The sequence below is a fragment of the Pezoporus occidentalis genome, unplaced genomic scaffold (genome assembly GCF_034315485.1).
Source record: "Pezoporus occidentalis ecotype Australia unplaced genomic scaffold, CSIRO_AGI_Poc_V1 ctg172, whole genome shotgun sequence".
Taxonomy (NCBI): Eukaryota; Metazoa; Chordata; class Aves; order Psittaciformes; family Psittacidae; genus Pezoporus; species Pezoporus occidentalis.
Genome location: NW_026913554.1, coordinates 989,457 through 1,058,768, shown reverse-complemented (window position 1 = coordinate 1,058,768; position 69,312 = coordinate 989,457). Strand labels below are relative to the sequence as shown.

Sequence of the window (69,312 nt, the reverse complement as noted above, 5' to 3'; positions counted from 1 at the left end):
GGAGACTGGCATCACATCCCTTTAGTCAGGGCTAGCCTGAGAAGGTCTCAGCTTCTCACAAACCCCAGCAGCCAGGCACCTGACAGAAACGTGCGGGGGTAATCTCTCCTGTCAGCATTTTCCTATTCAGGCACTCTGAATGCCTTTGCATCTTGGCAGCTTTTGTCTGAACTAGTAGCCCAGACTGTTTAGGAAGTTTTTCCTTTAGATCTTTATCTCATCTTTGTCCCCAACAGAGAACCCCTTAAGACATGCACTGGCACAAATGAGAAAGGGCTTGCACATGTTCCTCTGCACTCTTGAATTCTGTCCCCAATGTCCCTGGTACAGGCTTACTGGCTCTTTGTGCTTGTCCCACACATCCACCTTTCTTCCCTCCCTCCCCATTTCCATGTCAAATTTTTCTCCTTCATTGTCTTCCAGAAGCCCTCCTCAGCCAAACAGGTGCCCCCCCCCCCCCCATACATGCATTTCCAACAGTGGCATGGTCTGTGGTGGGTGCCACAGGCAAACAGGAGTGAGCCAATATCCAAGGCCTGGCTGATGCTCTCCACTTGCCACCCCATCACTGTAAGAAATGGCTGCTCTGGCTCACCGTACACCATGGCTAGAAGTTGCCTTGCCACTGTCTATCAACTGCCTTGAGATTGCTGGGCAGGCGGTTTCAGGGAGCCCCGTCACCAACCCAAAGCTGTGCCTGCAATCATGACCAGGCCTCTTTGACCACAATGAGACCACAATGAGACTGAAATATTACCGGGGCTTTTTGGAGGATAATAACACTGGGAGTCAATGCATACGATTCTCCCCTCCCTGCTCTGACTTTTCCAGCTGGCAAAAGGGAGCCACAGGCATCCTGGAGGGCTGAGCTGGGAAGCTGCTCACAATCAGCGGGCTTGTTTGTGCTCACAGATCCATGAAGGAAGGAGGGTGACACAAGCCTTTGCTTCAGGAAAGCCCCTGTATGGTAGGCAAGGAGCTCTGCAGCAGGCAGTGAGCATGCTCATACCCATACAGCTGTGCATTATGTCTTGCATACTTTTTCCCACTATCTTTTTATTTCTAGAAATATCCCCAGCTTCATCCAGTTCTGGGAATTTCAGCCAATTCACACCAGATTCAGCCACCAGTCCACATTCAGCATCCTCGTCCCCACAGCCTACGGATAGGTCTCAGGAGGGCACAGAAGATGGCATGGACGACGGGGTGAGGAATGCCAAGAAACGCACAGCTTTCTCCAAGGAGCAGCTGCACACCCTGCACCAGCGGTTCCAGAGCCAGAAGTACCTCAGCCCCCAGCAGATCCGGGAGCTGGCTGCTGCCCTGGGGCTCACCTACAAGCAGGTGAACATAGAGTCTTTGACCCATGGTATATCTGTCACAGAGCAGCTGCATGGTCATATAAGGCAAGTGACAGGATGAGAAGATAAGTCCCCACCTGAGAATACAGGCAAAAGTTGCAGCTAACAGTTGCTCCCCTGCTTATTCATGTCCAGAGATCAGAAGCACTTCTTGGGGCAGGAGAGTCAGTGTCACCTCATTGGGGCCTCCCCAGTGAGGGGTCAGTTAAGGGTACTGTTGCCAACACTTGTAATAGAATTGCAAACACAGTGATGAATATGTTGTTTGCCACAAACAGCCTCTGCCCTGGGCTTGACAGCAATTCACAGGCTTTTTGCTTGCACTGGGGAACATCACAGAAACCCTGGCATGCATCAGTTCTCTGAATCCCAGGGCTGCAACATGCTGAAAAATATTGCTAACGTTTCCTAGCGCTGACCTTGTCCAGTATCTAATAATGTGCCACACTCAGCACTTTTTGGTGGCTTGACATCCACTCCCCTCTCCATGTGGGTACTGCTAGGATTATATAGTGCAACTCGTCAGGGTCTTTGCTGATCTCCAGGCAAATGGAGTATGTATGTAGTGTATGTATGTAGTATATGTATGTATGTATATGTAGTATATATATATGTATGTATGTAGTGAACTGGTGCTGGCTCAAATGATGCCTTCTTAAAGCAGAGGGGGCTGGCAATGGGGGTACAAATGCTTGCAGTTACAAGTAAAAAGTCTGCCTGGAATTTGGATGTCAGAGTTGGGCACGACAGCCCGGATGCTCTGGGACTAGAACAAGTCATATATGCATTGTAGGTGCACACATACACGTGCACACACTGAGCATGAACTTGAGACTGGTGAGACAATCTGGTCTTTCCTTCAATCCACATCACCACAAAGGCTGCTTTCCCGGTGCAGACAGAGCCCTAGGGGGAAATGGCTCTGGAATTCACTGCAGGTAGGAGGGTAGGAGCTTTGAATTTGGGAACTGCTGGGTACAGGGAGCAAGCCTTTCCCTGCTCTGCTCACAAGCATGCAGAAACAGTGTCTTAGAAGCTTGCTTGAAGTGCAGGGGGCTTGTAGAGACCTGCGTGGGTCTAGTTTGCACCAGTCGTTCATCCCCATGGTTGAAATGAGTCAGTTTGTCACGGCTATAACTATTCTGTGGATGGAATGCTGTCCCCTCCTCCCACTATGCAGATGCACTAGCCACCTGCTGAGGCTGCTAGACAGACATCCCCATTGGCAGCAACCCCAGGGAGCTCTTCAGACCTTTATCTGCTGTTGCCTATATATCTATGCCATCTGGTCACTCTTCCCCTGGGTCTTCCTGCTTGTGAATGGGAAGAAATTTGCTCTTCCCTCTCCTTTGCTGATGTTTTCTTTTCTCTGCTCTCCCTTCCCCACCCAGGTGAAGACTTGGTTCCAGAACCGGAGGATGAAGCTGAAAAGGTGCCAGAAGCATAGCCTGTGGCCTGAACGGGCTCAGTGCCTCACACAAGTAAGAACATAGCATATGGCTCAGCATGGCCTTCTATCTAGCCAGATAAGTCCTGTGATATATTTCCTCCATGACTGTGGTGACTTAAGCATAAAAGTATGAGTATACCCTGCCTTCTCATTTGTTCAGCGCAGAGGCACAGGCTTGGCACAGCTCCATGTTCTGTAGGTAGCCTAGTAATAGGCTGACTATGCTACTGAAATGCTTCCAGAGAAAAGCTGTTTTCCTCACATATGTATGTGTGTGTGCATGTGTCTATATATACACACAACTGTGTAACCACTCCTGAGCTATGGGAGTGGTTACATGCCATTGCTGCCTCTCAAGACATGAAATGTAAAGGAACAGAGCCCTAGTACCTGCCAGGCTATTTATTCTGTAGAGAAGCTACTGTCACAGTGGAGAAGCTAGCTATGTATTCTGACTCACTGCCTTTCCCTTTCAGAGTGCCTTCCAGCCAAGTACTTACCTGGACATGCACCCCAAATTCCACCAGGGCTACCCAATCACAGCAGCCAGCAACATGCAAACCATGCCTCCCCCCCGTCAGCACTACGGAACAGGGCAGAACGCTTACACAATTGTGACCAATGAAGATGGAGGAGTCTTTGGCAAAGGTGGGGGCACCTGCAGCGTCCAGCAGGCACTGCCCAGCTTGATTGCCCAGCACAAAGTAGACTTTTACCACAGCTGTCCTGGCAGTGTGGAATATCCAGGCACAAAGACGGGTGACAGCTGTAACTTTCACCACTCTGCCACCATGGGGGCTCCTTTCCCAACCACTGCTGGCCACCATCTCTATCATTCCTAAGCACTGTGGATGTGGGGTACTTGGGGCAGCTGTGAATCAAATCTTATTCTCATTTCTCCCTTTGTTATTCATGTGCTCTTCAATTCTGAGGCATCATGTAGCTAGAACCTGTTTGGGCATCCAAATATGTGCCTGCAAGCGTGCACAAACACACAGACATGCAGATATCTGTTTGCCCATATATGTAGATACAGCTCTTCAATCATATGTCTTTACACATGCACACACACACTCTTCTTTATTGGCAGAGACAACCTTATAGCAAGACTTGAGATCTGGCTACCTAGATAATGCCCTGGATCTTCTAAATTATGGATCTTGTAACTTGTCTCAAGAGGAGGCACAGATTCCTTTGGGGATCTCCTTTGTACATATCACCATACAGTTGTGTATGCATAACACATGAAGTCATGGAGTGTATGGAGAAGTGCTGGTCACATATCATTCACTGAAATTGGAGAAGTTATTGTCACACACCAAGTATCTGATGATTAGACCACTAGTTCTGTGGTCAGCCACAAGGTGTAGGGCTGATGAAATGCCTAGTGAAGGGAGATGTGACAATTAGCTTGCACAAAGGCTGATAAGACTGTCTTATAAGCGTCAAAATTATAAATAAGCCCTTTGTTGTAGTTTTTATCCTTATGTGCCTCCCCTCTAGAAAATCTAACAGTGCATTCAATTTGGCAAATAATAAAATATTTTAAAGACTGATTATATATTTTTTGTATTTTTTTTTCCCCACTGTAATAGAGCATTGCAATATGAGATCCTGGTAGAGCGTAAATTGCCATAGCAACTGTATGTCATTGTTATTACTGATTTGACTCTGAAACTAGAAACAGATTTTTCTGTTATTAGTGGATCAGCTTCATGACTTGGCAATGCCAGATAGCTGAAGTCAAAGGACCAGGTGAGTAACTGCCACTCGCCTTAAGAATTTCACTAACCAGCAACATTTTATACTGAGACTGGCTAAAACATAGAGGTGCTATCATTTCTCAGCTTAAAACTATGTATGTGTCTAAGTACCTGAACTGATGTGTGTATCAAGGTATATTCAATAGCAGGGACCCAGTTCCCTGAGTAACAGGTTTTCTATTACTCTGATGATGGCAATGACTTTATATAAATGCAATGAAGTAGCTGTCATGATTAAAAAAACGGGCATAAAATGAAAGCAATTGATGTCTGTGACTGAAGTATTAAGAGGCATGGTCTTCTATTGGCAAAGCTGGTTTATGTCCCTGTGCTTCACAGCTGTTTTTTCCCAGCCCCACTCCCTCACAACCCTGTGGTTGTTCAGCTGCACTGCTTCTAGAGCTGTACTGTAAACTGCATGGCCAGCACGATTTGGGGAAAAAATAAGGAGGTCATATCATTCTGGAGATCCATTTTAAAGCACAGCCCTTCCTGTCCCCTTGTCCTGTATCCAGAGAGTGTGTAAGCCTGGGGAAGACACTTTTTGCAACCACTGCATCATCAGAGAGGTGGGGATTGGTTAAGTTAACTTGACTGAAAAGGTGCTGGTTAACACATGAAAGTGGAAGCAGGAATCATGGGGGCTCTCACATGAATAGGAGAGGAGTTTTTTCAGCAACTTTGGAGCCAACAGTGCTGCTACTAACCTGGATGTCATCTGAAACCTTTCCGTGCCACCCCATCAAAGGCTGCTGTAGGTAAAAAAGTTGAGCTTCTGACTTCTCCTTGCTAATAATTGTCTGGAAAAGGAGTCCCATGCCATGCCCTGTTGTTTCAAGGATGCTTTAGGACAGGCAGGATCCTGCTGTGAAGTCTGTGTGACTGGCTTGCAGGAGGATGCTGTCTGTAAGAGCAACAGTTGTGATCACCTTACTATTGCCAACAAACACCACCGAATCTTGCAGTTTCCTCTAGAGACCCATAACATTTTTCAGAGGCTATCATTCAAAGCTAGAGCTTACTGCCATAGGCTGATCAGGAGACTGAAAGCCTGAAGCAATTCCAACAGGCAAGTAAGCCATTTCCAGGAAGGCAGTTCATTTATGTCTGCTGTATCAGGAGCCGCATTCCCAATGCCCTGTGTAAAAAGAGCAGGAATGCAGATCCTGTTACAGCAGTCCCTCAGCCACAGCCACCCAGATGTGAAACGCTGGGGACTTGCTTTCTCTTCTGGTCTTTCCCTAGTATCTAAGCAATGACTTGGAGGGATCTTGGGAATCACCCAAGTTAATTTGTTGTTGTAATTTGTGTTGTAATTTGTAAAGGATTTAGTGATTCAGACACTGCCCATCTGCTAGAGACACACGCTGTGTGTGTTGAGCAGATGGACCTCCATTAAGCATGAGAAATTAATTTTAGCGTGATTGTAAAATAGATTCACAGATATGACCTGAGGATGCTCTTCAAAACTCTGGACACCATGAAGATAACATGTCCTCACTGGAAAGGAAAACCTTGGGTTTTTTTTTTTGGTTTTAGTCTAAGACCAGTGCTATGATTTTGGGTCTTTCATGCTTCTTGCCTTCCCAGTATCAGACAAGGTGCTGTTGGCCTCTGATGATGGGCCAAGCAAGAGATGCATGGCAATGCTTTACTGAAAATTTCCAAACCCCTGCTAGTTCAGCATCTGAATCCCGCAGTGTAATTAGATAACTAGATACAATGTTTACATGCCTGTAGGGAAAAATCTATTAAAGCAAACATCATGCCTCTTATCTGCACTGGAAAGACAGCTGGGGCTGTGAGCTCTAGCTCATGGGTCACTCAGAAGAAACCTGTAGCTTGTATAACATTGCTGCAGGCCATGTTAACATGAGAGCTAGGAATGAGGTTGCTTGCACCACTCTACTTGCTTGGTATTTTGCCTATGGGACAGCAAAAGCTGGAACCCAGTAAACTAGAGAATAAACTCTGGTCTACATAGTCCACACTAGATCTTACTTCTGTTTGTGTGTGATTCTCTGCACCACTGGAGCTACATCTGCAGTGTTGACAAATTGGAGTGTCGACACTACAGAGATACCGTGAAAGTGCAGGGTATTCCCACAAGCTATAATACATATAAAGAACTCCATATGAGCTTACAGCTTGATCCTAAAAAAATTTGCTGGCAAAGCAAATTCTGTTTGCAGCGTGCAGAAATCATTGTTACACAGCTTGATCACAAGAAGCAGCAGTCCTCACAGAGATGTAATGTAACCCAGCAGAAAAGGCTTTTTGCTCACATGCACTTACTTCCTCAGAGTAATTGCTATAAAGCCTTTTGGAAATATGAGTCTGGTGGGGTTAGTTGCATCGCCACCAGTTTTGGTAGTAGTACTTCTGCAGTTGTGCAACTGTTCCACATAGTAATGTGGCTCAAGACATGACAAGTCAACAGACCTTCAGTACTGTAGAAAGGCAGAGTCCTGCTTAATTCCACAACTTCTAGGAACTCTTGCTGAGCTATTAGCAGTCCTTTTCAGCCCACCTGCCAAAATTCCAACAGCAGCCACTCTGCATGTTCCCTCCAACCACGTGTGCTCGACAAATCTGCATGCAACCCAGGCTGAACAGCCAGGGGAATAGCACACCAAGGAAGGAACATTTCATTTCTGCAGGACGCTCCCATGGTATATGCAGCAGCACAAACCACAGCCCCAGGGCTATTGTTGCTATTTTAACAACGATACCTGCCCAGAGTTGTGGAGATGGGCATCTAGCTCATGGACTATAGGAGTGTTATAGGTATATGGTTCAGCTTTGGTTTTTCAGTGGAATTGTTGGAATTAACACTACTACTAGATCATTACCCAGAATTCATCCTAACTCACACTGGGACATGTATCTCAGGTCAGGATGAGAAAGGAACTCTGCTCTGAAATAGAGGAAATCCTGTGAACCTGACATCCCCCTCTGTTACAGGCCAGATTTACCTTTTTCTGCTGTTGAAGGTTAGCAGCCCACACATGGACAACTCAGCCTCTCTTCTGCAACTACAGGCTCAAACCTCCTCTCCATCTACTTCCTGCACATACTCCACCTCACACTTGGAAGCAGAGCATTACAGTATTGCAAAAGAAAAGCAGGCTTTGGCACCCACAGGACCAGGTTTTCTTCAGCAAAGGACACGGGGCTGTTAGAGCCTTAGCAGTCAGCTGCCAGTTTAGCTAATTGTGCTTAGTAGGAATAATTATTGAACTGCCTGTTTAAACCCCGTGGAAAGCTTTGGTGGTATACTATATCTTAAGGAGCCTAGGATTAAACCCCAAACACATCAATTTTGCTAGTTTACTAGCTGTGACTTGGTTCTGCTGATACAGCAGTAGCATCATCTATTGGACAGCTGCTTTTCTCCAGTAGTAGTGCTGCCCATGAACACTTGCAGCACCCTGGCTGCGTGCAAGCTGCATATGTGTTCAAACTAAGGTATAAGGCAAGTCCCTTATGCACGATTCCTCATGCATCTCGCACGTTTAAATATCCTTTAAATGTTTCATACAGCTGCCAAGAAAAAAAAAAAAATGCAGTCTCAGGGAAATCAATACATTTTTGTTTCAATGCTGGAAGTGGGACTCAGTAACTTACGTACAAACTTCTGCTGTCACTTGAGGTTAGCACAAGAGCCCAAAGAGCCCTGCAACCTCAATGAGGCAAGATTCCAGACTGCTGACCACAACCTTCTGGAGCAGCAGCAGGCAGCCACAAAACTCAGAGGCACTTTTTTGTGCTCCTACCCTCATACTTCCATAGTTACCTTTTACTGAAAGCAGTCCAGAAACCTACTGCTGGAGCACCCCCTTGCATTAGGCAACACACCTGCATGTTGGCTCATGGAATTCTGTGACCTGACCCTTCTGAACAGTTGCTTGATTGTAGTTCTTTGAGAAACACAGTCTTGTTGCTTTTTAATTCCTTTCCTCAGGACTCCTGGTCTAACCTGTGCAGAACAACCATTCTCCTAGCAGGCTGTTCCAATGCAAGCTGGCCACACAGTTTCATCATTAAAATAAAGTAATTTATTTTCAACTCAAACAAGTTTGTATGAACATTAATGGGAAACAATGTATAAAAGACAACATGCACATAACATAAAACATGCTTGAGATCACTGCAAGAGAATACACTCTAAAACAATTCTGAAACAACAGTTATTCTTTGCAGTGAGAGTTTAACTATAACACGCAACCTTTGTGTGCAAACATTTGACACCAGGGTTGCAGTAAAAAGTTTGCACTAATCACAAAACCCCAAAGGCTATCATGGAAATACTTATGCTTTAACCATCCTGTTTACTATTATTTATTTTCTGTTCCTGGGCAGTGACAGAACAGATGCTGAAATTCTACATCTTGTAAAAAAGTCAGTTTTTCATAGTCTGGAGCTGCCTCATGGTTTCTCCATACTGAAAAGGATGGTTCAGTTACTTTTATCAACAAACCTGGAAGTTTTAATTGGCATCTTCTTCATTTTGTCTAACTAAGTTTCCCTAAACTTTTCACCTCCCCCAGAGCTTGGGTCCTTGTGTCAGATGAGGCAGCCAGTGCCCTCTTCAGCAGGACAATACAGAAGAGATCCAATAAGCCCTAGGGAAGGGACAAAAATCCTACTAGCTTATACTCTAAACCTGGGATAAGACAACAGAGTCCTTTACCTAGCTGATGACTCTACATGCAGAGAAATCTGCACTGTAGTGGTGCTCTCTTTATGAAGTGCTCGGGGACTACCATGTGCAGATAAGTAGACTGTTCTCACCATGAATTTACAGGCTGGGACAAACCAACAGTCTCTCAGCAGAGACATGCAGAAAGGCAAGATCTAAACTAGGTGGGGACAGTCACAGAGACAGCCATCCTGAATGTCCTGGCAGGCACAAGCGAGTTAGCAGCTTTGGAAACCAAAGTTTCGATGTGAGGTATGGCCAATACTCTACCCCACTTCCTCCCTCTCCTCTGAACTGCTTCACATACACAGGAGGGCAGCAGGCAAAGCATAGGCAGATGCTGACCCCCACCCCCAGAGGAGCTGCTGGAAGCAACTGAATCAAATAATCTGAAATCAGATGATCTTGTGTAGGATTTTGATGAGGGAGGAACAGATGCATATGAAGAACCTATTAGTTATTAGTTGACTGAGGTAGCAAAAAAAACAGGCAAGACAGCAGAGCTTGTGGGCTACAACAGGGTATTTCTAGCAAAAAAAAAACGCTTAAGTACAGGGTTTTCTTTAGCAAAGCTCAGCTGAAAGACACTAAGGGCAAGGGTCAGAGGTTGCCTGATGAAGATGCAGCAGAGGAAGGCGAGATCGGACAGCAAACAGTCCTACCATCTCTGCTGCTCCTGGCTGTGGTATTGCACATTCCCCTCCATGAATGAAGTGTCACCTATCCACAGACAAAACACCCTTGCCAAGGGTTGGCTATGAACAGGAGCCTTTAAACAGAAAGCTAACCCAAGGCAGCAGGGTGCCGAGTCCCATCAATGGTTAAAACAGGAGGAGAGGAGGGGCAAGAGAAAAGGATAGAAACTGGATCCCTGAGTCAAGACCCTAGAAACCCCAGAGAAAACAGAATGGAGTTAAAAAAAGTACTTAGGTCTAAGAGTCATAATCACTCTGGGTCCCCAGGGGATGCCAAGGGGCCTGGTACTGATGCTGTGCAGGAGAGCTCAAGAATGGTGCAATACTGTCAGGGGTGCTCTGGAAGCTGTAGGTGTCTTCTGACTCCAGGCTGACATAATCCACATCTGCAGGATAGCTGTGATAGAAGTTCATCTGCTGGCTTAAGAAACCCATGGCTTGCTGGGTATTGCAGCTTGTTCCAGATTTTCCGAAGAATCCTTCATCCTCCACAGCCATGAACGAGTACAAGCCCTGCCCGCTCCCATATTTCTGGCCACTGCTGTAGGCTTGGTGCATGTTGGTCACAGCCTGAATGTTTCTGCTGGCACTGACAGGAAAGCCCTGGTGAAATGTGGGGGTTATATCCAGGTAGGCAGCCTGATGAAACCCATTCTAAGAGAGACAGAGAAGGCTGGTCAGTAATGCAGAGCACCACACCAAATGTGCTCATTCTTTTCAATAGGTCCAACTTTCTCCCCGGCTCCCTCCCCCAAGCCATTCAATAGTGTCTTTTGCATACTCACTGTCCTCACTACAGACTAGTAGCAGAGATTACAAGACCTTAGGTTAGTAATCTCCAAGTCAACGTGTCTGGGAGTACCATGACAGCGAGAAAAACAGTATGGCCTTGCTGGCCATCTTTGGCTATTTTGTTTTCCATCTTATCTCAGCTGAGAGATAGGTGGACTGGAAACAAAGCTCTTTCAGTGCCAGGTCAGGATTCAAATACATACCACTGTAAGTCCTTTTACAAGCAAGAAAACTGGCTTGGGCAAGTCCTGTGCACTGTTCAAGTTAGCACTTCTGCCCACAGAGTGGGGAGGCATGTGAAGGGCGAATGCTCTTACCTGTGGTGGATACAACCCTTTTTCCACCCACTGGCTCTCCTTCTGGCAGCGTTTAAATTTCATCCGTTGATTCTGAAACCATGTTTTCACCTAGAAGTGATGGGGAAAGGACATGGGGCATTAGAAACTCATTCTCAGAGGTTACTACACATGCTAAAGATGTTTTGCCTTCTACCAAACCCAGTTTCTGCTTGGTTTCTAATACTGTACATAATTTTAGCAGCCAACAGTAAGCAGCAGGTAGCCACAGAATCACAGAGCTGGGACATGAAAACACACTCCTGCTCCTCAGATCACTACGGGATCTTCCATAACATTAAAACCCCTACCTAAAGACAGGTCAAGACACCTGCAGAAACACAGCTTGTTACTGCAGCAGCATCTCACTGCTGAGCCCTCTATATAGGGAGGGTCCAGATGCCGCTGTGACTAAGAAAGGCAACCTGCACAGTAGTGCAAGTTTGTGACTTTTCATGATTGGAGACACTCTTGTGAGACCCCACTTGGAGCACTGTGTGCACTTCTGGTGTGCTCAACATAAGAAAAGCATGCAGTTGTTGAAACAAGACCAGAGGAGGCCACAAGGGTGATCAGAGGGCTGGAGCACCTCCAGTAAGAAGACAGGCTGAAAAAGCTGGGGCTGTTCAGCCTGGAGAAGAGAAGGCTGCGTGGAGATCTCATAGCAGCCTTCCAGTATCTGAAGGGGGCCTATGTAAGGATGCTGGGGAGGGACTCTCCATCAGGGAGAACAGCAATGGGACAAGGGGCAATGAGTTAAAACTAAAACTGTTCAGGTTAGATACAAGGAAGAAATTCTTTACTGTGAGGGTGGTGAGGCACTGGCACAGGCTGCCCAAAGAAGTGATAAATGCTCCTTCCCTGGCAGTGTTCAAGGCCAGGTTGAACAGAGCCTTAGGCAACATGGTCTGGTGTGAGGTGTCCCTGCCCATGGCAGGGGGGGTTGGAATGAGATAATGTTAAAGTCCTTTCCAACCCTCACCATTCTATGAAGACATGTCCATACAGAAACCCACATACAGAGCAAGGCTACACAGAGTCACTTTGAAATGCCTGCACAGAGTGGGTGGATAACACTAGAACCAAGCATAAGTGGAAGACTGAGTCCAAAGTTTTCACACTCTCCTGTCCCACATAAGCAATGGTAAAAACAAGACCACGAAAGAAACTCATGTCTGGGGTCCAAGAAAAGAGGAGGGGAAAAAAGGCACAACCACCCCCACCCCCCTGCTTGCAAGATCCCTTCACACCAGGGATACGACTCAGCAGCTCAGAGGAAGATGTTCACCTGCTTGTAGGTGAGCTCCAGAGCAGCAGCCAGCTCCCGGATCTGCTGGGGGCTGAGGTACATTTGGGTCTGGAACCGCTGGTGCAGGATTTGCAGCTGCTTCTGGGAGAAGGCTGTGCGGCTCTTGGCCTTCTTCGCCACACCCTCACCTTCCCCCTTGACCTTCTGGGAAGAGGGATAGGGAGATGGTCGCTCTGCAGTGGGGCTGGTGGCAGAGTCAGGAGTGTATCGGATGAGTGTCCCAGAACTGGAGGAAGCTGGAGAGACATCTGAGGAGGAAAGAGAACCGAAGTGAGCACGGTCAGGCAAAGACTCAACGACTTCGAAATCCCGCTTCTCGGGTGAATTCAAAACTGAGAGTGCCCTGGGGGCCTGCTGGGGCTCCACAGACACAGCAGCATGGTAAAGCGGGCACTGGCACCCGCGCGGCAGCGGCACCACACCTCCGGTCCCGTCTGGACGCAGGGGCTGGTGGCAGCCGCGCCCGGCGGAGCAGAGCCCCTCGCAACCCCGTCGGGTCACCGGCGTCGCCCCCCCTGCTCCCCCGCCCGAGGCAGAAGGGGCACAACCGACCCGCGCCCGAGGGAAGCCGGATCTCTCCCCGGGACCAGCCGGGCCGTTACCTGGGTGGCTGGGAGTCTTCTCAGCCGCGGGGAAGACGGTGGCGCCCGCCGCCGGGGCCGCCTCGGCCGGCGCGCTGTCCATGCTTCCCTCGGAGAGCCAGTAGCAGTCCCCATACCTGACCGCGCCAGGGTAGGGCAGGTAGGGCGGCACGGCCAGGTGGGTGCTCATGGCCGGGCTGGACCGGGACGGGACGCCCTGCCCGAGCAGGGAGCGAGCTGGCAATGCAGATTGCAGGCAGGTACCCCATTAGGTAGACAAGGGTGGGGGGATGCTTTATGTCCTCCCCATCCTGGCGTTGGGATTGTCATGGCCATTGTCATGTTAAAAGTCGGTTGATTGGAGGGGTGGGGCTTTGGGGGTGCTCAGGGGGTGGGGGAGGGCTCGGACACCAAGGCCCCGCTTCCCAACTTGGCTTCTAAGTTCGGCGGTGGGGGTCAGGCCGCTGCTGCCAGAGCACCCCTCCCTACGGGGGCTGGGAGGAAGAGCCTTGCTTCTCCCTCGGGGCCAAAAGGCCTGAGCAGCACCGCCTGATGAGCTAGCCAGGGCCTAACAGACACCCCCACCCCCCCATTTAACACTCTTTCACCCACCTCCGCCTCCTCGGCTCTCTCCACCCAAAGGCAAAGAATAGAGGGGAACCAGGGGCCTGCCCCGGGGCATACAGAGGCTCTGCGTGTCAGCATTGCGGATCGCAACCACCACTGCAAACAGATAAACTCTCCACCGCCCGGCAAGACTGGGGGCAGGGGGGCCTGTGCTACAGAGCTGTGCCTGTACTGCGGGGAAGAGGGCACAGAGGAAGACAAAGTGCCTCTCCAGCGGCCAGCCCAAGGCTGAGACAGGCAGACTTGTTTTGCAGGGCCACAGAGAATTAGCACTTCACCTTTTCCAAGCTTCTTTCCTCATCTATTTACCTTTTTTCTTCTTTTTTTTTTTCCTTTTCTTATTTTGAACGGAGTTGTAACTTTAAAAAAAATACATCATTTTTGCTATGCACCAGGAAGAGGTGGGAATCACCCAGTCAGATTCCAAATGAAACAAGAGCAGTGCAGCTATAAAAAGAACCTTATAGATAGTAAGCATTTGAAGGGAGAGCCTACAGGCAACTGCAGCAAGATAAACGCTTTCTCCCGTTCCCAGCTATTACCACTTCCTTTAAGGAAATGAAAAACTTACTGGGAGGATTTCACAGCCCGGGAGTTACAAAACCTGAAAAACCACCTGCAAGGCATACAAACGAGTGTACATGACACATCAAGCAAATTCCCCACCTCCCCCAGTGCAAGGGAGCAGAACACAGCCACCTACCCGTATACAAAGGCAGGGAAGTACCTACTAAGCTGCTTGAGACGACAGAGAGGGGCTTCCTTTGGTTACTATATATCGCCTCCCCCTCTCGAGTCTCGATGAGGAACGAGCCCCAGCTGGTGCCCTGAGCCCGCCGCCAGGTAACGCTGCGGCGCTGCTGGGCTGGAGGGGTCCTTGCCGGGCCCAGTTTTCACCACCTCCTAATTAGCGGCTGTTTTCGTTTCTCAGGATCCGAACAGGATCCAGGCAGAGAGACGATTAGGGACGCTGGGGAAAGGGCTTATAATTGGGCCAGAGGGGTGAAACACAGAACTTAGGACCAGAGCCAGCTTCTAGCCCCGAACCAAGAGGTGCCCGCCGCTCCGGGCGGTCCCGCTGCCCTCGCAACCCGGGGCTGCGGGTCTCTGGCAGTGCACCTGCCTGCGGCTGCACGCACTAGAAGGGATTCCTCTTCGAACGCGAAGTCAAGGGTGCTGCCCCTCGTGGGGACACGCGTGCTCCCCGCGGGGGTTCTCCGAGTTCACGTAACCCAGCCCACTGCGAGCACGGAGACAAACGCAGGGTTGCAGGATCGGGTGGGGAGGGCTGTGACTGTATCCGCAAACCAAAGCCCTCTCGGTTTGGTGGTCTCTGAGCAATGGCAGCCTCAGGAGCGCCCCGTGCCTGTCTCTACCTGGCGGGGTGATTTTCTGGACAGATACCGCACCGTCGGTAACCCCCCTCTCCAGCAGGCACTGCCCGCGACCCACTCGCGGCAGCGGGATTCCGTTTTGACAACAGGAGTAGCACCGCCTCCGCCCGCACATCCTCCTCCCTCGGGGAGCTGTGCGCGTGTTTGGAAACGCAGCAGGGATAACTGCTCGTACCTTGTAGTTCTCATTACAAGATTAATAGATCAGCTCTCACATGTAGATCACTTCTCATATATGGATCAGTTTTCACGTATGGGTCAGATTACCACCCTGAGACAGATGTGCTTTGTAGTGTGCACGAAACTGATTTAATTTCCTCTCTCCTTTTTCTTTATGGTTTTTTTTTTTTTTCCTCTTTGTTCATATTTTGATTTTCTCATCCCCCTTGTCTTACATTCACTTTGTTTTTATGCTTTAACTACCAAATATCTTCTTTTCCATATACCCCTTTCCAGCAGTGATAATTTGCTTCCTCTCTGCAGCCATACCTTTAATCAGGTGATCAAACATTTTTTTTAGTGTCCTTATGGGAGGAACAAGACTTCTGTGAGTGTGTAAAACCATACCATCTAAAGTCAGAATTTATTTTGGAAAAGAAACCCAGTTATTTTCCCCCAAATAAGTGATACACATCCAAACATCTTGGAAAGGTAAATTCAGAAGTCATCCAGGCACAGAGGATGCTATGGCAAGTGCAATGTGGACATCTGAGAGATTCCCCAGCTGCTAGGGCTGGGACATAGGCCCTGTGGCACCATCAAACTGAAAACTGGATGTACTGCCATGAATGTCTAGAACTGATGTGCCTTTCAAAAACACCTGTTGGGGATGACTCATAGAGAAGATGCAAGTATCCACTTGTGTTGCTTTTGGAGCTGTTTTCAGCTGGGAGAGCAGCACAGTTCAGATCTAGTCTAGTCCTGTTCTTCTCAACAGGGCCAAATAGCAGCTACAGTTTGGGCTTTTTTTGGAACAAGTTTGTGTCCCCCACTCCTCTCATTCTGTGGCCACTCCCCTCTTTTGCATCTCTCAGTTAATTTTGTGCCTGATACTGTGGAGCATTAGCCATGTGAGTAGGCATAATTTGGCTCATTGAGTATATGGAAGTGAATGTAGCCACTCACTGGGCTGAAATATGCTGCAAGCCTTTTCCATAGCCCTTCAGCAGCGAAGCTGGAAGCTCAGGTCTAAAAGCAGTCTTGGCCTCTTGGCCTAAGCACAGGTGATACAGGACTGTGGCTAGAATATGTTTTGATTCAGGAAGTTCTGCCTACAAGGGATTCCTCATTAATGTCAGTAGGGTCACTACGTTCAGTGGGGGCTGGAGCTCATCTTTACGCTGAAGTGATGCAAACACTGGTTTTTGTAGACTGGAGCTGGGGAAGCAGCAGCTGGCTGACACTTTAAATCCAGCTCTGGAGCTCATACCACTGAGTCAGACATGCTATGTGCTGTTTCCTCAAGGCATTGCTAAGCTCAGTTTCATCAGCATTAATCATAGAGCCATAGAACCATAAAATCAACTTTGTTGGAAAAGACCTTTAAGATCATCAAGTCCAACTGTTACCCCAGCACTGCCAAGGCCACCACTAAACCATATCACTGAGGGCCTCATCTACAGGGTTTGTGAACACAATGTCATAGCAGCAGAGGCTGTCTCAAGGTTTATGTAGATTAGGTGCTTTTCTGTCCTGCAGTAGCTAGCTGAAGCATGGGTTATCTGTGTTTTGTGAATGCTGTGAAGTTTCACTGGGTGTTGCTGTGTCATTCTGCTCATGATCAAGGGGTTCAGCAAGGTGGCAGAGTGCAGGCTTGGTATTAATGAATCAGTAACCATGGCCTGATCCACACTGCCCCACAGATGTTTTCCTCTGGGATGTGTGTGGTTGAGGAAGGCAGGTAGAAATCCCTCTCTTATATTCTGTTGAACTTGCCTGGCCTTTCTCCCAAGCAGGTACTTTCGATTTTATTTATTTTTATTTTATTTGAACACTCCTCAGGTTATGTGAAAACACTCCTGCCCTGAGCCCTCAGTACTTGCCTAGCGCTTGGCTCCAGATAGCCTGCCCCCTGTAGAGTGGTCATAGCTCACAGTCTGGACCATGTTTGTGGAAGGAAGGGGTTCAAGAAAGAATAACAAAAATTAGACCCTCATTCATATTAAAATACGGTTTTCCTTTCTCTCCACTCTTTAGGGGAGCAGGTCAAGAAAGAGACAAGGCTTCTTCCTCCCATTAACAACCCAGTCTCACAATCACCTGAGAATTACTGGATGATGGGGCTCTTTGTTAGCGGTGGAAAATCAGACTGGAACAGAGGAGACATGGCACAAACCCAAGGTACTCCCTGAAAAGCCAGGAAAGCTGAGTGTCAAAAAACAGGTGGGAAGCAGGCTAGTAAGCCAACCCGAATTTCTCAGGTTTGATGGGTCTGCTCTTTCTTTGCTAACCCTTTATCCGTGCCTGCTGTACACATGACGCTGGAGTGCTGTGGTTGTAAGCACTCATCTCTAGAAGCATTCGTTACCAGTGCTCACCAGCTGGAATATGGGATAGTCTGCGTAACAGCTGCAAGCAGCACAGCTTGGAGCCAGGTTTGTGTAAGGTCCTGAGGAGCAAGGAGACATTGTGTGTAATGGGCAAAAGATTTCCAAGCATCCTCTCTTCCCTTTAGTCATAGTGTGGTTGTTCTTACAGGCTTGGTTAGATGTCCTCTTACTAAAAGCAAATCACATAGATGTAGCTGTATTCAAACGTTTTCTGCTCTTTCCACCACCAGAGGGGAATAGCAAGCCCTGTGTTTCAAAGGTCATAGTAGCCTCAAAACAGAAGCCATCTCCCCCACTCTCCTTCAAAAGGATGCTCTGATCAGGCTGTTTGTATTTTGTTCCCCAAATACACTTGTGAACTTTGGAATGAAACAAAAGCTCTTTTTTTTTTCCCTGAGGCTTCTTTGCTTACCCATTCTGATGGGGAGTTTCCTACAACTCACCAGGGGGAAAGTCTGCAAAATCCATTGCTGCCAGAGCCTTCAGTTCGAGCGGGGCACTGAAGTGGTAGTGAGGTTTCATGTGTGTTGAAGGCTTTCTTGAGTTCAATGTGTATTGTGGCACCTGCTTTCTTTCATGTCTCTCATCTGAGGCCGCTTGCATGTGTTTCACCATTGTTAATGAATATTGGAACAGAACTAATGAGGATTATGTGCCAAGTGGATAACTGTAATTACACTTGTGCAGATCTTAAGTGGGCAGCGAGTCCGCAAGTGCTTCTAACACACTCCACCAACCAAGCTCTTCCAAGTTAGCACATACTTTTCAGGCAGGTCCCAGGTACCGGATCTGTGTCATCTGGATTTTTAAGCCCTAGAAAATCCCTATAAGAGCAGATCACCTGTGAGGCAAGTGTCTAATTACAGGGAAGAATGGGATTAGGGAAAAGGACGCTAATGTTTCAAATCTGCCAGGGGTTGAGAGAGGGATCCCCACACTGCCTGGCCCTTACCCCACCTGTAAACCCTCTCCTTTTCTCCAAGACTGGCTCCTGCACATGCATTCATGAGTCATTAGCAAGTGTTAGAGAGAGAGGCTCCCTGGCTGGCACCTCCTCTACATCTGAATGGTAGAGCCGGTGAAGCCCAGGGCTGTGGAATGGGATCTGCAAGTGGATGTTGTCTGGGGCTGACGGAAGAAAAAGATTTACCTGCTTTTGTCTGACAATATTTAAATGGCCTTCTTCACTGAGATGGAAAGAGAAAATAGTGAGAGGCTTTAGCTTTTATAACTGGGTGTCATTTTTCTAGGAATTGAATCCAGTGAAGGATGGAAACTGGGGAGGGGAATATAGCATTGTTATCAGCTGGTGATGTTAAAAATTATCTGCACTTCATCTCCTTCAGATTGTCCATGGAGAACCAGCTCACATTAGGCTGTGAAAACACATCTTCTGGGGCATCAAAGAAAAATAAAACCATCAAAGAGACTGTATTACTGACTGTGTCTCTTCCAGGGGTGCAAGGTCAGTAAAAGCTGCAGAATCATACAGTGAAAAAACTCCAGGCCCCCAGATTCTGCTGTGACAAAATAAAAGTGCTTCCCCAGCACAGCCTAGTCATGAAGGAGGAGGAGCAGCCATGACTGTCTGTGTTGGGAAAAGCATCTTGCTAAAAGTTCCCTTTCTCACCCCAGTTGTGTCCTCCATGCAAACTTTGGGGCTAAGACAGACCTGAGAACACATTCTCATAACTCCACTCAGGACTAAGTTGCTTTACAATAGTTGTAAACAGCCTAATAATAGTGTCAAAGATGCAAAGTAACCTTGCACAGCGTTGCCTGGCTTTGATGCAAAGATGCAGATGTTTGCTTGTGATCCTCTGACATGGTAACACCTCAGCTGTCTCTCTTCACTTACTGCACCCACCAGACTTCCCCACAACTGCAGCAGAGATGGTCAAACCAGATGTAGTTCATCTCTTCTCAGCCACTGCCATTCACAGGCAGCGCGTTGACACAAACCGCTGAAGATTTCAGTTTCTGTCAGATCCACCTGCTCTGCAGAGCCATGTGCTGGCCCCAGCTGGAGGCCTGATCTCTGATCTATCCACCAGCTGCACTTGGAGTGGGGACAAGGTGACAGTGCTGCCAAGCAGCCAGAGCTGGCTGTGGAGCACCATATTTCCCAGCACAGCTCAGTGATGCCAGTGCCTCTTGCACTCCTTTGCTGTGATTTGGTCTCCAGAGAATTGTTGTACACTGGTCGTGGGATTCAGTGTCTGTCCCCTGCATGTGTTGTTCGTGTGCTGACATTCCAGCAGCTTGAGAGAGCTGCTTGGAGCACCTGAAGGTGCCCCTCGCAGCACTGACTGATGCAGTCATAGAAATGCCCAGGGCTGCTGGCAGCCTGCTTAGCAGCAATCTGCTGGAGCACCAAGAAACAGGAGGAAAAGCGAATGTTCAGAATCAGGTGGTTCTACGTAACATTCTCTTCCGAGATTTAACACCTCCCCTATGGTGAAATACATGAACATCTACTTTCAAGCTCCTGAAGTTAAAGCCAAAAGAGAGGGAATTAGCCCAGCGAACTGGATGCTGATTTCTGTTCTACCTGTGTAACTGGGAGAATTGCTCTTGAGGGAGGGATTCAGGTCCAAAGCTGCACATTGACTTGGGCAGCACTGAGGTCTGAAATTTTTCTGTGCGTGTAACAGCGTACCTGAGTGCATAATCTGACCCTTTATTTAAATATGGCAATACATGCATTCCTGGACAACAAAATAAAGATAGACACAATGAGAAAAAGGTGGGCCGCACTGAGTAGAGGGGAGGAAAGATGAAAACAGAAAACCTGTCTATTCTGTGTAGGTTCCTAGATTGCCTTCATCACTATGGTGTCTGAGCATTTTCCGGTGGAGTCTTCAGTGCCCTGACTCAGATCTGCCACATGCGGTTCTTTGTCTCTTTCTCATCCTCTCTGCAGGGAGAGAACTGCACGTGGTGTGGAGGATTTCACTTTGAGTTAGCAGGCTTGGTCTGGGGCTTGTTCTTACCATGCTCACAGCTGTTTGTATTTGAGGTATATGTCGGAGAAGTGCACCTTCTGCTTGGAAAGTGGAGCGGTGAAATCAGAGTATGCTGTAGCACAGCCTTACTATGAGCCCTGAGACAACTGCCTCCTGCTTAGACTAGGTTTTCACACTTCCCTGTACCAGTAAAATGGAACTTCTGACAACATTAGATACCAGCTGTTGACTTCAGAGCCTTAAAGGAATCTCTGTGTGCTGGTGTGAAGTTGTTGGGCACATTGAGGAAACTGTGAACTGGGCATTTGGTAAGTAGGGGCAGCTTCAGTTGGAAAACATGGGTCAGACACAAAGAAAAGCAAGTTGACAGGCATGGGGGAAACACTCTCCAGTCCTGTCCTTGTGCTGTAGCCAGCTGACTTTGGAGGCTGCCAACACTGCCTGCTAACTGATGTTGGAAGAGGAGGAGAGTTTCTCTTTGTACAAGTTGCCAGAAGAAGGTTAACTGGCCAGCTGATCTAACCCAGTATTTTAGGAAGTGGTGTATCGTAAATGTTCAGGCTAACTGAGGGATCTCCACCATCCTCCTCTGCTTGGTCCATCACAAACCTGTGCTCACCAGCAGTCAGATGCAGGCAGCTTTCCGTATCAGGGAAAGACCTTACCTTAACATAGGGACCAATGTCCTAGGGTACATCTCCAAGCCAGCACTTTGTGGCTTGGTTATGGACAGTGACGGAGGCCGGATAGTTTGAAGCTAAGAAGCTGCAAAACCCAGCTGAGATGCTGGTTAGATACCCTAGCAGTGACTGGAGGTAATGGCCTCAAGATGCCCCAGGAGGGGTTCAGATTGGGTATTAGGAGCAATTTCTTCACTGAGAGGGCGCTCAGGCATTGGAACAGGCTGCCCAGGGCAGTGGGGGAGTCACCGTCCCTGAAAGTGTTCACAAACCCGCAGTGATATGGTTTAGTGGTGGCCTTGGCAGTCCTGGGGTAAAGTTGGGGTAAGTTGGACTTGGTGATCATAAAGATCTTTTCCAACCTGGATGATTCTATGATTCTGTTCTATGAACGAGTGGTGTCCAAACTGCAAGGTACTCAGTATAATTACCCTGGGTAGCTATGTGGCAAAATGATCTACGCATGGCCTGGCTTGACGTGACTTAAACTATCAGGTATGGGAAAGGACTGAAAACCACACCAGCTCCTTACTACAGCTGACAAAAGGGAAATACAGCCCTAATGCATCCTTTCCCACAGGTCACTGCCCGCCTCCTGTCCCCACCCGACCCTCAGCAGTGTACATAGTAGCGGGTAACTGCTATTGTGCTTTTTTTTTGCTTGTTTTCCCCACACGCTGAGGGGAAACTGAGGTAGGAGGCTTTGTGGTGGCTCAGCAGTCCTAGCAGGTCTGGAGCAAGCATCAGGTGATTCACGTGTCTTTGACAAGTTATACTTAACTGAGAAGAGGTGAAGGTATGGCCTCAGGATGACGCACTGGCAGTACCTCCTGCTCAGACTGCTGTTTGTGTTTAGGGTATACAGGTGGTGACACTGCTGCTTTCTGTGCCCCAGCAATAGGCACTGCATAGAGTGGGACAGGAGGCTGTTTGGGTTCATTACGAACCTGCTAAGATAGATTCTTCCACAGACTTTTGCTGGGTTGCTAGGATGGATGCTCCCCACCAGGAAGGCAGTGTGGAAGCTGGCTACTCCCTATCTCAAAGCATAGCCAGAGGGAGCTGTGCCTCTTGCCTTGTGTGCTCCTGCCTTGTGCTGCTGCCCAGGGAGAGGGGCATCCTGGCCTTGACCTGGGCTGGGGCACTGCGGCACCTGAGTCCCTTCAGACCTCTAAGGGAGCACCATTTAAGGAGGAGCATGAATCGCATTAATCCACATATAACTGTATTGACCTGGGTAAGCAGCTCCTCAGGGGCTTTTGCTTTATGCAATCAGCTCCATCTCAAAGCTGAAAAGAAGAAGGCGTAACCCTGTCCACAGATGAATCCCGCGGCTTGGAGCCCACCCAGACTCGGTGACTGTGGCCCTGATGTGAGGGAGAGCTGGACCTGGGCCACAGGGATGGGGAATGGGTGGAGAAGGCCCCCGAGGCCAGCGCTTTGCAGGCAGGTCATTCTGGGAAGCCAGAGCACCCTGTCCTGGGACGGCAGGCTTCTGCGACAGGTCGCGGGGAGGCTGAACTCAGGGGGCAGGGGGTCCGAGGCAGAGGGGGTTCCCCGGGTCTGCCCTGCTTCACCATCAGGCTGCCACCGAGGGGCAGCAGACAGCCGCTGTGGGGTAGGCTCCCGGCCCCGGCCCCTGTTCCCCTTCTGCTCCTGAGTGTGGTGGTGAGTGTCCAGCTGGCCGAACTGCTCCAGCCCTTCGGAGCCCCCAGGTGGGGAGGGCATTTGTAGGTGCTGCCATCACCTTTGTCATCGCTCAATACGTGATGAGTGAGGTGGGTTGGAAGCAAAGCTGGTGAATGGACGAAGACGGGGGTGGGAGGGTGTGGGGGTGGGGGTGGGTGGGTGGGGGGGGTGTGGGTTGTACCATCTTCCTGAGCCCAGAAAGGGGTACCAAGCAGGAGCGAATGAAGAATGCCCGGAAGAACAGTGGGCCGATAATAATAGAATCACAGAAGTTTTGGGTTGGAAGGGACCTTAAAGCTCACCCAGTTCCAACCCACTGCCACGAGCAGGAACACCTTCCACTAGACCAGGTTTCTCAAAGCCCCGTCCAACCTGGCCTTGAACACTGACAGGGACAGGGCAGCCACAGCTTCTCTGGGCACCCTGTGCCATCACCTCACCACCCTCTCCAGGAAAAACTTCTTAATAACTAATCTAAACCTACCCTCTTTGAGCTTAAAACCATTACCCCTTGTCCTGTCACTACATGCCCTTATAAAAAGTCCTTCTGTAGCATTCTGGTAGGCACTTTTGTGACACAGGTTTCTGTGGGAAATTTCTATCCTCATCCCCCCCCCCCCCCCCCCCCCCTTTGAGAAGGAGATTAATTGGGTAGCTGCTCCTGGGTAACACTCAGGTTCATACCTGTTCTTAAACTTGTCTCCGTGGCATCCCAACTTCATGCTGCAGGATACCAGTGTTTCAGAGGACAGTACTGATACGCAGATAGACTCCACAACTCGTTAAAGTTGTAAAGTAGGTATGCTTTTATTCAGCTGAGGCGCATGGGGGATTACTCCTCCAAAAGCATGCACGGCTCAGTGTCATTTTCCCTCTACATTTATTCTCTAAAGTTATACATATGCATTGGGTGACTTAATACACCTATACATATTCAGGACCTGTCCCCGTTTTGTATTATAATGAGCGAAAAGGTCCTTTGCGCATGTGCAGTGCCTCCCGGTGGTCATTGGGCAAGGGTCTCAGGATGAAGTAAATGAGTCTTCGTCAGCTTAAACTTCTCACCTTTAGCGTTGCGCATGCTCTCTAGGAGTCTGCTCAATGTCCAAACAGAAAAGCTGATTTTTACTGGAACTAAGTAACTCTTTTTTCCTTATCAGTAGTTTATGTTCTGGTACTGCACGGTAAGCACGATAGGTATTTGCCGAGCGGTATAACTGTTAAGCAAACAATGTAACTTAAGCAATTATTTTCATTATACCCCCTTGTACAACCCCCCTGTACGGTTTACCTCCCCCTGTACAATAATCTATACCAGTACCATCCTTGGGTGGGAAGCCAGTGAGACTGTGAGGGAATGGATGGAGGGATGCTGTTTATGTCTGAACTACAGAAACAACTACACTACAGAATAAAAACCCTGCAGAATAAAAACATCTAATCCAGCGGATGCTTTTCAGGAGACGGAACTGCTGATTTTCACCCAGCTTTCTTCAAGCTCGGCTGAAGTCGGTCAGGAAAAGTATTTCTTGGAAAACTGAATTTCAGGAGCTTGTGATATCTTGTTTCATATCACATGGCAGCATTCCATTTTGGTTAGCTTGCATGACTGGTTATTTTTGGCCAAAATCCATCTGTTCCTTTGCAGAGATGCTCTCCAAGCTCTTTTACTGTCTCTTGCAGAACTGAGTAAATTAGAATTAAACATTAAAAACTCTATGGAGGACAACTGTTCACCCTGTCCTTCCTAATAAGTGAACTGTATTGGTGGTAACCGGCAGCAGAAAAACACCAAAACCAGACAGAGATAGTCCTGCTGCAGCCCTATGAACAACTGGTGCTATAGTAAGTGGAGCTATCCTGCTTCAAACCACCTGCAAAGAGATGATACAAGCCCAATAAACCAACTTTGACTGTTGTTTTGGGATTTGGACTTGAGCCCATTTCACAGCTTACCCTGCTGCTTTTCCTTTAGGCATCGCTGTAAAATCACACTATAGACACAGTCTGTTGCTTCAAGCCAAGAGAAAATTGTCCTGGCTCATGTTGTATCTCCCTAAAGTTAATGACTCCGGACAAACTGGGGCCAGCAAAAAGAAAATGAAGTTTTCCTTATTCCCTATCACACAGTAGATTTAACCTAAATTGTGAATTTTTCCCCTGCCGTGTTTCTCTGGCCAGTTTCTGGAAGGCCAGATGGCTCTGTCACTGTACTAGGAGAAGCCTAATTGAGCCTGAAGTAACCTGCCCTCCTGAACCACAGAGTTCTTTCTGCTGCACACAGTATGGCATTGCACGCCTTAAAGGCAGAGCTGGTCCCTTCCTGGGTCTAGGAGGAGTCACTCTACTGTCATTGCCCCCTGCTCCTCCGGGATTCTAGTCTCAGGAACATCTGCAGTGTCTCTGCAGTGCTCCCTCCAGACACATCTGGTCTTTTTTAGATTAGCCTTGGTGTCCTGTGAAAGTATGTGTAATGGTTCCAGACCTGAGCAGGCAGTGCTTTGCCTCAGCTAAGGAAACCAGCCAGACTTTGCATGGAGCCGGCTAAACTCTACCTGCACAGTGCGGTTGATCTGCAGCAGAGTAAGAGCTCCCGTGTGGTTGGTAATTGTAGCTGCTCCTTGGTGTCACTCTAGGATTGTAAGTCTTGATAGGTTTCCCTTGTCTGTGTTTTCAGAAGGGGCTTTGCAAAGCTGCTGAGCTGCACTTTGTTCTGCTAGTGTAGTCGTTACATGAACAGTAGTAACTGGGGGACTTCGGAGTTACTATCTTTCCTAAATGTCTCCATAGGAAACTACTGTAGCAAAATTCAAAAGAAACTTATAGAAGGTGAAGGTGAATGTGATTTTGTTTTGTAATTCTCAAAATAAATGGATTTTGCCCCCTTGCACTCTTACTCATATACTCACCAGCACCAAGATGTGTTCATCTCAGTAGGCTGTGCAAAAAGGTGGTGCAGGGATCTCAATAAGAAATAGCCTGACAACAAATGGCTTAATAAATCAATTGTTTTAATAAGGCAGAGTAAGAAGGGTATAGGGAGTGAGTAAATCTAACATCCCTTTAGATAGGCATCGCATGTTTGTGCAGCGTTAGACAGACCTCAGATGTATTTCCCCATGGCACACTGTGCAGATCCTGTCTATGAAGGGAATCTATTTTCTCACAGGAGTAGTCTTGTTCCTAAAGGATATTAAAACTTCCTGCTGCACTTGAAGATAACAGCAGGGCTGGGCCAGTGGTGCAGTCACTAGTACCGAGTGGTACAGGCAGGAGCTGCCTGCATTCTCCTCTGTTACAACCTACTAGCTAAGTTCCTCCCGTGGCCAAAGGGTTTGCGCACCATGACACATGCAGCACAGCACCACACATACCTGTGTGTCTAAATTACAGATTAAATTGGTAGCATTGGGCTTCTCAGTCCCTAAGCACAAGGGCCAAGAGAGCAGACGTGATCACCAGCTCCTCAAATGCCATGTCTTCTGCAAGGCTCCCAATACATGGTCCCCTCTCTTCCTTCACAGGGGGAACTCTCGACTGTCTGGGTTTGGAAGGGAAGGTGGGTCAGCTTTGCTAATATCTTGTGAGCAAAGCCTCTCATCAGAGGTATTTATGAACACCTGAGTCCTTGACAAAGCTCTGACAGCACGGGAAGATCTTGTGACGCATGAAGCCAAACCACTGTGCTTTCGGCAGTGCTGAGCTTCGGGTGCTTTGGAGGAAAGGCCTGCGTGCCACACACCACAGCTGCACCACCGGGAGGAGTTCCCTGCACAGAAGAATAGATCTCGGTTTTGCCAACAAAGCATTATCATCGCTTTCAAACTCACAAGCAGGCTCCAAAGACATTGCCCAACTGTTTTTAACCGGAATCAGGTATCAGTCCTCACTCCCCAGCCCAAGGGTGACGGAAGAGCGCTGCTGAGGGCATGCCTGCAGTAGCAACGGCAGCCAAACAGTTTTTTTTCCCTTTCCTCTTACAGCACCCGACGCCAGCAGAGCCTGGAGGTGTGCTCCGCAGTCAGCCGTGTGCCGAGCCCTGCCTGCAGGAACAGAAAGGACAGCACCAAAGGGGGCTCACGGGGAGAGGAAAAGACATGTACAAGGAAAGGCTGAGAGGGTAAGAACAAAACAGCTGACAGAAAACCCCACCCCAGCTGCAGCTCTGCGTTGTTGTTGCTCCGACCCAAGGGGACCCCTTGCTTTGACACCCCAGGGGTGTGCTTTCTCTCTGTGCAACGTCTCTGCCTTTCTTGGGGAAGGGAGAGGGCGATACTGGTGCCAGTGTGCCCGAGTGGGAGCCGAGGTGTAACTGCAGTAGGCAAGGGGCCACAGCGAAGTCTGAGCCTGTTGGGGAAGTTCCTGCAGCATAAAACTGTCACTGGAGCCATAAGCCAGCAGGCACAAAAGACAATAGATAAAAGTGAGGGAAAGGTGGGGGTAGGTTGTGGAAGGGCTAAGGCAGGAGCTGGCTCACCCCAGTGCTGGGCAGCAAGAGAATCCAAAAGTGCCTCTTCCCTGCTCGACTATTTTGAGGTCTTGAAATGGTTATTGTGCTAGAAACAAACAGGAAGTATCAGAACAGACATTTTCTGTCCAACAGAGGGGAAAGAAAAAAGTTTTAATGCAAACTTTACTAAAGAAGTGCATCAGCTGTGCAAAGTGTTAGCAACGGGGGGAAAACACAGATTAAAGTTTTGACACATTTATGCTTGTGTATTTTCATGTATTACCATTATTTTCATGTATTACCATTATTACTATTATTACCTTGCAATAAGCAGAATTTTATATAGCTTCTAATAAAAAGTGTTAGAGGAAGGAAGGAAAATATTTCAATACCTGTAATGGTGCAGTTTATTACACAAAGTTTTAATAAGAGAGATATTAGTTTTAGGAGGTGTTTTCATAAAGTTAGTACACTTTAAGATAAACTCATTGCATTCCTGTTCACGTTATGGATGATGGAACAACAAAAAAAGCACAAATAACACATTTTAAGAGATATTTGTAATCAGTCTATACATTTTCAAGGCTGTGTATTAGTGGGAAGGAAAATAAAACCTAGGAGACAGTTATGTTTGCTGTCATGCCTCTGCCATTTTCTCCCTTAACTCTTAAACATTTTTGGGTGCAATTCACCTTTAATACTCACAGTCTTTATAGCTGGTGCATTTCTCTCCAGCTCGTAAGTTCTGAAAGGGTTGCAAGTTCACCTTCATGAGATTGATAAACCAAAACTGGAAAGAAAACTAAAAAAGTTTTAGGACTTTTTCTGACTATTGGTTAACTCTGAATTTTGTCTCAAATTTTGTCTCGTATTTTGTATCAAGGAACCAGATATTGTGTGCTGGGTTTTTTGGAGTTAAGCTCTGTGCATATATGTGTACTACACACAACAGTGCTGAACAGCAAGGGCTGATTGTGATCACAATAAAAATTAAAAAAAAAAAAAAGAGATTGCATGGCTTTGGGCGATTTATCTGTAACCTCACAACTTATTTTAAGTATTTTCTTAACTGGTTTGGGGACAAAAGGGAATAGGTGCTGGGATTCTGTATATATTCTGTAGTGTGGGAATGTTTTGTGCTCTTTTTAAGTTTATTATCTGCCCTCCTGTTAGAGCTGTTTAAATTGACATTATTTAAAAAATAGCAACTATTATCTGTAGCAGATATTTATAAAAATGCAGACTTCTCTTTATAATGCATTAACTTGATTACACAATAAATTTCACTTGGCTTAACACATTTTTAAGGTGGCTATATCTTGAAGATTAGTGTATTGCAAGATGGTTCTAAAGAAGTAGCTTTATGCCCCTGAATATATGCACAGGACACCCACTGCAATAGTTTATCCAAAATGCAATGTTTTATAGTCAAGACACAGGCAACAGGGTGCTTAAGACCATATTAAGACCTGAAAATTTTAGCTTGTCTGTGTGCTATAATCAGATGGCAAAAGCTATAGATATCTTTGAACAAATCAGATCTCTATAATCTATTGTAATACTGGTTTCCAAAAACTTAAAGATGTCTTCTGTAAGAATTAGATGAACTGATTGGGCTTGAGTATTGGGAGTTCAATGTATTTTCTTTGGTGTACTTCATCCAGTCACTATATTTCTTGTATATACACACACAAACATCATGTACATTTCATATACTTATTTCATATATATGTACATTCCCTACTCATCAAGTTTTGAAGAAATTTAAGCTAATAGACACCAACTTTCAAATGACATTATAGAAATCAAAAAATTACATCCATTTCAGCACCACAGAAAAAAAAAATAATAATTAAGCCTGTGCTTCATTTCTCTCTCTCTGTCCCCAAAACACAAAAGGAATGAAGTGTAATAATAATAATAAAAATATTTCTGAATGAAACATTTGGTGTCATTCACATTTGCTACATTTACATAAATTCAGTAAAAAATCTGATAAATAAATCTTCATACATTGTGTCTATGGTTTATACACCACAGAGTTTACATGGTGAAAATAAACAGAGATACTCAGTGGTTTATAGTTGGTTTATGTACATATGTACTTTTATGTGTAGGAGGCTGGGATGTGGAAGGAGGCAGGGTAAGAAGACAAAACCTTCTGAGTGGTTCAGACAAATGGGATTTTTTTTTTACATAGTTGTTGAATCCTGTAGCTAAAAAATATGTAACAGTTGCTTGATCTGCAAGATTTCATTTTGCCATAATTCAGGTAGTGGTTTCTTTGGTTTGGTTTTTTTTTTTGTTATTGATGGGTGTTAATCTATGAAATAACCTACAGCCTTATTCCTTCTCTTTAAGTGTCTGTTCAGTTGTCTACTCTTATTCTGAATTACTCGAATATGGAATATATGTATCTGAAGTGCATTCTCATATAAATCTCTGCATAAAGCAATTGTACAAAGTCTACAAACATGCTAACAGTGACTTCAAATATTATTTATGTATCATGGATAATTAGTGATAGAGAGGATACAATCACAGTCAACACTGGCAATCTTTGTGCAGTTATTTAAATGGCAATATTTAGGGGTCTGTTCTGAACTGCATAGATCTGGATCTAAGAAATGGACTGTCTATCAGAAAATGCCATTCTTGGGAGCTGCATCTTTTTATATAGAGTACTTCTTATGCCTTCTGTCATATAGGATTGTGCTGACTGCTAATCCTTACAAAAATACAAATAGCAGGAGAATACAATAAGGAGGAATACTCAGCTTCATAATTTATCAGTGGTTTTATTTTTCTTTCTTTCTTTTATTTTTATTTTTATTTTTATTTTTTTTTTAGTTTTTACAAAATTCACAGTGGCTCCCTGTGTCAAAAAGGGCTATATAGAAGCCCTGGAAAAATGTCTGACACTTAAAAAGATACGGAAAGCTTTTAGAAATCTTCATGCTAGTGGGGAAGAGGACAGCCATAGGGAGAGGTGAGGAGGTGAAAGTTCTGCATGCAATTGCAGACAAAGGGAGGATTAGGTGGTTTAGGGTTTGGTTCCCTTACCTGGCCATGGTGCCTACATCTCCATTGTCTTTGTATTGCTCTCTCATATTTTGCCCTTCTAATTTCTCCTCTCATTTCTTCCACCCTCCCCCTTTTTTACTGTACTGGAGAACTACTGAAAACAAAGTTGTAATGAGTGATTCCTCAAAACTTCTCTTCTCTTTCAGCATGTATATATCTAAGGGAGTATTAAAACATCATTTTGACCCTCGTAAAGCTCCACGGGATGCATACCTACTATGCATACTGAAGTGGGGTGAGACTGGCAGACCTTGGAAACACTGGGTCAAAAATTATCATTACCACGCTGAAGTCTACTTCCTGGAGAAGATCTTTCAGACAAGAAAATACAATAATGTCAACTGTTCCATCACCTGGTACTTGTCCTGGAGCCCCTGTGAGGACTGCTGCCATAAAATACTGAATTTCTTACAGAAGCACTCGTATGTGAGCATACGCATATATGTAGCACGGCTTTTTTACATAGATAAGAGAGAAATCTGCCAAAATCTGAAGAATCTTGTGAGCTCAGTGGATGTAACCATTTCTGTCATGGAAATTAAAGGCAAGGTTTCCCATGCTTTGTGGGACTGGGAAGGGGTGAACTGGTGAACTTTGTGCATGGGTGAATCTGACATGGACTTACTTCTGTATCTAGTGTCCAGCTTCTTTGGGGGCACATCCATCACCATTTAGTGACTGTTGCATCCCAAAAAAAAAGATGTTAAAATACTGTAGAAGGGGGGCAGGACTCTTAGCCACTAGACCTGTATGAGAATTCTCTCTTGTTTAGAGATACCATCTTTCTGTCACTCCTGAAGAGATGGGAGATAGCGCTTTTCCTTCGTCCTAAGGGACTGGATGCAGCTGCTGGGATAAGTCTGGTTGAAGATAAGAGAGGAAAAAAAAAGGTGCCCAGAGAGAATGGCATTAGCTCCAAATACGGAGTGGAGAGTATCCATCCTGTCCATGGCCAAGCTGTCACTGTGTCATGGGCACAAGGAAGAGGTTAAAAAGTCTTGTTCCCTGAGCTTGTTTGAGATCTGAATAAACTTGGATTAGTCATCTTACTTTCATTTCTCCAGACTATATTGCCTGCTGGGAAAACTTCATCCGAGGAAATGCTGCTGATGATTCCTGGACTGTGGGCTTTCAATCAGCGATAACTAAGAATCGTTTGAAGCTCCAGGGCGTCTTTGAGGTTAGTAGAGTCTGAGGGACAGGGGGAGCCTTGTGAAATAGCATGCAGTCTGGGGTCACTGAGCTGTAAAGAGCAGGAAAGAAGCAGTTCATATCTAGACAGAGTTTAAAGAGTGCTGCAGCATACTTTTGGAAAAATAATATAGTAAAATCATAGGAACTGTCCTGTCCCACTGGGAGAGAAGCATTGTGGATTTTCTTCAGTTGTGTTATGCAGCAAAGGCTAAGAGTGCATCTTTTCTCCTTCAGGCTCCAGGGTGGGAAATCCCTTGATTATCAGCTGAAACTCAGTTCTCAACCCAGAAACTCTCCACCAGATTTCTTTTTAATCTGGATCTGAGCATGGGTTTCTGCTCACCAAGTGATGCTGCTCAGCCACTTTCTGTTAGCATCAGTGCTGGTCTGATACCTCTTCCCAGTCACTTGGGCCCCTATGTACTTCATTAAGGTCCCTTACAGATTTGTTTCAGCAACTTCCTTGACTAGTCTGAAGGATACAGGTCCTGCAAAATGGGAAAAGCTGTTCAAAAGAGAACGTCTGTGCCCTGGGAAAATCCAGCCTTTGTTTTTTATTTGTTTCAGACCTCCTGAAAGGCAGGATAGAGAAGAGAGTGTTCACCAATAATGCTGAAAGTTTGTAACCCTGGAGACAAGAGACCCTGCTTGAATGAATCCAACACATCCTTGGCCTGGCAGGACTGTGTACCAAAAGATAGCAAAACTAATATAAGATCTGCAGCATTTTGATTTCAATGTATTAGAAATGCTTTCTAACAAATGACATATTTAGTGAAACAGAGTGAGAGAAATCTATGGCTAAGCAGATCACTGAACATCTAGGAAATCCATTTCATATGGCATCTGTGGGAAAGAAATATTCTGGGCTATCACAATATAGACTTCCGCTGTATCCATTTCAAATCACAGCAAGTCCAAAGTGCAATTGTTAAAGGATCTTAATTACATATTTTTATTTTAATTTCAGGATCTTCCATTTATAGAATCATAGAATTACAGAATATCTCAAGGATATATGGAAGGAACCCATAAGGATCATCATGTCCAACTCCCTGCTCCTTGCAGGACTACCTGAAACTAAACCATATGGTTAAAAGTGTCATCCAGATGCTCCTTGAAATCTTTAACAGGCTTGCTTCCATGACCACTTCCCTGGGGATACAGTGACCAACCTCTCTCACAGTGAAGAACCTTCTCCTAATATCCAAGCTGAACTGCCCCTGATGCAGCTTCATTCCATTTCCTCATGTCTTCTTGATGGACACCAGAGAGAGGAGATCAGCACCAGGATTACCCTGTCCCAGGTGGAGGATCTGGTAGTTGCCCTTGTTACATTTCATGTATTTGCCCAGCTCTCTAGTCCATCCAGATCTTTCTTTAAGGCCTTTCCGTCCTCGAGGGTGCCCACAGCTCCTCCTAGCTTAGTATCGTTGGCAAACTTACTTAATGTAGATAATTAATCCAGATAATTTATAAAACCATTAAAGTGCAGTGGACTTAAAATTGAGCCCTTGAGAACCGCACTTGTTTTCTCAAGGAGCCTGACTCCAGAAACAGTTACAGCCCATTTACTATAACCCTTTGAGCCTGACTCATCAGCCAATTGCTCACCTAGTGTATGTTTAACTGTGTGCTGGATGGTTTATCCAGAAGGATACTGTGAGAGACAATATAAAAAAGGTTTGCTAAAATCCAAACTCACCACATCTACTGGCCTCCCTTGGTCAACTAGATGCGTGACCTTGTCATAAAAGGAAATCAAGTTGGATAAGCAGGATGTTTTGCTCATGAACCCACGCTGGCTATGACCAGTGGCTGCACTGTCTCTCAAGTGTTTTTCAGTAACTCCCATAATAACCCTATCCATAATTTTACCAGGCACTGAAGTGAGACAGACAGTACTATAATTACCGGGGTCTTCCTTCTCACCATTCTTGAAAACTGGGACAACATTTGGAGCTTTCAGATGACTGGGACCTCTCCAGACTTCCAAAACCATTGAAAAGTAGTGGAGCCAACCACCCCTCTCAGTCCCCTGGGTTAAATCCCATTGGGCCCCGTAGGTTTCTGCACACCCAGTTAGATGAGCAGCAAGTCTCAAACAAGTTGAGGGCTGTCTGGCAGTTTATCATCCTGCAGTCATGGCCTTCCAACACTGGGTTCCAGGGGACCCAGGGCCCACCACTGGTGTTAACAACAGAGGCAAAGAAGGCATTAAACACCTCTGCTTTGTCTATGTCCCTATTTGTGAGGTGACTGACCCTTCAAGCAATGGACAAATGTTATTTCTGGTCTTCTACTGAGAGATTTCACCCACAGAATATGGCCAGCTGCCTTACTGCTTGTATGTAGAAGATAATCATAAAATGTTGCTAACATTCTCCAGTTTCCAAAAGCTACCAATATCTTGGATAGACAGCTTTCAACTCAGAGTCTTGATGACAGTGCTAAAGATCCCTGATAAAAAACTTCTGGATGTGGAAATGGAGGCAGGTAACAGTCAGAATTAGGAACAGTGTCCCAGGTCCAATATTCTGCTAACCTTGTTCTTCCTCTGATATGGCCCAGTGGTGCATACACTGATTGGAAAAGGACTGCTAAATTAGCACCCAAATGATTGGTTAATTCAGTGTAACTTCAGCTAAGGCATTTTCACAAAAACAGGCTGTTTTCTTGACTCTTGAAAAATGAATCTTTCTTTGGCAAAGGATACCAAAAGGAACATCTCTTAAGATTTGCTATCCTCCTAGCTAACCTTGTCTCCTACCTCATGCTGCAAGAAGAACAACAAAGAACTTAAACTCACATAAAATGTCCCATTGGGATAGAGAGTATACTCCAGACTACTTAGTATCTAGTAGGAAGAAATGTTTTTTAGGGAGAGCAGACAAGCCTAGCCATTATCTGTGGTTCATTATGATCCAGTCACACTACTTTAATAACCACAATGACTGTGGCTGGGAGCCCTGCATCCTTTAATGTCTGTTTATGGACTTGTTACCATGACTTTCGCAGATCTCTTTTGACCCTGTCCTACCATCTGTGTCCACAGTTTACTGGTGGTGCAGCAGATCCAGAAGTTCACAGCTTGCCATGTAAATAAATATTTGTTTCTGTTTTAAACTGAGGAATTAATAACAGTAAGTGCCAGTTCTTGCTATACTAACAGCTCATCATTAATCACTGAAACACTTGTCTGCATTTGAAAGACTGTGCTAACCTAGAGAATTTTCCACTGACTCAGTGGGAGCTATAATGCATAAGTGACAGCAGCGCTTGATCTCAAAAGAGTAACTTAAAAAATCCACAAATGCTCTATTCAACAGAAGCAAACCCTCCATCCACCGGGTGGTGTGACTGTGGAATGATAATTACAGTGTCCATGGTCATTGCATTTCAGCATTTCCACTCAGGTGGCTAAAAGAGGTAAGAAAATATTTTTATCTGCAAGCCCATGCTGGAACTGGACCACTAGATGTATCCACTGGGAGCTCCTCGAAATACAAGGCATGTTGGCTGCACAAAGAAGTGCAGGATGCAGCCTTATCACTTGCAGTAGTCAATTTGGGAGGCCTTGTTTGCTCCTTTGTATTGTGAAGAGGTATGAATCCTGCTGTCAGTACTAAGCACTTGGGAATAGAACCTCTCTCCATCCCCTACTCCCGATACTAACTTATATTTGCAAGACTTGAACAAATATTCATTGACTTACACCCATTATAGTCATCTAACTCTAAAGCTGTGATTGGGCCTGCTTCTTCTCTCATTGGAATTGCTAATCTTTTAACAGTCAATAGAATTACTCAGAGTTTTGGACCAGTGCAGCCTGAAGAGAATTTAGCTTATGGAAACTCAGAGATGTCAACCTGTAACCCACAAAATGGCAGCACTCCTCAACTAAATAATGTCCACTTATAGTAGGTGTGTCCTCTTGTTTAGACATGGGTCTTTACAAGTTCAGGAGCTGATGCTGTCAAGCTGGTCTTAAAGAGGCAGAGAAAATTGACGACCCAAGTTCATGAGCCGAAGAGAAACACAATGTGAAGACCAAAATGTGAAACTACTAAGCTCTATTTCTGAAGTGGACCAAGTATCCCCTCCTCAATCTCTATTGCTGAAGGTCTTTGTAGCTAATTGTTGGCACAGGTTGACAACCAAATGATATCATAGTATACCTGCCTAGCGTCTTTTGGGATGGTTCTGTTGCTTGTTGATCCAACACTCATTATGTTTAGTTCTTGTATACATTGTCCCGTTGGCTTTAGCTTACCACACTCGGCCGCTTTTTGCACTGTAACAAGCTCTTGGACAAAGCAAGGCTGCGACAATCCTATGTCACAAGCAAGCAACAACTCCAATTTTTTTTCACAATAAATACTGAAGGCAATTATTATGGTCTCTATCTCTTAGCATTGAAGAGCAAGAGAGCATTAAAACCCCCTTAGCTCCCACTGTCACTAGGGCCTTCCATTGGCATACTGCCCGTAGATTCCAGGAGTTACATTTAAGCTTACATCTGCTCTATTAATCCCTGCATGAGCTATGGTGTGAGTGTGCCTGTCTTCACTGTCACACCCATGCCTATGTCTACGCCCATGGCCAGCCATGGATTCTGTTGATCTGTTTCCTAACCTGTGAAGTGATTTTCTGTGTTGACCTCAGACCTGTCTCATCTCTGTGGACCAGCCCTGTGATCACTGTGCCTGTATGTGACCTTGGTTGCTATCACAAGACCTGATCCCGACCTGAGGATTGACTTGCCTAGGATCTGCCTCATCAGACTAAAAATGTGGACTTTTGGCTGAACGTGGCTGCTAGCCCTGGGCCGTCCTTGCTCTCCTTTTCTGGCTACACTGGATGGGCCCTGGCTAGCAAGGCTCCTGCCTTACTGTCTCCTTTATCTTGCTTGACTTGACTCCTCATCCCTTAGGGTGTAGCTGGCCCTTGCTGTGCCCTGGTAGTGTCTGGCAAGAGCTGCTGTGACTTGCTCACAGAAAACAGTGGCTCTGGATACTTGGTCAGTTGTCTAGATTCTGCTTATCTATAATGCTATGAAGAAAAGTTTATTTCAAGCAATTGTTTTGGTTTTCTTTAGTCATATTTGCCTAGGAAATCAGTCTGTGGTCAAAGAGTAAGCAAGAAGAGAACTCACATTCAGCTCAGTTCTCCCCTTTGTGTGTGTGTGTGAGAACGAGGAAGTGAAATACAGCCTGCTCTATCTAATGTAATAGTAAAAGTGAACATATCAAATGAGACCAAATAGGTTTCATATCAATGATTCAGCTGAACAATATTTCTCAATAGTAACTTAGAAATCAGAAGCCATGTCTCAAACTAGCAGAGACAAAAACCAAGTCCTGAAGCAGAATACTCTTGTTACTGCCTTAGCTGTCTGGAGAGCTGCCATCTAACCATGTGGCACAAGCAAAATGATCTGCGAGCTGAGGGGTGATGTTCTGTACTTGAATGCCTTGTAGCTCATGTACAGAGAAACAAAGGCTTGAATCCAGTCCCAAGTGTCTTGTCACTGCCAGTCCCTTAGGCACTGTAGCCTTTCTGTTCCCTGTTTGACACGTGTGACGTTTTAGTGTCCTATGGACTGAAATCTGTGCTTAAACTCGGTCATTTAGAGATTATGATCATATGCAGAGTAAGGTCTCATCCAGCACCCTATTATTCCTCCCTGGCCTGTTTACAATTTCTCCATCTTTCTAGCCCAAACCTGTGTCCTGACGCACTGCTTTCCTCCCAGCGCGTTTCCTGACTGGACAAAGGTGCTACTAGCTGCTGTCTCTCTTCCTGTAGCATCCCTGCTGAGGCTCAGATCTGTCAGGCACTGAAGGGGTTGGAGCGCCATCACTGTTTTGGCCTGGACTTCTCCTTCAGCATATCAGAGCTCTTATGCCAGCATTCTCTGTATGTGCCACCCACCTGTGCATCTGCACGGTCACTTTGTGGCATCCGAGAGCTTTGAACACACACAGGGAGCAGGCAGAGCTTTAATGTCCCCAGGGTGGCTTTGGGAGCCTGGCTCAGCTCTCCTTCCTGATCTGCAACCCCAGAGATGTGATACAGAGCCCCAGTGCTTTGCACTGGCATTGCTTTTTTTGTGCTGCATCCACTGCTACCATGGGTCTGGTTAAAGCAAGAGCAGTTTTCCTGCCAAATGAAGTCTTGGTTCATCCTTGAACTTTAGCCATTATGGTAGGAGGCAGGTGTCTCAGTTTAAGTGTCTCTGATGAAGGTAGATCGTGGACTGGGCGGTAGGCTATGGCAAAGGAGGTGCAGATGGATATGTTCCCTACCCTGCAGCCCTGCCTATCTTACAAGACAAGCAGTTACTGTGTTAGCATCCAAATCTGCAATCTGTCTTAACTGTAATAGTAAGGTCTGGCAGGGCTTCCCTGTCAGCATCATTCATGACTTCTCTAAGACAGGAAAATTGTGACAGGGTAGATTGCTGAGATATGATGTCATAATTCCCTCTGCTTACAACAACCATCTTGGTTATTGGTCTAACCCATATAGTGAGGTGTTTCCATAGCAATATCCTGAGCAGTGAGTACCTAATCCATAGCACTAAGGCCAAGACTCTTTAGGTAGCTGAAGATTATTTTCAGTCCAATTCCATAGCTGGATCTGATGAGCATTTGCAGTTGACCTCATTGGGTGTACTCATTTGAGTAAACCATGAGAGCTCAGCTGGATTTTTGGATATAAGGTCTGCCCTTCCACCCTCATAATTCCCTACTATCAATTTCCATCTATTTTTCTGCACTTCTGCCATATGCTGCTGACAAATACTGCTTAGCCCCATATGCATCTTTTAATCCCCTGCCTCTCTTAAGATCTACCCAGATGCAGTGACCACAATCCATAACCATCACTGCAGTAGGTGTGGCTCCTCCTTGTACTGCTAAATGGCCTAAGCAACACAGCTTTAACCTGGGAAAAGGTAGCTGGGACCCACCTCTTGAGGTGCATTCCCTAAATCTCTTCCCTTGCAGGGTTATCTCGCAGCTGTACCAGGTATCCCCTGCACCTGAACCACATCATGACTGTTCAAGTTCAAAGCTATCAAGACTACTGATAGGTGGTTCCCTGGAGATTGTCCTGCTGCTGCTATGAGGAATATCATAAAGCACTTACTGATACTTGAGCATGCAGGTTCCTGTCTCCCAGTCCTGTTCCATGCTGGTGATAGAAGTGTTACTTGAGATGGAGAGACTACATAGTAACACAGGTCTTGAATCGTGAGGATCCTGCCAGAACAAACCCCTATCTCTGGAGTCTTTCAAAGACTTCTTACTTGAAGACTTCTTTATCAGCTTTATCCTACTGTGGACATGAGATGGTGAAGTAGGTTAACCCTGGCAGGCAGCTAAGCACCACATACCTGTTTACTCTCCTCTCTCCCTGCCCAATGGGATGATGGAAAGGGAAGAATCAGGCTGAAGTGAGAAAACTCATGCACCAAGATAAAGACAGTTGAATAAGCCAAGGGGAAAAGAAGACAGGACACTCCAAATCATGCAGAAGCAATCACTCACCATGAGCAGATTGATGACCAGCCAGTCCCCAGGCAAGAGCAACTTCAGCAAAAAATCCCCTCCCCACACATATTATTGTTGATCATACCATTAGGGGATATGAAAGAGCCCTGTGGTCATTTCAGGTCTTCGGGTCAGTTGTACCAGCATTTATTGACCATCCTTGGCCTACTCACTTGATGGCAAAGTCAGAAGCAGAGAAGGCGTTGATGCTGTGCAAGTGCTGTTTAGCAATAAGCTAAAATGTCGATGTATTATTAATACTGTTTTGTTCACCTGGATAAACCACAGCACTAGGTGGGCTGCAATGAAGAAAATTAACTCCACCCTTGAGGGTGCCCAGTGGTTATAATGCCTGGTTCTGGTGGGCTTTTTCTGCATCTGATGGAGGCTTTACTTCCAGCTTATAGATGAATTCTGGGGACAGTTTAACCATATAGTTGCCAATGAGCAATCCCAGAGTGCTTGGAAAAGAAAAGCTCAGCACTGAAAGTCCCTAGAGCTGCTGTGAACACTCTCTCTGGTATGATTGGTAGAAAAACAGCAGGTGAATCATTGCTTTCTTTCAAGTGAACTTCACCTGGTTTTGTTGTCCCTCCTGCTATTTAAAACCCTGACAGTTGTGTGGTAACTGTAGGCCAGACTCAGCTTCTCAAAGTGAATATGGACACTCTGATGTCCACAGGGTTTGGGGTATTTATTGTTCTGCCAAGTGCTTTGACACAGTACATGCATTGAAACAAAGAGATAGAAATGAGGCAAAATCAGAAAGATAAACATAGAGAACTTTTGTGATGCAAAGTAGTGTGAGATGACTGTAAAAGGACTGCTTATAGTAGAAAATCATATTCCAAAATACAGATAATTTTCTGCTTCTGACGGAGGTTTTACGTCCCATGGGAGCTGCTTCACTTGTTCACTTGTAGCTTTTCTTTCTTTCACACTTAACTCCTCATGAAATACATTTGATCCACTTCTCTGATTTCTAGAACCTCACCACTTACTGTGAAAGAATTCCATTACAATGATATTGGCAAGTCTGGCTAAAAAAACCTAATACTGAAGTAAGCCACAGGTTAAGTCTGTCTCGCCAGTTACCTGTTCTCCGCCTTGCCTGGTCCAGGGCTCTGCCTGCATACCCTTGTGGCTGGCTGCCGTTCCATTGTTCAGAGTCACTCAAAACCTCACCCAGTAGCAGCAAGGTGTCAGCAGTTACTTTGACCCCTTATGTTTTGGTTTCCACATATAGAAACTGAACAAGTCTTGGTAAGGTACGACGATGCTGTGTAACCTACAGAGAAAAGGAAAGGAAAGCAAAGGTGATGTGAGACATAAAGATGCCATAGGTCAGTGTGTCTACTGCTGTCATGGGCTACTGAGTTGTAAACCGATATACTGCTAAGGACGTGAATTTGTGTATCTACAAGCTTGGTTTTATATGCATTATTGCATTATTATGCATACATAGATTTGTAAATATCTGTGTGTGTATTCATACATATGTATTCATACACACACAAAGACATGTTTTAGCCCTTTTTTAAATTTGAAGTTCACAGAGTAGATATCAAAAGGCTCTCTGGGATTCTTCTTTCTGTAAAAATACAGATATCTACTGAGAATTCTCCAATAAAAATACAGCTATCAACTAAGACATCTCCATTAAATCCAAACAAAGATGCTTTGGATTTTCCTTTTACTGTCAAATGTGCCAGCAGCAGAACACTTGGACTAACCTCAAATTTGCCATTACAAATTAAGTCCAGGAAGCGGCTTGTAAGTAGAGATTGAGAGCTAAGCCTCTGTGGTATGAGCCCCAAGGTTTTAGTCATATTTAAGTTTTGCCTTCCTCCTTGCTTCCAGACTTCCACTCTGTGATTCTCACCACTTTCCAGTAGATCATTCAGCCAGAGAATAGAAAGCTCAGTACTTGTAAAATCCTCAAAGATCTGCAAATTGGGACCTTGGCTGATTCAAGCCCTTTTTGTCTTCTTTGATATGTGATCTAACTTCTCTCCTTTTCTGATCCTCTTTCACCTCTCTAACCTGCCTGTTTTTCCCAATTTCTTCCATATGTTTCCATTTCTATGACTTCTACCTCACTCCAGATTTGTGTTCTATGCTGAATAAAATCCTTCAGTGTGACGCTGGAGTTGGTGTCACCAGTGTTTACAGTATGGCTCTACTACCACCAAAAAATGGATTATTATAAAGGTCTAAGGAGCCAGGTGTGTAAAGGAGTTATAAGTGAGTGTATGTCCAATGTTCTATGTGTCCTTTGCTGTACATATTCCTGCAAAATGCATTTATGTTCAAGGAGGTACGCATCTGAGGGTGGTGGTTATTTCTAAAATAACACATTTTCTGCAGTGGGTGAGATATATTCAGATGTTACCGATAGCTCAGCATTGCCATAACCTTCCCATTGATCTCTATCTTAGGCAGCTTCAGTGAGGGGAGATGATTGACAGCATAAGAAGTATAAAAAACACTTTGGTCACACCTGTTTGAGTAATATGAGATTCTACTCATACACACAACCCTTGCTACAGACATGTAGAAACTTAAGGACATACTGGATTGTTTTTTGCTCATAAAGGCCAAGAAAGAGTTTTCCCACCCAGATACATGGTTGGTTTCATCTTCTGGAGGTTTCATCACCCTCTGAAGCCCTTAAGTTTGATCCCCATAAACAAGATGTGCGAATTCTTCTGGAAACTTTAAAATTCACTTTTGTGGTAGCCTTGTCTTTCTGATTTTGTTAAACCAACTGACACATTTGGAAGGGATTCCTTTCCTCACAGGCTGGCAGGAATGTCAGAATGATATTTCCCTTTTTCTTTAACTTTCCTTTTGTTTTCTACCATCTCATAGAGCACCTGGACATACCTGGAAATGTTGTGCTGCAAATTTCATGCTTCTGCTTGGAACAATTTTTCTCTCTCTGCTTTCTATGCCACATTGCTGGTTTTATACCAGGAACTCTCGCTACTAAGCACTGCTAGGCTAGTCAAGCTGTTTCTTGTAAATTAGACTAAGCATCTAAAAACCTAATTCGCAACTACATATTTGTAAATATCTACTGCAGAGAGAAGGAAATTAAGAGAATACTACAGTCTCATAGAATCCTAGAACAGTTTCGGTTGGAAAGGACCTTAAGATCATCTAGTTCCAACACCCGTGCCATTGGGCAGGGACACCTCACACTGAACCAGGTCACCCAAGACTCTGTCTAACCTGGCCTTGAACACCACTAGGGATGGAGCGTTCACAACTTCCTTGGGCAACCCATTCCAGTGCCTCACCACCCTTAACATTAAAGAATTTCCTCCTTATATCCAGTCTAAACTTCCCCTGTTTAAGTTTTAATCCATTACCCCTTGTCCTATCACTACAGTCCCTAATGAAGAGTCCCTCTCCAGCATCCTTACAGGCCTCCTTCAGATACTGGAAGGCTGCTATGAGGTCTCCACGCAGCCTTCTCTTCTCCAGGCTGAACAGCTCCAACTTTCTCAGCCTGTCTTCATACGGGAGGTGCTTCAGTCCCCTGATTATCCTTGTGGCCCTCCTCTGGACTTGTTCCAACAGTTCCATGTCCTTCTTATGTTGAGCACACCAGGACTGCACACAGTGCTCCAAGTGGGTTCTCATGAGTGCAGAGTAGAGGGGCAGGATCACCTCCTTCGACCTGCATTTCTAGCTTTACTAAGTATCATGTCAGTGAACTCAATACACATTAGTCAAACTCTTATTTTATTTGTTTAAGAGATCTCTAGGTGTCTGAATTGATCCCATTCACTCTTCCTAAGGAATCAACTAATGCAGCCACTAGGAATGAACAATTCTGTGTTGTGATGTGATTGGTGACCTTGCAGCTGAAGAGGCCCTGAAGGCCGATGCTTTGCTGCCCCATGACCTGCCATGACTAGATTTCTCCACAGATAGTCTGTCCAGTGCCTGAAACCCTCCTCCCTCTGTACTCCAGCATTCATGTTCACTTCTCTTTGTTCTGACCTTGCAGGAAACTGAGTATTTTTGACAATAGAATGTTGAGGGCTTGCCTCTGAGAATGCAAATAAATCACACCCTTAGCTTTACAATCCCAAGCCAGACTTGGCATTGAGGAAGGCAATGGCTTTGTCCTCAGGGAGTGCACATTACCTGACGATGGCTCACCAAGGATCCACTTCTGCAGCTTGCATCAGGCCACAAAATAATTGTGTCACAAAACCAGAGTAAACTGTAAATGATAAAGACTGAGCACAATCATACCTAGATACGCCATATCTTTGTAAACCCCTTGTTCTGCAACCCAGTTTTGGGTGTATCAGTAAGAGAAAAGCTTCTCACCAGCAACTAGCATTGTTTTACTCATTTTCAGATTAAAGAGGAAATACTTTTTGCTGCACCTTGTGTGAGTTATGGAATAGATCACAGGAAGGTGTTACCCAATTCATAACGCTGAGCAGATTTCTCAGGGCACTGGAAAAAGCCTATTCTTTTTACATCAGGGCACTGCTCTGTCATGACCAATAGCTTCTGCAGGTACTTACCAGCTGGCTCAGGTCTTGCTGTCAGGGTGCCCACATGAATACAGTCCTCTTCTCAGTTGTGAAGTTTCGTAAGTACCTGGGTGTCTGCACAGAACAAGCTCTTCACTGCCATAGATCTCCTGGATGCTGGACAGCTTGCTTAGAGTTGGCCTGAAAGTGTCTGCCTAGTAGCTGACCACAATGTGGTCCTCACCCACATTGAGGGTTTTCCTTGCCCTCATGAGGACCCCTGTTCAAGGGTGTATGAGTGGCCCTTGAAACTTCAGAGGATGGTCCCATGAAGGGAAATGGCAGTAACCATCACCACCTGCAGGAGACCCACAGAATCACCAGCTTTTGCAGATGTCTTCTGTTTCCTTCTCTCCGCCGGGTTCTGCCCAACTTGCTGTCAATACCTGGATGCCATAAAAGTTATCATCTGCCATGCCCCGGCTCTGTGACTTGATGCCATTTATGTAGATGTTCTTCCTCTCTTGGTGCACTGGGGTGACTAGAGAAGCGACGCTTTTCTATCCTGGGGCTAGTGATAATGAAGAGACAGAATTTCTGTTCTTCACTGCAAAAAAAGCAACTCACCTCTTAATTCCAGCTCCTGGCAGGCATGCTTGTCTACAACCCAGATCCACTTTCGAGTGGGACTCACCCTCTTTTGGAGAACTTACTTTCAGTTTCACCCAGTGGGGTGGTTTGTTTGGATGAAAGCAAGTCACGATGAGGAAATATTCAGCTGAATAACATCGCTAACATCCAAAGTTCAGCCTTGGGGAATAGAAACTGAAAATCAACATAAGATTAATAAAAGGACATCCATCACCCAAGAGACGACAGACCAATCTGGAAACATCCATGGCTGCTGTCACTAATAGAGGTAAGTACATGTATGTGAAAAGCAGGTCTATTTCTCCATATCCAGTGTAGGTATTTACTATAGTTGTATCTAAGGAACTGGTGAATACAGACAAGTGTGTATATTGACGCATGAAAATACGCAGGAGGCACTTGTGTATTTGTGTGTCTTACCTCTTTGAATGCATTACTGTATCTTGAGTCTGAGGTCCAGCCTCAAAATATAAATGTTTTTGTTAACCTGATGTTGCATTAGTCAGGGAGTGCATAGACTGAAATGGGCCGGGACAGGAGATGTGAATGAAATTTTGTTTTCTGACCTACTAACCCAAATGACTCACAAATCTTTTTTATATAGATCCTGCACCCAGACAGAACAACCAAAGGTAAGTGGTGCAGTTGTATCCATGTGTGCCTCCTGGAATCCATGGCAATTTCCAGAGTCAGGCAAAGGAAAGAATCCTTGTGCCCTGCTTTCCTCTTATCATCCCTTTCCTTGATCTTCCTTTCCAGTTGTCTCACTGCTTTGACCAGTGCTGATCTCAGAGTGGTGATGGGGTTGCTGAATTTCCCAAGATCAATCATGGAAGTGCTATGGGTGTTTCACCAAGGCCACTTTAGGGGAAAAAGTTTGGACCCTTCATTAAATTCCGAATTCCAGATTTAGATCGATTGCAACATTCTTCCATCTGTCATTTTGTGATGGGAAAGGCTGAGAGTGGGAGCTTGGCTGATGTTGAGAGCAGGTAACAATGGGACCAAACACCGCTATAGCGTGGGGATGGTTGTACTGTTGGTACCTTTGTCGCAGGTGGAAGATACAGCCAGAGGACTTCAAAAGAAATTATTTGCCTAACCGACATCCAAAGGTGGTGTGCCTGCTGTATGAAATCAGGTGGAGCAGAGGTACCGTCTGGAGGAACTGGTGCTCAAACACTTCCACCCAACACGCTGAAGTCAACTTCTTGGAAAACTGTTTCAAGGCCAATCCATCAGTTTCTTGCTCCATTACCTGGGTCCTATCTACTACACCCTGCGGGAAATGTTCCAGAAGAATTCTGGATTTCCTGAGTGGATACCCCAATGTGACCTTGAAAATATATGCAGCCAAGCTGTTCAAGCATCTGGATAACCGTAACCGGCAAGGTCTCTGGAACCTGGCAAATAATAGAGTCAATATACGTATCATGAATTTTGCAGGTAACCCAACTACTCCTTGTTTATGGATTGAAAGTTTTGGGATTATATGCACTCTCAGCAGTTGTGTTTTGCAATAGTGATAGTGAATGACATTGGGGAGGACTAATGAATGCAAAATGCCATTCTCTTGTGCCTTATTTCTTCTTCAGCACAAGGAGAGTTACGTCTTTCTCTAGCCTTCCATGCATCCTTTACATACAGTGAAAAATCCTGAGTGTAAGATAGAACCTGTCCTTCCCAGTACATATATGCAGATGCAGCAAGTACTTGGTTTCCTTTGATAGCTGGAAAAGAGAAGGGCACATATCTAAAGGAGACTTTCAGATGGTGCATCACAGAGGACACGTCTTGCATGTGTGCCTTTTTATATGTATGTCTTGCTTGCCTGTTGATATTTGGCTGTAAAAATAGTCCTGACAAGTAGCTCAGAGAAAGGAATATACATTTGAAAAGATGAATCTCACATACCTGTCTGGTACTGGAGTGTGGATCTAAAAATCTACCAGGTTAAATTTAAACTTAAAGGACATAGCTTGTCTTGGGGAGCCTGTCTCTGTGATTATACCACCAAAGCAGTGACAGAATCTCTGGCCATCCTATTAACAGTAAGATCAATACAAAACTTCTAAATGTTAGGGTGTTCATTCCAGGTTTTCTCTGACCATTGAGATGTCAGACAGATTCAAGATTAAAACAACAAGCTTATTTTCTTACCCAAAGCTGTTGTGATCAATCACAAGTCTGCCAAAAGGCATGCCTGAACAGCCCTGGTTGTATGTGTCACCTGCCTTTTCAGTCCTTTCCAGAGAAGCAGCCTGCTACTCGCTGGCTGCTTCTCCCTTGGCCAGCATGCTCTGTATTTATGCCTGATGTGCTATCTGTGATAGGGGTTGCCCAAGACACCATAGTGATCTCTCCCTGGCAATTCCCCCTTTTAAACATATTGCTACTTGTAGAATTTTGGTTTCCCTTTCTACTAACTTAATTTGTGTCGTTGCAAGTCATCGTTGGTCCCTTGCATGAATGCCCTCAGATGAATATCTGTCGCCTGCCTCTTACCATTTTCTTGCTGAGAAAGCAGTGACTCACTGGCATATTCATGAAGAAGGAACTGGGTATGCCTTATGTCAAGAGTGACCGGATCTCTCTCTTCTCAGATTACAATTACTACTGGAAAAGATTTGTTGCATACCAAGATGGAGAAGATGATTATTGGCCCTGGAGTTTCGCTCCATACATCTTTCTGAATTGGACAGAGCTCTGTCATATCCTTTTGGTTAGTAGGCACTTGAAGAAAACACTGAGAGTAAAAAGTAATGCAAAATCTTAGGAAAAGGTTTGAAGTATCCTGGCAATGGTGCTAACAGAAATGATAGTAGGAAAAATAAGCATGGGCTTGATGCTGCATGAACAGAAAGCCCAGTGGCAAGAGATTTCCAAAGACTATGATGCTACATTGTGCTTTGTAGCCAGGAGTAGAGAAGAGATTTAGCAATAATCCCAGGGTTTTTTTTGGAAAGAAAAGAGAAATTATTTCAACCCTTTGCATGGGTCAGCTACAAGTACATTAGCTTGCAGCTTACTGGAACTTTTTGATCCCAAAAGCTCCCTCAGCTATGTAAACATGATTCAAGCAGACTCTTTTTGCCTCTCAGGACAGGGTCACTACTTTCAGTTGATTTTTGAGCAAGTTCAAAAGCTTGGATGGGTGGATTCTCTTTCAGGATCAGAACTTGCACATAAGAGTATCATATGACTGAGATCTGCATTCCTTATTTCTTGCAATCCATACAACTGCAGAAGCTATTTTTATGACCTGATTACCTACTGTACAAGAAAGAGAACAGGGGAGAAAACCGGGACTGGAGTTAATTTCCTGGCTCAGCCACTGCTTGTCGGGCAAGCCAGTTCTTGCTTGAACTTGTCCCATATGTAGAGCAGGGGCTAGCAGAATGGACAGCAGAAGACAGAGGAAGGGATGCATAGAACTACATAATATGGACAGGAATTTAGAGTCTAGAAAGAGAAAAACTAACTTATTTGTGAGATGCTATAAATTTTTTATTTCTGAGTGGGAAAAAGGTACACATTAGACTTCATTTCACTTCTATCTACCTCAAACTTTACATAGTTTTTTTAATACCTCAGGACCTGACCTTTCTAAGTATCTGAATAAGACATTCAGGTGACAGGACACACACAGTCAGTGGCATTATCCATCAGTTAGCTGATCTAACAAAGTAGTTAATGCAATGGAACTGCTCAGGAGATACTTTTTCCTTGGCTTTCAGCCTTCCTAAGTCTCCTAATGTCTGAGATGATTGAATAGTCTAGCAACTTATGCACAATCAAATGTACAGTGTGATGCTTACTACGGAGCTGAACAGAGCTTCCTGCTAAACACTTGTGAGTACTAACAAACTACAGCCCACTCAGCAGAGTTGCTTGGGTACAAGGTGAATAAGCCCTTCACATCTTGGTTTTAAAGAGCCAGTTAACAAATGGCCTTTCCCTCCCTATGCCCCTGGCAGCCTTGTTGATTACTATTGAGTCCCGGTGGCTGGGAAGCTCGGACTGTGACACCCATGCTGAAAATTAGACACTTGCTCAACTGCTTTGCAGTCTCAGCCAAACTCAAGCCACACCTAAAATGAAGGTAAACAAAGGCCATTATCAGTAGTTCTGACTAACCACCAATCCTCTACAGAAGGGATGGGAAGGTCTATTTGCTTGTGAGCACTTGGCCCCATGGTCCTAATTACGCAGAGGTGTAATGTGAGTTAGTTCCAGGCACATGCTCCAGGGAAATACAGACTGTTATGTAAAATCCCTGGCAGAAGAAAGACTCAAAGGAACTCGAGAGGGTCTGGTGAGTGCAACTGCAATGATAAGGAGGCTGGAGCACTTGCCCTACAGAGAAAGGCTGAAAGAATTGGCTTTGTTAGACCTAACAAAAAGAACGCGAAGTGGGATCTAGCTGCAGTTTTCCACTACATAAAGGCAGTGAAGAAAGGACCAGACTCTCCTCAGTGCTGCACAGAGGGAAAATGAGGCAAAAGGCACCAGCTGTGACAAGGGAAACTCCAGCTGGACAGAAGGAAAAGTCTCCCCTGACAGCAGTGCTGTACTGGAGCAGGTGTCCATAGAGACTCCATGCATCCCTGTCAGACCTCCATCCCTGGAGACATGAGGATTTTCCTCTAAGCTTTGCAGTTAGCCATGCCACAAAGTTGTTGTTGGGCTGGAGACCTCTTGAGGGCCTTTTTACCCCCCAAAACTCTGCCTTTCCACAGGATCTATCTCCACTTCCCCTGGATTCAGCTGTGCAATTTGCCACCTTTTAAATATTCCTGTTTATGAGTGGTCTGTCTTTCTAGGAGGGGTTTACACAGCAAAGTGAATTCTGGGGTGCTACGCTGTTGTCTAGAAAGCTGTGTCCCAAGGGAGATTATCTAAGTTGTTGAAGGTGGATCGGAGTGATCTCTTGGACTAGATGTATTTTCAAACTCTGGATCATGCTGAAGAGACAAGCTTAAGCTTTTGGCATCTAATTTTTAATGTTCATGTGCCTTTCTTCCTACTAGGGACTTCCTCCAATGCTGTCAAACTGAATACTAACAAGCAGCAGCAGCATGCCTCCGACAGTATTTTCTGCTGCAGCCTTCAACTATGAGCCTCAAACTACTACCAGAGAAAGCTCTCATCAATGGCTGGGCTTTGCCACTATTTGACACAGCAGAAGGAGCATATGAGAAACCATCAGAAAGTCTGCATGAGGCTGCAGGACAGGGTACTCTGTTACAGAGAGTAACACCTTTCATGTTCTGATCTGATCCAAAGAAGTAATCAATCAGAACAATGCATTCTGATTTTGAGAATTTCTTATGAATCTCACTTATATGGCTATGTGTATAACGTTTCAGAAAATACACCATACTATTACAGTATTTATGTAATATTGTTACATTATTGCTTTTATTAATGTCTAATACATTAATATTATTAAGGATTATATTGCTTCATTTTAAGGGTTTATTTTCCCCATTTTTATGACTTTAGAAACAATAGAATAAAAGAGAAAAGGTCAGCTCTGTGGAAACTTTGCTTTTCTTTTTCAGTTCCTGGGCACACATCCTTCCCTTGCAGTTCCACATTCTGAAGTCCTAGTTGCTCATTGAAAATTAGGGGAACACAGTAAAAACTCTGCTTTTCCAGCTGGGAACACTGAGTGGAATGGTGAGGTAGTAGATGTTGAAAGCTCTGAGTTATCTATACAGACAGAGGGGGAAAAGGAGGTAGAGGTGTGTTTGGCCTTGCAGAAGTTTTCGGTTTGTACTGCAAATAATGCAAAACATCTGCATAAATCATGTTGGGAGCCCCATGTTTCATGATTCTCAGCCCCTCCAAGCAGGAGGCCCATTGTGTGAGCCCACTGGAGAATATGCTGCTGCTGGGATCTGCAACATGCAAGCACAAATGATTATTTGAAGAATAAGGCAGGGGATGGTAGGAGCCATGCCTATCTCTTGCAGTTGATTAACTCTTATAGCATCCTTTGGCCATGCCAAACTGTCCAGATGTTTAGCAGACAATCAGGACAGCCAGAAAAGCTGCCAACTGAGGAAGCAGCTTCAGTCCCTGCTGTCTGAGAGAGTATCTAAAGCTGAGTGCAGCTGGCTGGGGAGTGCCTCCAATGTTAATAGAATTACTTCAAGCAGTGGATAGCATGGCTAAAGTTTTCCCACCTCCAACAGGCTGGATGTCACATGCCTTCTCTCTGTTCATTCTGGTGTTAACTCTTTACTTCCTTAGGAAGAAATCAAATCACTTCATCAACATGTAGTTGAGTACACCAGGGTCCAGAATCGTTCAGCAACATAACTTGTAAGTTACTGCTGCATTGTGGAATGTGGCAACTCAATCTGAGCCTAATCAACATACATACCTTCAAACACCTTCACTTGTGTCTTGCTTTGAAACTTCATTATGCTACAGAAGTTAGCTGTGTCCCATTGAAGAATCTAGAAAGTACAGCAGCACAAAGCTATATAACAGTGTGTAGTGTCACAAAATGGAAACCCTAAATATTAGGAAAATCTGCAAGATGTGAAGACCCATCTGATGTCTCTTGCCAGAAATATCTAAGCATCATAAAATGTTGCTCATGTCTTGGCAAAGCACAGAGAAGCCTTTACCCATCACAGTGTGGAAATTACTGCCACATTGCCAGTTCACGTGAAACAATCTAGAAATGCTGGTAGGTGTCACTATGCTCCTGCACCTTAGAATAAGGTCAGACTTTTATCTTGGAGATGTCACAGTTCAGTGTACCTAAAACTCCAACTGTCTGGAGGAAGATGGGAGATTGGATGGCCCAGCTGTCTGGAGTAGGATGATGACATTGCCTGGAGATTAAAGAAGACGTGAACTTGAATTAGGAGAAGGTGGGTTGATGGGAGAGAATTCACTTGAGAAGACACAAAAAAGAGGAGACTTCAGTAAGTAGCACTAGGTGAATGTCGTTGTTTAAGCCCAGTTTTAATAATGGTAAGGGAAATAATAAGGGGAGAGAATATAAAACTAGAAAGGGAAAAGGAAACAACAAACACAAGTGATGCGCAATACAATTGCTCACCGCCTGCTGACCTATACCCAGTCTGGCCTGAGCAGCAATGTGGGCCTTCTGGTTAACTCCCCCCTTTCTATACTGGGCATGATGTGCTGTGGTATGGAATTCCCCTTTGACTAGTTTGGGTCAGGTGTCCTGTCTCTGCTTCCTCCTGACTTCTTGTATCGCTCCTTGCTGGCAGAGCATGAGACTGCAAAGTCCTTGATCGGGGTAAGCATAACTTAGCATCAACCAGAAACATCAGCGTGTCATCAGCACTGTTCTCACACCAAAGTCAAAAACACAGCACTGCACCAGCTACTAAGATGGAGAAAATTGACTGCTGCAGATAACCCAGGACAGTGAAGGAGATTAGAAGGACCAGAAGCTAGGGGTGTGTCAACTTCATTGTTTTATGTGAGAAAGCACTAGCAATCCAGTAAGGCATATACCAGCCCAAATTTCATCTTGATCCTATAGCAGTAGTAAGGTGACCTGCACCAAATTAACTGCTTTCTCCTGCAGCTTCATCTGAGAGTGAGCACAGACCCTGCTGTGAATCCTCCAACTTTGCTCCTGTCAGTCCAAGGCCCATCTCAGTGAACTGTCAACCGTGAAAGAGTTTTCCTGCAGTCAAGGTAGAGGACAGTGCCTTTACTGCAGAACAGAAGGCTTATTCCTGACACACCAAGAGGTAACCTATCCTTGCTTTAGACTCCAGCTAATATTCCTCAGAGGGCCTTAGATGAGGGTGGGGTGGTGGCCAAGGGAGAAGTCAGGATATATAGCAGAACAACAGAGGACACAAGGCTCCTCGGTTTCGTTTAACACGGGTCTCTGCATCTCTAACTCAGTGCAGCTTCTCTCAGAGAGGTGGGTGCAGTAGGTGTGATTCTCTTCAGGTTGTGAGGAATGCCTTGGTGATTAATAACATTAGGTCAGCACTAGCAAGAGTACAAGATGGGTATGCAACCTGCTGAGTTTCGATCACACATCTTAGACACTGTTGGGCCTACTCCTGTTCCATCATCCTATCTCAAAGCAATATTGGCAAGAGCCCACTGGCTCCTGAGGGAGCAGTGGGTACCTGCACAGGGATGTCCTGCCTTATCTCCCCTTTTCTCCCTGTAGTTGCGCTATTTATTCTCTGACTCTTACCCCCAAAACAAAAGTTTTCATTTGCTATCCTGTGTAATTATCTGTTTTTCTGTCCAAGTTCTTGCTTGTTTGCTTCTCCTTCTCAGAAGTGCTGATCAGTCTTGCTAGAAGTCCCAGAAGAGAAAGACGGCAACAGCGGGTTCCTGGAACTGAAATGCTAGGGAAGAGAAGAACAAAGTGAGAAGACGCAATACTGCCTTGCCTGACACACTTACAGGCTCCAGTCCTCTTCAGCTCTTCCTAGGCCAAATGTAGTTTCTAAGTATTCAGTAGCCCTGTTTGAAGCATAAGCAGCTACACTGCTGCTCCGGAAGAGGAAGTAAGCAGGGTCTTAGAGGCAGCTGAAAGCAGAGACACCATTCTGTGGAGGCTGTAACAACTCCAGCTGGAGTAATCAGGGTCCTGTGTCCCTGACCTGGTACAAATTAACATGGGCCGGAGGGGTGAACCAGAAATGTGCCCATTTGCTCAGCAGCAATCCTAGTCCATTAAGCAAGAACTTTGGAGTAGTGGTGGCTGAGAAAGTTGGGGCTGTTCAGCCTGGAGAAGAGAAGGCTGCATGGAGACCTCATAGCAGCCTTCCAGTATCTGAAGGGGGCCTATAGGGATGCTGGGGAGAGACTCTTCATTAGAGACTGTAGTGATAGGACAAGGGGTAATGGGTTAAAACTTAAACGGGAAGTTTAGACTGGATATAAGGAGGAAATTCTTTACTGTAAGGGTGGTGAGGCACTGGAATGGGTTGCCCAGGGAGATTGTGAATGCTCCATCCCTGGCAGTGTTCAAGACCAGGTTGGACGAGGCCTTGGGTGATATGGTTTAGTGTGAGGTGTCCCTGCCCATGGCAGGGGGGTTGGAACTAGATGATCTTAAGGTCCTTTCCAACCCAAACCATTCTATGATTCTATGATTCTATGGTCCTGTAATGTGTAGTACTATCTCTAAGGGAGCAAGAGAGCACCTGATAAAGCAGAAATGATGAACAAGGCAGAGTGAGAGATGATGCAACCCACTTTCTCTTTCCCCTTCAGATGCTCTCCTTATCACTGCTAGCGCTGTCAGAACAAATGGTCTCTTCGGTGCCAAACCCCTCCATGTTTCTCCCATGAACCGAATCTGAGTTCCATCGCTGCAAATATTTAATACATATGTGATTAAACAATTACATTTCTGCTCACAGAAACACCAAGGGGTCAGCACCGGGGTGAGGAGAAAAAACTATGTGAGCTAGAGGACAATGCTGGAATACATCTCGGCTAAAAGCCACTGAAAGGGCAAGTAGCAGGGGACTGGACTGCCATGACCTTGAAGCCCTTTTCTGTCCTGTTTTCCAAGTACCAGCATGTGAGAGAGGAACTGAGAGCAAACAGGGAGAGGAGACGTGCTTAGAAAATCCCCCTTGTATTTGCAAGGGCCTGGAGTGTGTCTTTGCATTTCTTAATGGTAATCTGTTTCTTATTACTGCAATGAGATGTCCAAGGACGCTGTGTACTGACCTGGAGTAATGCTGTGTGCAGCTGTGGGAATGATGTCAGTGTCTTGTTCTTCAACGGGCATGTTCTGGGGGCTGTCAAGAGCCAGACTCCGGGAGCCGTTTGCAGCGAGAAGCAGCATATCCCTCCAGCCAACACCCTGGTAAAGAGTGCCAGCCACCCCCGTGCACCAGGAGGTGGCAGCCATGCCCAGTTTTCCACACTGAACCGATAGCAACCCCATCCGTTTATCCTCTTTCCTCAGTTATCAAAGACCGAGTCCATACCTCACTCTGCTGCAGGGTTCAGGCTTTCACAGAATAGGTACTTTCTATATTCGAGTCCATGATAAACCACATCAGTTGTCATAAGACTGGATGCATCCTGAGGATCTCATTGACTAGAGGTCATGCAGGTGGCTGTATGCAGACACACAGGATGACGTTCAGTGAAGATGAAGGAGCTACGCCCAGCCCATGGGCAGGGTGGCTTTCAGCAGCCCTCTGGGTCTCATAAAGGTGTGCTGATAGTATCAGTGTGTACATCTTGAGCATGCAAAATGCACCCATAACATTACACACCCGGTCAAAGGGATAGGCCTGGCAAAAGCTCACGTTTGTGCCAGATTTGCTGGGAAATCTTTGGTATCCTGTCCTTAACAGTGGCTGTAATGCTTAGGGTATGAGTAACAAGAGAAAGAGGAGGCAGGCACACTCATGGGAAGCAAGGCTGGGGTTGCAGCAGTAACGTTATTCGGATGCACCTGTGTCTTGCTCATCACTGCAAACTGTGGCATGTTGGACCAAGTGAGACTGCGGTTTTCAGCTGGCACCATAGGCCCCTGTTCTGGTTGTTCCCCACAGTCTTGGGAAGAAACACTCTCCCCAAAATCACAAGTACCCCCTTCCCCCAGCTCAGGCAATGGGGCCTGAAGTGTATTTGCTGCAGTTGGCTTGAGGGATTAGCTCTTTCCCAGGTTCTTGTAAAGGAAGGAGACACCTAGAATAGCACAATTACTGTCGTCATAAGGGAGTAAACATAAGTGGCATTCAAGAATATATAAGCATTAGAGAAATGTTCCCCATATACAGTTGACAAAGCAAGTAAAAAAATCTGAGGCTGAAAAAGCAGTGTTACTACATAATAGTCATCCTCCAAGGAGCTGTTCTTGGCAGAGGCACCTAGGGCATTTGAGGTTGGATTAATTAATAATGCCAATTCAAACATTGGTGACACATAACAGGAATTCATATTTGAACAGAAAAAAGTGCCGTTGAAAAGAAACTATTGCGGAAGAGCTGAATTCCTACAGTTAAATCACAAGGATTAGCTAAGCAGTCCACTCTGAATTTAACCCATTTTAGATTCAGAAGAAGCAGCCTGGGATGTATTCTGAATGTAGCGCATGTTTCTTTGCATTTCCTCATTGCATTTATTCTCCTATTGTTTAATGTCACCAACTGTCACGTTTCAGCAAGTATCTTCAACTCGGTGTTTGTCAGCATTTAAGCAAAAGCCAGTGTCTCAACTGCACTTTTAGAAAATGCTACTTTTACTGGTATGTCTCCAACAGTGTCACTGAGAAGGACAATGCTGTTTTTCAGGGGAATACCAAAACTTGGATGACAGGGATCCTTTTCCCATCTCTGCTTCTCTTCTTGCTTTGCAAAGTATGTTGAGTAATCACTGCTGTGTCCACATTGGTCCATTACGAGTCATGAATGTGGACCATAGGCTTGCAGTCAATGAAGGAAGCATCCTGAACAACTTTAGTACCTGCATGACAGGTTTTTGGTAGTATTTCCCAGGTGCGTATTGCCTAAATACTTCATTTGCCTGGAGCGGCTGCGTGACACTGTCAACAAGTTCAGAGTTGCAAGTCAAAAGGATAAAGACAGTTTAATAGGGTATTGCCATGTTTTCTCTACAGAAATCAGAAAGGATAGATGACACCTTAATCCTTTGTGTCATCTTTTACTTCCCTCACCCACATAGTATCAGAACAACAACAAAATCAGATGCTCATTTGCAAGACCTTTATTTATATAAATAATATCCACCATATCAAACAAATATACAACACCATGCTTGCAAATTAATGCTTTGCAAAGAACTCTCTTTGCTATTCCTGGTTGAAATTCCTCAAGCTGACAGTGCCTCAGGAGCCTCAAGGTGTAGGAAGCTTGTGATGAACCCAGCTGTGACATCTCCTAGCAGTAGTAGGCAGAGCAGAGCTTTCTGCTGTCCTCATGGCCTATCACCAGAGGAGGTGATTTGAGGAGCAAGACAAGAGCCTCCAGCCACAGCCAGAAAGAGGAACAGGATGGAGGAATGAACTCGCCACCATTATGAAGGAAATGGCAGAGCAGAACGTGGGACACACTCAAGCTTGGCAAAGCCTCACAAGGTTAGGACAAGCTCCTGCAGAGGACAATCTGCCTGTAGTTCAGGTAGTGGAAAGCTGGTGGTGAGCAGTTGTACGCTATGAAGCCGTGCCTTTAACCTGGTAGACCGTGTGCACACGATCAGGTGCTAATGGAGTCCCCTAGTGGAAACACAGCGATTGACAGCCAGAAGGATGCCTTGATTTTGCCCCCGCAGAAGATAGTTACCTTCAGGTTGTACAGCTTTGCTCATGCTGAATGTTTTTTTTCTGGTCAGCTCTCAGTCCAGTCACCAGCTAGCCACACCTGGCCATATTATGGGCACTAAAAGGCCTGAAAGAACAGGAGACTATGGGACTATTAAGGCGCCTGCAGCAGAGGATAGTTGGCTAAGGAGGGAACATATTGCAGGTTTGATCTAGGAGGAAAGGCTCAGTGCATGAGTAGTGGTGTTCCTCCCTGAGGTATGCGGAGAAACAGATGGTGACTAATGTGGATGCCAATACAGCATCTAAAAATGCCAGAGCCTCAACCTACATGAGAAATTAAGTCTGAGGGTAAGAAGACAATATGGAAATAAAGTGTGTTTTCCGGTAGAGGTATGCTGGAAAAACATTGCAGAGTTGAAGTGCCTTGATGGCTCCTTTCCTGCTGGGTGGGAGGTCTACACACTGATCAGTACTGACCCCAGGCTGTCACGGCTCTCAACATAGTTAATAGGAGTTGAGTGCACTTGCTATTTTTGTGTGGAAAATGTCTTGTTGGACACCCAGAATTGCACCTCACACTTGGCAATGTTGGACAGTCTACTTCCATTTTAGGCTTTCATTGTCTAGTTTCACCCTCTCCTATATTGACAAAAGATCAAGTTTGAGGGCACAAAACCTGGACCTACAGCTACTGAAGCTCCCTCCTTTCTGGGCAGGAGGCACTACAGGGTCTGGGCCACCACGCAATCCACTTAGAAGACCTGCTGCCTTCAAGTGAGGTTTTCAAGCTAAGGAACCTGGGCTGTCCAGGACTCAGTTCAATACTCTTAGCCGAGCTTTCCAATAACTGGCCAGTTTTGCTATACTACTTAAATGATGATGGTTTTCAACTTCCTACCACATCTAGAAGGACAAATAAGCAATTTCACAGCGCAGGACACAGAGCAGCCCAGTGAAGTGCAGCTCTAAGAGCCAAGAGATGTGCTCCCTGAAGCCCTCATGGAACATGCAGATCAGTGTGATGCCAGTGAGAACACCATCACTCAAACAGCTCTTCAGACTGTCTGCCCCAGCCTGGGCAAGGCTAAACCCAGGCTCCATTTAGTGGACCACCTGAATTAGCTCAGCAGGGACTGAGGAGGGTCAAATCGCTCTCTGGCAAGTCACTGCAGTCCTGGCTATTCCCAGCTAGCAATGGATGAGGCGTGAGCCTGGGGAATGTGTCTGCAGAAAGTCAGCTTAATTCTCCTTGGAAATGAAAAAGTAAGGATAGCCTTATCTCTAGAAACAGGGCTGGAAGGAGGAGGGACATAGAGAGGAAGGAAGAGAAAGATCTGTTGTAAGGGAGAGAGTTGGAAATCAAAGAACAAGTGTTCGTGAAGTCTTCTGCTTGCTGATGACTTCCACTTCAAAGTCCCAGAATTTTAAAAGCATCTCGTAAATCATCTACTTCGTACAGTGGCTGCAGGACAAAATATAAACGGTAGGTCAGTTGTCAAGTGAGCAGGGGGATATGAAGATGGGGAAGGAGGAAGGAATGGCAGGAGATAGGGTGTGAAATGGAAGAAGAGGAAGAGAATGTAGAGATATTGAGAAAGGTGGGTGAAGGATGTGGAAAGTGAAGACATAAGAAAGAATGGAATAGCATGTGACAGAGATGGGCAGGTAAAGCAGAGAGGAACTATAGTGAGGAAAAGAGGAAGGGAAGAGGTACCAGAAGGACAATTTGCTCTCACCAGGAGGATCCGTCGAAGTTTCCTGGACAGATGGACAGAGTTTTCATGCAGTCCTTCCCAGGCTTTGAAAGTCTTTTCCCTGTTCTCCACAAACGTGTTCCAGCAGTAGAAGTAATCTGTGCAAGGCACAGGGAGTTACTCAAGGAGTCCTCAAGACTGCCCCAGAGAGGACACTGACCTCTCCTAGGATCACTGAATCATCATGCCTGTGTTCCCTGGCTCCTTGTCCTAGCTTCTCCCACTCTCCTGTGTCTCACTAATGCACCACATACCCACACACACCCCCACCCCCCCAGCTTTCTGTTATATCTCTTTCTCTCCTGCACCTCACCTTTAAAGGTCATGATGGCGATTTGGGCCCCTGCCTTGTGCAGGCGCCTCAGCCCCTCAGGCTCTGCCTTGCGGTCCTCGCAGAAGTAGAGGCGTGCAGTGAAGATGCGGAGGGTCAGGTTGGGGTAGGCGCGCAGGAAGTTGGCCACGTGCCGGGCGCAGTCATAACAGGGGCTCCAGGAGGTGAACCAGGTGATACGGTAGCAGCGGCCTGGGTCCAGGTCCCAAGCTGAGATGTAGCGCAGGAAGAGCACCTCCACGTGACAGCCCATCTTCATGAAACAGAGAGGGGCAAGGCGTGAGGTGGGGCAGGAACAGGACAAAAGAGGGGTGAGGAGGGAGGTGTGAGCTGTATGAGGTGTGAGGGGAGGACAAAGGTGGAGGCAAGTCCCTAGGGTCAACACAGAGGAGAAGGCACAGTGGTATGTAAGTGGAAGACTGGCTAGGAAAACACAGGAATGCACTGATATGTAGGGACCTACAAGAGGAATGTGTGGGAGCTAAGCAGAGATGTAGGTAGACTGGTAAAGCAGCAGGGAGTATGGTTGTCTCGCTGGTAACGCACTTGGGGTAGCATAAAGTACAGGTTTACCTGCAGCCTACACCTCCTAAATAGCATATAGCAGTCCAGTCATGGACACGTGCCGGTACCTGTATTGCTGTGGCAGCCCTCCTGCCCCTGCAGCCCCAGGCAAACTGGAGCTGCGTGCTCCTCTGCATGGGTGTAAGACCAGCATGCCAAGGTGCTCCCCATACCTGATTGCGCAGGTATCCAAAGTCCAGGGAGCATGATGTAGCACTGTCACGGCGCTTTACAACATAGCAGAGGTAGGTTTCACGACGGCCCTTGGCCCAGCGCAGGTTCTTGAAGTTGTAGAGGAAGAGTTTCCTCTTCATCAGGAGGCTGCAGGAAAAGAGAGAATTTACATTACCCCACTCTGGAGCAAGCAGTTGGCTATGTCTTTGTTGAGAGCTCAGCACTAAAAATATCCTCCTCAGGTCCCGGCCTCTTAGTATGAGAAGAGTATCAGTAATTTGCATGAAGTGTGTTATGGAAAGGATGCAGACGTGACTGTGAGGATGAAGCAGTTGACCTTGTGAGGGGAAACAGTAAGTGAATTAGTAGTGATTACTCAAACAGCAACTATGGCTGGGTAGAGTACAAAAATATTTGCAAATATCCAAAAGATGGACAGCAATGAGGGAAAAGGACGAATGTCTGAGAAGAGCTGAGGAGATGAGAGCGTCTGGTGTTCAGCCATCAACAAACACTATTTTTGCTGTATGAAACCCTGAAAGGCCTCTGGAGCAAGGGATGGGTCAAATTAGAGCCTCATCTTTAGAGAAGACTGGACAGAAATTCTTCCCAGCCTTGACTGAAAGGAGAGCATGGTTGAAAGTGTTCAGGGCTAGGGGCTCAGCTAAGGTGCCATATATTAGCTGACAATACATAATGGATTAGGGATGCTGACACCTTTCCAGACTCAAGTACCATTCCCACATTAGACAAACATCAAATTTGGTGGGAGCCTGCTCAGACGCCCAGGGGTCCTGCTGGGGAAAGGCAGCAGGAGCACAGGGAGGATAAGGTAGTAATGATCGGTATCTAACAGTCTCAATGGCAAGGGGAGGTACAGAGGCAGCTGAGAACAGCTGTGCTCATTGAGGTGAGATACTTACCTCCCCCACAGCAATGCAAACCAGAAGTGTATGGATTAAAAATAAGCAAGCATGTCCTTTGTCATCTTTTCCCTCTGATAGGCTGGTGTTCAGCAGGGAGATAAGGTCAGTTTGAATGAGACTGAGCTGGGATTTCTAAGGGGTCTCCAGTGAGGTGTAGGGGAAGTGGAGTTTGGGTCTGTTAGGAATTTAAATCTGATTTAAATCTGAGGGTCTAAGCAAGGAAAAGTTTCTTGCACAAACACCCTTCACCTGTTTGCCAATGTTACCATGAAGCCTGAACACTGCAGAGAACTTTATCTTCAGCTAATAGGCATCCTCTTTGCTCCTCCCAGAGCACCCTCACACATGGCCAATGCACCACGGGTCTCATTCATACAATTACACACATCCTTTTGCTACCTAGTACACGTGCTTTGGTCTTCTCTAGCACTCCCTATCACACCTCACATCAAACCGCCAGAAGCACATTCTTCCCTCAAGCACCCCTGCTACTCTGATTGTCCCACAGATAGACACACATCCTCCTTCCTGCCATGTCACCCTCAGCAAAGATGCCTGTCTTGCTCAAGCGAGCAAGCACACATATACCAGCTTGTGCCACTCTTTATACAGACATGGTCCTAGAGAAGTAGATCACTTGGGAGTTGAGGCATGTTTCCTGCTAGGAGAAAGTCCATTGAGAAGACAAGGCTATGGAGAGTCCTGTACACACTCAGAGCAAAACATCCTTACTAAGCATTTTATTCAGCCCAACAACAGCCGGAGGCAGTTCTTGGAGATCTGTCTTGTCCTGTAAGCCACAGTCCTGCTCTGCTCGGCTTGCAGAGTGGCTCAGGAGTTCATGCTGGGTGCGTGTTTTTCATACTCGCTCTATGTTCTTCGTCATCAGTTTTGAGTTGTTTCTCACGCTTAGAGCTGCCCCACTTCTAGGGTGGTAGCACCCTAGATTCATCCTATTTCTCTGCCTTTGTACAAACACACGTGAGCATGTGTATATATTCCCTAACACATACACACACACGTTGGTCCCCTCACAAAGCTGTCAACCAGTAGTTCACCTCAGGCTTTTCCCTCTTAGATATGTGTTACTGCAGGGCTGTGGGGAAGACTGGCCCCTGTAACAGAGGCACTGGAGAGGGGACACCCCTTCTATGTGTGACAGATCCTCTGGTTGTTCAGAGAGGATAATCCAGACAATCGTGCAGGGAATGAGCAGGTACGACAGGACAAAGGCTTGCAGAGGTCTTACCTGGTGTGTTTCACAACAGCAGAAAACAGAGCAGAGGAACTGTGAAGAATGCGATTGCTTACTGAGGAACCTTATTAAGGCAGGTGAAAAATGATGACAATTATGCTGATGTTTCATCAAAACCCACATGGAAAAATGCTTTTCAACACATAAAAAAAAAAAAAGAAACAAAAAAGAAACAGGAAAACAGGCTTTCCTTTTTCTTTCATTTTCCTTTCAAAATGTTTCTGATTCTTCTTCTAATTGCCCTTTTTTGCACTTCTTCCCATTTTTCTCTGTTCAAGGGGTTTGCCCCTGTGGAGCAGCATGTAGATGCAAATCAGGGTGGAGAACAAAAAGTTACCCCAGAAAAATAAAATGATGATCACTTGTGTTATTTTTCAGTGTCAGAACAAAGTGAAGACAGTTTGAATCACATAATCCATTTGTTGAACTAGAACTGCTCATTAACATCAGTTCCTGTTTTCCCTTCTCTCTGGAGTTCCCTGTCCCAAGGATTTTTGCTAGGGAGGATTTCAGAATGCAGCTGGTGCAAGAAGAAGAGTAATGAATGAACAGGTGTTGCAGGGAGCAACTGACCAGATGTGCAGCTAGGTTCAAACTGCTGGATACAGGTGCAACTCCTACAGCTGTAGCATAGCTCAAGGGAAAGCAGCAAGGACACAGGAGCTGTGATTATACCTGGGCACTGAAGTAGACCGAACAGAGACCTTCTCCTCAAATAAAAACTTGTGAAGCCAATGCTGAAACCCAAGTGAAAGCTACTGAGTGGGTGAATGATACGCAATTGTGGAGAATGATCAGTGGCAATTAGCTTGCAGAATAATTGCAGTGCAGGTAGGTGAATCCAGTGCTGGAACAGTCTGTGCTTACAAGGTTATGAACAGCAGAAACAGAGTAAGAGAAATCTGGTGCAAGAGAAAGAATAGATGGACAAGGAGAGAAGAGTGGGCAGGTATTGAGGTGTTTAAGGAGCAGGTAGCATCTGAATGTTCATCTTTCCGTTGGGTTTTTTTTTTTTTTTGTTTCTAGAAAAGAAAAACAATGAAAAGGAACAGAGAATAGTCACGAGAAAGAGAAATGACAGAAAGGGAAGAGTGTACGCAGCAGCAGACAGTCAAAGAGAAAGAATGACAGAGGCACAGATATGCAAGGTGCAAGAGCAGGACAGGGTGGGGAGTTAGATCACTGAGTCAGATAGGGAAAGGGATGGTGAGCACCAAATGGAGAGCAGGTTAATTTGAAGAGAAAGTCCCTCATTTCTTATATGAGCAAGAAACTGGAAGCACTCATTTTACCTGTCCATGACTGCCAGGTTCTGTCTTAGGCGATAGGACTGCAGGGAGGCTGTCTTGCAGGCTCTGACTGTATAGCCCGCTGGTTTGGTGTACAGAAATGTGGACTACCACGTGTGTCCCCTCCCCATTCTCCTACCTAGCCCCTGCTGGGTTTGATCAGGGAGTGGTTGAGGGAGGAGTTAGTGCAGTTCTGGAGCTGCAGAAGATGAAGAGCAAAGGGTTGAGATGCAAAGGGGCATCAGTTCTGAAAGATGCTGAGCACCCATTGGTCACCTCCCTCTGCTGCACTCCCTATTGGGCCCTCCTCACCTGCAAAATCATTCTGAATTAATATCAATAACATAATGAGGCAGGAAGTATTGTCTAGTGGTTAGAAGGGGACCTGGGAGCTTGTGTACCACTAACGTGAATGTGGGCAAAACCACACTATCCCTCGGGCCCCAGGTCATGCAGCTGTGCAGTGAAGACGGTGACCCTGCCCTGCCCCACTGTGGAGGGAGCTCAGCTGGAAGGACCTCAGGGAACACTAAATAGATGGAGGCTTCCCACTCTCCTCTGTGTCCTCCTTAAAGGCCCCGGCAGCTGCTTGGCAGGATGGGGCAACACTGAAGCTGAAGAGGACAGTGAGGGGAACCAAGTGTCTGGCCCCTCTTTGGCAACCGAACATGGCCATGGGCACCTCAGCTGTGTCAGCATGCCAGGAGGACCTGCACTGCAAAGCTGTGCGCAAAGGATTGGTGGGGAATGACCCAGAGCCTGATCCTGCTGCTCCAGGGTGGCTGGCAGGACCCCCATCACCTGCTCCATGCCGTCATGCCCAGCTCGTACTCAGGATGCACACGCTTCGCTCCACCAACACTGCTCTCTGCCACCCCAGCTCTGCTCCACCACGGCCCCACAGTGCCTGTCTGGGCACTCAAACCCTCTGCAGGGCTGAAGGACAGCCAAGTGATGAGGCAGTGGCTTCAGCCAGGCGGGGTGCTGAAGAGGCAGCCCAGGGACATTCTGCTTTGTTTCTGCCCCAAGCAGGGCTCAGTCAGCGCTATGGCTGAGGAACAGGGCTTTTGTTTACCTCATGCTAGGGTAGTTCTTCATTTCTTCTCTGCTTGATTTACTTATTAATTTTACTGGCTTTCAGCACGCTAGGACTGTGTGAAACCAGTGTATGCAAAAACATGAAAAGGACAGAATGAGCTGCGGCAACATAGCAGACAAGTCTCTAGCTCAGCACTTTGAGTCTTTGTGGCTGGCGTGGCACGTGTTAGGGAAAGGAGAAGCGCTCCTGGATGGTCCAGGGCTGGGGTACCCTACTTTCTGGGGAAATGGCCAGGCAGGACACATGCTCAAAGCATCCACATTTTGCATTAGTCTCAAGAGTTGTGACAATTGTCTTCTTTGAGGATCTGGCTCCTTGTGTTTGACCCAAGCTAGAAGAGCCTGTAAGCCTTGTGAATCCCTGTCCTACTTAATGAAGTCAAACAGGATGCTCCTGCTAATGAAGCAGTGTCCCTTTTCAGCCTTTGCCATAGCAGCACCTTGTGACAAATATCCTAAGACAGACCAAAAGTCATTTTGTCTCTCTTCTGTACTAGTTCTTTCTTTTGATAATTCAAGGAGGATTTTGATACACATGACATTAAAAAAAAAAAAAGAGAGAAAAATGAAAATAACCCCCCAGCACACCCCAGGAAATGTGCTTCTTAGAGATCACAACCATTTGCATTTCATCAGGTAAATGAAGCTAGCTTCAGCTTTACTCTTGTTCTGGTTCCTGATTTCCATAGCCAAAAGCTTGCAGGACATTTTACAGAATATTTTCTGCTCCTAAAGGAACCAAGAAACATCTTCACAGCCAGCCTAGTCTTCCCCATAAATCAGATTTGTGCATAATGATTTTCTCAAAGGTTTAACATGTCAGGTTTATAAAGCATTTAACTAGCTCCTTCCTCTGGTCCTGCCTGTAAGTGGAATTCATTCTTCCACTTTTAAAACATCAGCTCTTCTGCTTGATTGTTGAGAGCCTCTTTGCTCTCCACAGAGATAAAAGAGAATGAGCATATGATGGAATGAATAGATGAACTATGTCACTCTTTGTCAGGGCTCTCAAGTCTAAATACTGATGTAGGCTTTCTAATGCCCTTTGTTTAGACTGGTAACTACCCCTGCACTGGAGATGTGAGCACACAAAGTCAGTGGCAGCAATTCTCTGCCTCTATCTCTAATCCCCAGAGCAGAAATGTTTTGGCATGGATGTATTTTTAGTGTCTCATAGCTAGTCTAGGGTGACATTTCAAGAGGGACCCTCAGCTTCCATGCAGTTTTGCTAAAGCAGGAGCTGCACTCTATTGCCAAGGCAAGATCTTGATCATTGACAGATGTTACCTCTGCTCTGGCTATAGAAAAGGGAATTTGGAAAACCATGGAAAAGTTCCTGATCCCTGGGTTAGCTGCTAGTCCAAGCTTCCTCGTGCTGTAATTTTCCAAACCTTTAACATATGGTGGGACCATTTTGGCTGGGAGCTAATACATGAGAAGAAATGCTGACTGCTCCATTTTTCCTTCCTTTCTGCTCAATGTAATCTTATGTGGAGGGGGAACTGGGGGTGGGAGAGAAAGATAATTATACTGAAGGTGTCTCCATCTCTGTTTCTGATCAAAGCCCAGGTCAGTTAAAGGCTAGTGGCAAAGGCTATGAAGGGTGCCTGTGCTGGTGTGTTTGGAGTGTTACCTAGTGAGAGACGCTGCTCCAGCTTATCAGGATCACAGAAGGATGCTCTAGCATCTCTCCAGGTTCCTTGTGCTCAGGGCTCTATTCCCTGTCTTCAAGTCAGAACAACAGAGAAAGGACAACAGGCAGAAAAGCAGTGGTCAGGTGTAGAGGGGGAGAAGGAATATCACAATTACTGTTACTAAAGATTCAGAAAGCAAACTCAGAGAGCATAAATGAATGATTAAACTTAATCACCTAGTCCCAAAGCAGAGGAGAAGTTGCTTGTTTAGTCAACAGGAAGTCGTGTGTTGGTGTGTGCCGATATAAATACATATTTATTTTTTCCATTCACCCTTTGCTCAGAAATCACATTTTGAAACAAGCGCCGGCACCACCAGTTGGTGGGTTCTTAGGCTGAACAAGGAAACGCAGACACCTGCTTCTCCTCGCCTCGAGCGAAAACCTCAAGCAGAAAAACTTTCTCTGCTGGCCAAGTGCTGATGCACCAGTGACACTCTCTTGCACAGGAACCTCGAGCAGAGGAGTGGTACAGATCCTTGCAGTTAGACACAGGCAAATAAATAAGATGATGCGATTATTTATTATAAGAACATGTAACGTAATATGCTTATTTCATATAAGGATACCGGCAAGGGACTCTTCATCAACAACTGTAGTGACAGGACAAGGGGTAATGGGTGCAAACTTAAACAGGAGAAGTACAGGTTGGATAAAAGAAAGAAGTTCTTTACTGTGAGGGTGGTGAGGCACTGGCACAGGTTGCCCACAGGAGTGGTAAATGCTCCATCCCTGGCAGTGTTCAAAGACAGGTTGGAGAGAGCCTTAGGTGACATGGTCTGGTGTGAGATGTCCCTGCCCATGGCAGGGGGCTGGAACTGAATGATGTTAAGATCCTTTCCAACCCTAACCATTCTGTGATTCTATGATTAAAGTGTGTATTTATTATGCCCACATTACAGTATATTCTATGTTCATTCCGCAAAGATTCATCACCCTACTTTGAGCAGGTGGCAACACATAGGTAATGTGCTTGCTCAGGCACCTCTGACAGGCAGATCACCCCCGTTACTCCAGTCCTGAGTGTAAAAAACCCATCTGCAATAGATGTAGAGGCAGCTTGCTGTCTAGGACATGGGGCAAAGGGCCTTGTCCCTAGAGCTGCCAACTCATCTTGTGACACAGCTGTGTATGCCATGACTGGGGAGAAGGTTTCAGCAGTTGCATGACAAAGCATTGCCTTTCGTGGTGTGGAATATGCAGCACCGCAGAGATATACGAAAGCTGTGAGGGTGTGTATGGGGTCTGCCTGAGGTGGACATCAGGAGGGGGTGCACGTGGTGGAGGGGTTGCAAATGCATATCTAAAGCACTGTGGGGTGAATACCACCAAGGCTGCATTGAAGTTAGATGAGAGCAGGCATCCTAGGTCATGAAAAGGAAGTGGGAAGGAGAGAAGGCAGGAGTTCAGGATGTGTGGGGGTGCTGCTGGCAGAGTGGGTTTATGAAACATGGGCCCCTGCACTGTGCACTGCTTTGTGCTGCAGGATGGTAAATAATGCCACTGATGCAGAATTGAGGGCATCTGGTTGCTGGGCTTGCACTAAGATCGTATGTTATGTGTTTTAGTAGTAATTTGGCTTTCCAGGCTTGCACTGCAAAACCTTTACCTGAAGATTTGACTCGTGGTTTATTTTTGTTCCAAAGTTGAGCTTGTTTTGGTCACAGGGGATAAGGCAAATTAGGGTGAAACTATTGAATTGACTACACACTTTTCAACCACAGTCCTGTGAGTGCCTCTCATTCCTTCCCTGCAGCTCTCTGCTAGCTCAGCCTGGGGCTCCTTGTAGGAACTAATCATTCTTAATCCTATATCTGTGACCCCCCAGTTTTTTCTCTCCTGGACTGTATTAATTCTTCCCACCACATCTGTAGGCAGCAGCAGTCCCATCCCTTGCTACCAGTCACTGACACCTGCTTGGATCACCATCAGGAAGGGAGGAAAGGAGCTACGTTGGGTTGAGGAGTTTGAGACCTAGTGAATGGCTTCCCCATCACGAAGGCAGGTACAAAATGTGACCAACGTCCAACTACTTGCAGTAAATGTCCTCAAGCGCTTTGTCTAGCTCAAGGTTGTGACATGGTTTGCAGCTTATCTCATTTACACTAAGAAAAACACAGATCAAAGTGGCATGTGCCTTCCCCGTGCTGAGAGCTGGAGGTGGGGCAGCACCCACCAGAGCTGCTTGCACCTTGCTGCTTCCCAGAGCAGTGCATGCAGCCCCAGCCTCCAGCACACCCTGCCCATCAGGCTTGGGTTCTGACTCCGTGCTGCATAGACCTGGAGAACACCCTCTTTCTGCACAGCGAGCTGCAGGCTGTGTTCTGGTGTTACTCCATTGTCATACAGCTCAGGCCCCTGGTCTGCATACCACAGATACTGCTCCCAGCCACATCTCCCTCCTTAATGGAAGTCACTGGCTCCATATCTCTGCAATCATCTGCAAGTCACAGGGAGAAACTCAGTTTTGCACAGCAGTTTTTCACAATGAGGCTCATCTTCTAGCTGTGGTTATGGTTTCACAGACCAAAGTTGCCTGTTATTAGCTCCTGTTTGTGCAGTTGCTGCAGCTCAGGCTACTCAGTGCAAAAAGAGCTTGCACGTGGGGCTTGGGTGGTAAATCCAGATTTTAATTTCCCTATTGTCTTGAGAGAAGTCCTTTGTTGAAGAGGCTGGAACAGGAGTGCTTGGTAGCTCACTAACTGCTCACTCCAAAGAGCAGCACGTTGCATGTTCCTTGTCTTGCTTTCACGTGTTGAGTTCTCTGCAGTTGTGCAAGCTTTCCTTGGCTGGAGGTCCTCATGAGCTGTGTTCTTGCATCTTACAAAGTTTTCTTATCAACAAAGCAAGCATTTTCAGAAGATCCAAGATAGCCTTGCTGCTTCTTGTCTTTCTACCCCTAGACTTCAGAGCTGCTTCTGTATTCTCATCACTGGCCACATCCAGAAGGTTGTGACCATTAACCTCTATTCCCTGATGTCAGAGTGTCAGACAGTAAAATCAGGGTCTGCCCCTGACATCCTGGGCCTCTTCCAGGGTGCCCAGTGCTCTTGTCAATGGGGGTGGAATGGGAGAGCCATCCTGAGGCCAATGAAGAGAGGGAAAAGGGGGGAAAAGGGATTCTCATTGCATGATGAGGATCTCCTCCTTTGCTGTGGTATCACTGCTGTCTTCCTTTCTTGCTAGGGCACTGCCATGGCTGGCTGTGGTGACTGTTAGCTTCAATTCTTTCTTTAGCCATGGCCCCATGGGTAGCTCCCAGGTTTTTGCTGTAAGCAGTGAGGTGGGAGCTGTGACACACTTGAGCTAGCTGTCCAGGCAGGAGAGGGTATCCAAGGGTGTGAGAATTTCCCAGCTAACACCACAGAGTTTACCCTTCCATGTTCCAGCCAAAAGCATGGATTCTGCTTGGATGAAAAGGCTGGTAGAACCTCCTAGAAAGCAGAGGACAGAAAGAAGAAGACTCTGAAGGGGAAACAAAGAATCTGAGAAACTACTGATGAAGCATTATTATTATGAGAAATTTTAATTCACTATTGCCCATTGCCTTTTGACAACGCTTGCAGCATTGCTTTTGCTTCCCAGAAATAATTAACTTTCTGAGAGCTGTGGCCCCAAAGCAAC

At 45.9% G+C, this 69,312-nt stretch overlaps 4 protein-coding genes and 1 long non-coding RNA gene across 15 annotated transcripts in view; 3 read left to right on the top strand and 2 right to left on the bottom strand.

Moving 5' to 3' along the window:
• Positions 1-4,308, top strand: part of LOC134161291 (homeobox protein NANOG-like) — a 6,704-nt gene extending 2,396 nt beyond the window's left edge. The window contains exons 2-4 of the mRNA XM_062613979.1: positions 1,067-1,344; positions 2,753-2,842; positions 3,288-4,308. Coding sequence (XP_062469963.1) covers positions 1,067-1,344; positions 2,753-2,842; positions 3,288-3,653 — 734 coding nt within the window. The 3' untranslated portion in view covers positions 3,654-4,308. The remainder of the gene's footprint in view (positions 1-1,066; positions 1,345-2,752; positions 2,843-3,287) is intronic.
• A 4,301-nt stretch (positions 4,309-8,609) lies between these two features.
• LOC134161361 (homeobox protein NANOG-like) lies at positions 8,610-14,456 on the bottom strand. 6 transcript variants are annotated; one of them, XM_062614095.1, is made up of 6 exons: positions 14,319-14,415; positions 14,187-14,231; positions 13,010-13,225; positions 12,387-12,655; positions 11,081-11,170; positions 8,610-10,625 (listed from the first exon to the last, which is right to left on the bottom strand). In XM_062614095.1, exons 3-6 carry the CDS (start codon positions 13,176-13,178, stop codon positions 10,209-10,211), a joined length of 945 nt encoding a protein of 314 aa, XP_062470079.1. In that variant the 5' UTR covers positions 13,179-13,225; positions 14,187-14,231; positions 14,319-14,415; the 3' UTR covers positions 8,610-10,208. The 6 variants fall into 6 exon arrangements, with proteins under 6 accessions (XP_062470079.1, XP_062470077.1, XP_062470081.1 ...); XM_062614093.1 differs by having other exon boundaries at positions 13,010-13,205; positions 14,319-14,414; XM_062614097.1 differs by having other exon boundaries at positions 13,010-13,092; positions 14,183-14,231; positions 14,319-14,412.
• A 16,580-nt stretch (positions 14,457-31,036) lies between these two features.
• On the top strand, positions 31,037-36,696 carry LOC134161353 (uncharacterized). Of its 2 annotated transcripts, XR_009963947.1 has the most exons (3): positions 31,050-31,607; positions 32,189-35,541; positions 36,287-36,696. It is a non-coding gene; the product is annotated as an uncharacterized LOC134161353 (long non-coding RNA). The 2 variants fall into 2 exon arrangements; XR_009963946.1 differs by having other exon boundaries at positions 31,037-31,607; positions 32,189-36,696.
• A 6,276-nt stretch (positions 36,697-42,972) lies between these two features.
• Positions 42,973-49,839, top strand: APOBEC1 (apolipoprotein B mRNA editing enzyme catalytic subunit 1). Of its 5 annotated transcripts, none has more exons than XM_062614075.1 (5): positions 42,973-44,595; positions 44,932-44,959; positions 45,382-45,719; positions 46,931-47,049; positions 49,358-49,839. In XM_062614075.1, exons 1-5 carry the CDS (start codon positions 44,574-44,576, stop codon positions 49,382-49,384), a joined length of 534 nt encoding a protein of 177 aa, XP_062470059.1. In that variant the 5' UTR covers positions 42,973-44,573; the 3' UTR covers positions 49,385-49,839. The 5 variants fall into 5 exon arrangements, with proteins under 5 accessions (XP_062470059.1, XP_062470061.1, XP_062470058.1 ...); XM_062614074.1 differs by having other exon boundaries at positions 42,981-44,595; positions 45,385-45,773; positions 49,358-49,835; XM_062614072.1 differs by having other exon boundaries at positions 42,983-44,595; positions 45,382-45,773; positions 49,358-49,835.
• Positions 49,840-56,383: 6,544 nt separating this feature from the next.
• On the bottom strand, positions 56,384-63,082 carry AICDA (activation induced cytidine deaminase). Its single transcript, XM_062614071.1, has 5 exons — positions 62,901-63,082; positions 59,427-59,574; positions 58,672-58,942; positions 58,341-58,456; positions 56,384-58,066 (listed from the first exon to the last, which is right to left on the bottom strand). Exons 1-5 carry the CDS (start codon positions 62,906-62,908, stop codon positions 58,013-58,015), a joined length of 597 nt encoding a protein of 198 aa, XP_062470055.1. The 5' UTR covers positions 62,909-63,082; the 3' UTR covers positions 56,384-58,012.
• Between the last annotated feature and the right edge of the window lie 6,230 nt (positions 63,083-69,312).

Coding starts and splice junctions, on each gene's coding strand:
- LOC134161361 (XM_062614096.1), bottom strand. CDS start 13,178: ATGAGCACCCACCTGGCCGTGCCGCCCTACCTGCCCTACCCTGGCGCG. Junction 12,656..13,009: donor GAAGACTCCCAGCCACCCAG/GTAACGGCCCGG, acceptor TTTCCTCCTCAG/ATGTCTCTCCAGCTTCCTCC. Junction 11,171..12,386: donor TGGAGCTCACCTACAAGCAG/GTGAACATCTTC, acceptor CATCACTTCTAG/GTGAAAACATGGTTTCAGAA.
- APOBEC1 (XM_062614072.1), top strand. CDS start 44,574: ATGGCTGCTGTCACTAATAGAG. Junction 44,960..45,381: donor CCCAGACAGAACAACCAAAG/GTAAGTGGTGCA, acceptor GTACCTTTGTCG/CAGGTGGAAGATACAGCCAG. Junction 47,050..49,357: donor AGCTCTGTCATATCCTTTTG/GTTAGTAGGCAC, acceptor TCTTCCTACTAG/GGACTTCCTCCAATGCTGTC.
- AICDA (XM_062614071.1), bottom strand. Junction 58,943..59,426: donor TTGGATACCTGCGCAATCAG/GTATGGGGAGCA, acceptor TGTTTCATGAAG/ATGGGCTGTCACGTGGAGGT. Junction 58,067..58,340: donor AACTTCGACGGATCCTCCTG/GTGAGAGCAAAT, acceptor TTTGTCCTGCAG/CCACTGTACGAAGTAGATGA.